We start from the raw sequence: 72,089 nt of genomic DNA, 5'->3' as shown, positions 1-72,089 counted from the left end.
ACTGAGACGTTATTACCACAGAAAGTGGTCTTTCCAGGGGTCCCTTGTACTTTATATATTGGGGAGAGTGTGTTATATGACTGTGTTAACATTTCCGGCCGGTTCTCCAGTTTTCACTAGAGAACCGCGCCGATGGTGCCTGCACGCTGGCCGCATGTTTAAATCTAGGCCCCGGCTTCGCCTGAGGCCTAGTTTTGATTTCACTGCCCCTGCATGTCAGTCATGCAGAGGGACAGTGCGGCTCCGCCCAGCGGCTGTTCAGCACAGGGAACGGACACTCCTCACTGAGGAATGATTCCCTCCCCTGTATACCTCATTTGCCCTCCGGATCCCGCTCTCAGAGTAGGCCCCGCCCCCTCTCCTCGCTCCGGCGCCATTTTATCAGCGTTCTCAATGTCTGCATATCCACATTGTGACAAATGGGGGCCTGGGCTGGGGGATCTGGAGGGCACAGAGATGTCTCTCTGTTAAACGGTCTGGCAAGCCACAACCTCCGGTTGTGCAGCGGCTTATATACTCTGTTTATATACTCTGCTGGGGGTCATTCTGGACAGAGCCCCCACTTCTGCAGCATGTCTCACATCAGAGCAGGGCTGCAAGGCTGTTCTTAATATGCACTGCATGTAGACTCGTACTGCCTGTACCGAGCACATAACCACATTGTGATGCTTGCTCTAACATAGTGGTCCCTCAGCCTGGAAGCTCATCTGTGGTCCCTCCGGCTGCTCCGGCTCCGGTGGCTGAACCCCCGGTTTGGGTAGAATCCCTCTCTCCAGGGGACAGCTGTCCCGGACACTGCTGAGCATGCATCAGCCCCCTTGTCAGGGCGCTTCTGCTGCTACGGCTCGCTCAGCAAAGCTTACAGAGGATTCTTCATCTGGTCTCAGACCCCGTCCTCCTAAAATGGAGACGCAGGGTCCTCTTTCCTTCCTCGTCCCGCGGCTCTGATTCACGAGCTGACTCGCAGGACGAGGAGGATGCCTTTACTAGGGGCTCGGACACTACTTCATGTACCCCATTGATCTGTCCGAAGGTGACGCTGATGCTAATGATTTGATTGCGTCCATTATATTTGTACTGGACCTCAATCCGCCTGTATCAGGGGAGCATCCCCCTCTGGCAGAAAGGCATCAGTATACCTTAAGAGAACAAGGAGTGTGTTCCTTAACCACTCCAGTTTTTCAGCCCACTGTGACCAAGCCCAGAGCCTGTCCTGACAGACGCTTCCCAAAGCGGGGTTCTGATGACTGTTTTCCCCTTCCACCAGAGGTGGTCAAGGAGTGGGCTCATTCACCAAGGGTGGACCCTCCGGTGTCTAGACTTTCAGCCCGGACAGTTGTATCAGTGGCTGACGGCACCTCTCTAAGGATTCCACTGTCCGCCAGGTTGACCTTCTGGCCAAATCTATATATGGGGCGGCAGGAGCCTCGTTCTCCCCATCTTTTGCAGCAGTGCGGGCTCTCAAAGCCATCTCTGCTTCTCTGGAGGAGATGCATTCCCTCACCAGGGACTCTATGCCCAAAATGGTTGCCTTAACTTCCAGGCTTCAGTCTTTTCATCCTATGCCATGTCTGCCATGCTGGAGACTGTCACCGCACTGCGGTGGCCTCGGCTACTTCCCTCGCTATCCGCAGGCTCCTGTGGCTTCGAGAGTGGAAGGCAGATGCTTCTTAAGAAGTTCCTTGCTGGGCTCCCTTTTGCTGGGACCAGTCTATTCGGTGAACAACTGGATGAAATTATTAAGGAAGCTTTTGGCAGGAAGAGTACTTCCATGCCACAAACCCAGGAAACCTGTCCAGGGCAGGAACCAGTCGAGGTTTCGTTCCTTTCGTTCCTCTAACTGGTCGTCCTCTAAGCCCTCGGCCTCGTCCACTATCTCAGCCAAGGTCCGTAAACCAACTGGCGCATGAAGCCGCGTCCTCAGAAGTCCGCAGGAGCTCCTGCCACCAAGGCAGCCTCCTCTTGATTATCTGGCCGCGCCAGCAACGTCCTTTGGTCGGTGGCAGGCTCTCCCACTTGGGCGACGTGTGGTTTTAACACGTCTTCGATCAGTGGGTGTGGGATACATCTCCCACGGCTACAGAATAGAATTCTATCCAGCCCGCCAAACAGATTTTTTCTGTCAACTCCCCCCTGCTCCAAGGCCGCCGCCTTCTCACAGGCCGTGGCATTCTTGCAGGCCAATGGAGTAATTGTACCAGTTCCCGAATGGGAACGGTTCTGAGATTTCTACTCAAAATTCTTCCTAGTCCCCGAAAAGGACGGTGCCTTCCGACCTGGATCTCAAGCTTCCCAACAAGCATGTTCAGGTGCGGCATTTTTGCATGGAGTCTCTGCGATCAGTCAATGACCCAAGGAGATTTCTTAGCATCCATCGACATCAGAGATGTCTATCGGCATGTGCCAATCGCAGTTTCACACCAGCGTTGGCTACGTTTTGTAATCGGAGAGGAACATTTCCAATTCGTGGCTCTCCCCTTCGGGTTAGCCACGGCTCCTCGTGTATTCACCAAGGTCATGGCAGCAGTGGTTGCGGTTCTGCACCTCCAGGGGTTGGCAGTGATTCCTTACCTGGACGACCTTCTAGTCAAGGCTTCATCCAGTGCGGACTGTCAGCGGAGTGTCTCGCTCACTCTCAGCGGAGTGTCTTGCTCACTCTCGCCACGCTTGTTCAATTCGGGTGGCTTGTCAATCTGCCCAAGTCCACTCTGACCCCGACCCAGGAACTTACGTACCTAGGGAGGCAATTCGAGACTTTGCTGGCACTTGTGAAGCTGCTCTTAGTCAAACAGCAGTCCCTTCATCTGGCGGTTCGCTCTCTGCTGAGGCTCCGCCGTCATTCCATCAGGCACCTCATGCAGGTGCTGGGTCAGATGGTGGCGTCAATGGAAGCGGTTACCTTTGCCAGTTCCATCTGCGTCCCCTGCAGCTGGACATTCTCCGCTGTTGGGACAAGCGGACCTCTTCCTTGCACAGGCTGGTGGCTCTGTCGCCACAGACCAGGAGCTCTCTTCAGTGGTGGCTTCGGCCCCTCTCTCTGTCCCAGGGACGCTCCTTTCTGGCCCCGTCCTGGGTGATTCTCACCACGGATGCCAGTCTATCCGGCTGGGGAGCAGTGTTTTCTCCACCACCGAGCACAGGGCACTTGGACTCCGTCCGAATCAGCCCTCTCGATCAATGTGCTGGAAATCAGAGCTGTGCTCCTAGCTCTCGTAGCTTTTCACCACCTGTCGGCGGGCAAGCACATTCGAGTCCAGTCAGACAACGCGACAGCAGTTGCCTACATCAATCACCAGGGCGGGACTCGCAGCCGCCTAGCCCTGTTGGAAATTCAACGCATCCTTCAGTGGACGGAGGACTCCAAGTCCACCATATCCGCAGTCCACATCCCAGGCGTAGAAAACTGGGAGGCAGCTTATCTCAGCCGTCAAACCGTGGACAGCGGCGAGTGGGCCCTGCATCCGGCAGTGTTCCGGTTTACGTGGCTCGCTCCCACGATCCTCAGGCCTTGGCGGCGGACGCGCTGGTTCAGGATTGGTCCCAGTTCCGTCTGGCCTACGTGTTTCCCCCTCTAGCTCTCTTGCCCAGAGTCCTGCGCAAGATCAGAATGGAGGGCCGTCGGGTCATACTCATCGCCCCAGACTGGCCCAGGCGAGCTTGGTTCCCAGACCTGCTCCGTCTGTCCGTAGAGGTGCCGTGGCATCTCCCCGACCGCCCAGACCTTCTCTCACAAGGTCCGTTTTTCCGCCAGAATTCTGCGGCTCTCAGATTGACGGCGTGGCTCTTGAGTCCTGGATCCTTACGGCTTCAGGCATTCCTTCCGAGGTCATCTCCACTATGACTCAGGCTCGGAAGTCTTCCTCGGCCAGGATTTACCACAGGACTTTGAGAATTTTCCTGTCCTGGTGTCGCTCTTCCGGCCATGCTCTTTGGCCGTTTTCCTTGCCGACCATCCTGTCCTTTCTACAGTCCGGTCTGTAGCTAGGACTATCCCTCAATTCCCTCAAGGGACAGGTCTCGGCTCTGTCAGTGTTGTTCCAGCGGCGTATCGCCCGACTGGCCCAGGTGCGCACCTTCATGCAGGGCGCATCTCACATCATTCCGCCTTACCGGCGACCTCTGGATCCCTGGGACCTTAATCTGGTCCTCACGGCCTTACAGAAACCCCCCTTTGAGCCTCTTAGGGAGGTTTCGTTGTTTCGTCTTTCACAGAAAGTGGTCTTTCTGGTGGCCATAACTTCTCTCAGGAGAGTCTCTGATTTGGCTGTGCTCTCTTCGGAGTCACCCTTTTTGTTTTTTTCACCAAGACAAGGTGGTTCTCCGTCCGACTCCGGGCTTTCTCCCTAAGGTGGTGTCTCCTTTCCACCTTAACCAGGACATTTCATTGTCTTCCCTTTGTTCGGCCTCTGTGCATCGCTTTGAGAAAGCGTTGCATGCTTTAGATTTGGCGCGGATGCTCCGGATCTATTTGTCACGCACCGCTGTTCTTAGGCGGTGCACCTCTCTTTTTGTGCTGACCACAGGTCAGCGCAAGGGTCTCTCGGCTTCTAAACCGACCCTAGCTCGTGGATTAGGTCGGCCATATCCGATGCCTACCAATGTTCTCAGGTGCCTCCCCCGCCGGGGATTAAGGCGCACTCGACCAGAGCTGTCGGTGCCTCTTGGGCTTTCAGGCACCAGGCTACGGCTCAGCAGGTCTGTCAGGCTGCCACTTGGACTAGTCTGCACACCTTTTCGAAGCACTACCAAGTGCATGCTCATGCTTCGGCAGATGCGAGCTTGGGCAGACGCATCCTTCGGGCGGCTGTCGCCCATTTGTGAAGTTAGGTTTTGCCTACTTCTCAGTTTCTGTTTATTTCCCACCCATGGACTGCTTTGAGACGTCCCATGGTCTGGGTCTCCCATAAGGAACGATGAAGAAAAAGAGAATTTTGTTTACTTACCGTAAATTCTTTTTCTTATAGTTCCGACATGGGAGACCCAGCACCCTCCCTGTTGCCTGTTGGCAGTTTTCTTGATCCGTGTGTTTTTCACCGGCTGTTGTTGTAGACAGAGGTTCCGGTTATTCCGGGTTTTACTCTATCTCTACTTATGGGTGGATGTCCTCCTTCAGCTTTTGCACTAAACTGGTTGGATTTGTCATCCAGGGGGTGTATATGCTCGGAGGGAGGAGCTACACTTTTAGTGTAGTACTTTGTGTGTCCTCCGGAGGCAGAAGCTATACACCCATGGTCTGGGTCTCCCATGTCGGAACTATAAGAAAAAGAATTTACGGTAAGTAAACAAAATTCTCTTTTTTTTTTATTATTATTCTTTGTATGATAAGAAAAGCAGGTGAGGGGGTTTATTTAAAATTACATTATTTTTTGTTTTTATAGATTTATTTTTTTTTTACTGTTTTTATTATTCTCTTCAGGGGGCATGAACCTTTGATCACCTGATGGTGTATATATTACACAGCAATGATGGCAGATGTAGTGTATTAGATACTGAGACCTTCATCAGGTTTCGGGCTGCCATAATCCATCGGCTCCCCGCAGCTGGTTCGCGGTGACAGGTGGACGTTGGATGAGACCCCTTCACCGTCCCCCAATACCATCCTTCTAAATGCTGCTATCACAATAGACAGCAGCAGCAAAGAGGTTAAAATGCTGATTGTTGGCGCTAGCTCTGACTGTATTGATTACAATCATAGAATCATAGAATGGTAGAGTTGTAAGGGACCTCAAGGTCCCTAAATCATCCCAGCTATAGGTTTATCCAGTTTCCACATGAAGATTTCCATTGATGGAGAGCGCACTACCTCCCGCAGTAGTCTGTTCCAATCGGGTGCCAGCAGTATAACACAGCCGACCCTAGTGCTGTATGCAGCCCACTCATGAACATCCACCATAAGTGTGCGGCGGATTTAGCCAGGGGCTTAATGTAAGATCTGACGCCAACATTTTTGGAGATTTTGTTTTTAGACAATTTTCCTAAACAATGACCTGTCACTAGTGATGAGCGAGTACTACCATGCTCGGTACTCTAAACAAGCAGATCTCACGGGCTCAACTCAAGTACCGAGCATAAGGGAAATCAAAGGGAAGATCTTCTGGAAAAATGCTCGAGTTCCCCATTGACTTCCATTATACTCGGTACTCAAGTTGAACCCGTTCCGAGCTGCTCGCAACAAGTTTCAACCAAAGCCTTGTCACCAAAGCCGATTTCACACATCTGTGTTTCAGAGTCAGTACTCATGCCGGCTGCTGGCCTCCTGCCCTGAACTAAACTGCCTCACATATACATTCAAGCCTGCCCAGTTTGTGTCAGGAGACCACCGCGGCCTGCGCTTGTACTGTGCAAACTTAAGGTGGAGTATACAGAAAGTCAAAATATATTAGTTCCAGTATTATATCAAAAGGTCTGTTCCTAGGGATGAGTTTGATACAAATCTAATTTAGGTCAGATGTTTTAGAAACTTACTGTACCCAGTGAACTTGAACAATTTGTGCTTGAATGAAAATGACTGCCACTCTACACATGACTACACGGCCGCTGAAGAAGACATCGAAACGTGCGCGTCGGGGCACATTTTTCTTGGGTATTCCAACCACCATGGGTGAGTAATCACTGCTCTATAGGGGTGCTTTTCATAAGCTTTGTTACCTTTCGTAAAACATATTATGTGGAAGTTCCTTTTTGAAAGCCCCCATTCGGCTGAGTTCTTTGTACAAAATGTTGTACATTTTTGCAAAGAGTTGTATTTGATTGTTTTTTGACATTGGTTGGTCACTAAATGACCAGGACTATGGTTTCCCTTAGTCCTCTTATTACAAACATGGCAGAAGATTACATCAGTCACCAGTGGCTCACAACATGACTTTGGGGGCGGCCACACGGCTTTCCCTGTAATACATTGCAGCAATCACATTGTATAGCATGGACAATCATGAGGAACTAGTATAGCCTGTATAAAAGCAGAGGCAAGGAATACAGCAGCCATATTGCTGTGAATCTGAACAGTAAGAAAATGTCACAGCTAAGCGGTAAAGATAGTAAGAGAAAGCCATAAATGCAGAATAAACATTACAGAACTGAAGAACCATTTCCATCCATTTACCCATAGCTATAGAGATGGGAACTCGTGTATTTTTCTGGAAGATTTCATGGAAAAATGCCTGAGTCCCGCATTGACTTCCATTATACTTGAGTACTTGGATCACGCCCATCTGGGCATCCAACTGCTGGTTACGAGCACCCGAACATGGTAGTGATCGCTCATCACTAGTTACGAGTACCAAGCCCCCGAGCATGGTAGTGCCTGCTCATCACTAGTTACGAGTTCTGAGCACCCGAGCATGGTAGTGCCCGCTCATCACTAGTTACGAGTACTGAGCACCCGAGCATGGTAGTGCCCACTCATCACTAGTTACAAGTACCTAAGCATGGTAGTGCCTGCTCATCGCTAGTTATGAGTACCGAGCATGGTAATGCTCACTCACTAGTTATGAGTACCAAGCATGGTAGTGCTCACTCATCACTAGTTACGAGTACCGAGCACCCGAGCATGGTAGTGCTCACTCATCACTAGTTACGAGTACCAAGTACCCAAGCATGGTAGTGCTCATTCGTCACTAGTTTTGAGTACTAAGCACCTGAGCATGGTAGTACTCGCTCATTACTAGTTACAAGTACTGAGCACCTGAGCATGGTAGTGCCCGTTCATCACTAGTTACGAGTACGGAACACCCGAGCATGGTAGTGCCCACTCATCACTAGTTACAAGTACCCAAGCATGGTAGTGCCCACTCATCGCTAGTTACAAGTACCGAGCATGGTAGTGCCCGCTCATCACTTGTTATGAGTATCAAGTACCCAAGCATGGTAGTGCTCGCTCATCACTAGTTACAAGTACTGAGCACCCGAGCATGGTAGTGCCCGCTCATCACTAGTTATGAGTACCAAGCACCCGAACATGGTAGTGCTTACTCATTAATAGTTACAAGTACCGAGCACGGTAGTGCCTGCTCATCGCTAGTTTCGAGTACCAAGTACCCAAGCATGGTAGTGCTCACTCGTCACTAGTTATGAGTACTAAGCACCTGAGCATGGTAGTGCTCGCTCATCACTAAGTTATGAGTAGAGCATCCGAGTATGGTAGTACTCACTCATCGCTAGTTACGAGTATCGAGCATGGCAGTGCCCACTCATCGCTAGTTACGAGTACCAAGCATGGTAGTGCCCGCTCATCACTTGTTATGAGTATCAAGTACCCGAGCATGGTAGTGCTCGCTCATCACTAGTTACAAGTACTGAGCACCCGAGCATGGTAGTGCTCACTCATCACTAGTTACAAGTACTGAGCACCCGAGCATGGCAGTGCCCGCTCATCACTAGTTACAAGTACTGAGCACCCGAGCATGGTAGTGCCCGTTCATCACTAGTTACAAGTACCGAGCTCCTGATGATGGTAGTGTGCAGTCATCACTAGTTACGAGTAGGGCTGAGCGGGCCCGGGCTGTAAATGTCCGGATCCGCGTGGTTTCAGCACTATTCCCGGGCCTGATCCGGATCCGGCAATTAATAAAAAATGAAAAAAAAAAACAATAAATAAATAGCGTTTCATACTTACCAGACTCACTTGCTTCCGAGTCACGCTTTCACTTCCTGTTCTGTCACACAGCTTTCCGTGTTTTCCACGCCCACCGGCCATCCTCTCAGCTGTGATTGGTTCCTGGCTGACGCGCCCCCAGCCTGTGACAGTGTCTGCCGTGCAGTCATCGCTTGTCGCGGTCAGTACTACGCTGCACTCAGAGCGGGCAGCCGTGCTCTATGGCTGCTCGCTCTAACATGTAGCAGAGCCGGTGGTGTCGCCGCGGGACTTCTCCTGTGGATTACGTCGGAGCTGCAGGGTGTTTGGGGGTTAATAAAGTGGTGAAGGAGGAGTGTTTTGTATTTTATTTCAAATAAAGGATTTTTCTGTGTGTCTGTGTTTATTTACTGTCGCTTACAGGTTTGTGTGATGCAGGTATCTGACAGACGCCTGTGCCATCACAAACCTAGGGTTTAGTAGCAGCTATGTGCCGCTATTAACCCCTGCTATTACCCCGACGGGCACCGCATCACGCCAGCGGGAACAGCCGGTATCGCACCGGTATGTCGCATCTAACAGATGCGCCATACCGGACGGCTGCGGGCTGAGGATATACCAGCCCCCGGCTGGCGTTATCATGGCTGGATGTGAAGATTATGGGGAACCGCATGTCGTTTGTTTTTTTTATATATATTGTTAAAAAAAGCAAGCGTTTTTTTTTCTACGTCACAGTCACACTTGTGAGCAACCCCCGCGAGTCTGACATCGCAGAACAGCTGCACACTTCTGACAGGAGCGTGCATGTGTTTCTAGGTACATGCACGCTCATGTTCAGACAGCAGCAGGCTGTGGCGGGTGATGTCAGACCCGCACGAGTCTGACAGCGCATCACCGGCACTGCTGCACGCTTCACACAGGAGCGTGCATGTGTTTCTAGATACATTCATGCTCATGTTCAGACAGCAGAATATGGTGTAAAAATCCCAGCATCAAATTTGCATCCCTTGGCCCCCAAAAATAAAAAAATAAATAAAAAAAAATCTGCCACAGGTGGAAATTTGGTGCTAAAAGCTGCTGCAGGCGATTTCAGCACCAAATGTGCACCTCCTGGCAAAAAAACCACGGCAAAAATCGCGGAAAAATAACTGCGGCAAAAAACGCGGCATAAAAATTGTGTCAAAACACCGCGATTTTTTGCCAGGAGGTGTAGATTGGATGCAGGAATATGGTATACAAATTTCAACACAAAATCTGCATCTCTTAGCCAAAAAAAATTGCGCTTTTTCTGCTAGGACATGCAGGTCTGTGAACTCAGTGACCTCCACCTGAGGTCAGGTTACCTGCGATTGCAGATGAAGGACCGTGGGAACCTCCAGCTGTGACCGCAAATAACCTGAGTGACGTCACCGCTCAATGCGCAGCTCATTCATTCTCTGGAGCTCACAGAGAGCGTTCGGTCGTGCCGCTCTCTGTGATATTCAGATGTAGCAGAGCTGAAGCAGCGTGGGACTTCTGTGGATTACGTCGGAGCTGCAGGGTGCTTGGGGGTTAATAAAGAGGTGAAGGAGGAGTGTTTGTATTTTATTCCAAATAAAGGATTTTTCTGTGTGTCTGTTTATTTACTGTCACTTACAGGTTTGTGTGATGCAGGTATCTGACAGACGCCTGTACCATCACACAAAGCTAGTGTTTAGTAGCAGCTATGTGCCGCTATTAACCCCTGCTATTACCCCGACTGGCACCGCATCACGCCAGCGGGAAGAGCCGGTATCGCACACCGGTATGTCGCATCTGACAGATGCGACATACCGGACGGCTGCGGCCTGAGGATATACCAGCCCCCGGCCAGCGTTATCTTGGCTGGATGTGAAGATTAGGGGGACCGCATGTCATTTTTTTTTACTTTCACTGGAGTCACACGTGCGAGGGGCTCTGGCAGCACCCGGCAACCTCGCACAGGTGCCTCCGGGCACTGGATAAACAGCACAGATACTGCGCGACGGCTGGGGCTGCAGCCGAGCGCTATAACTGTGCTGCCGAGTGTGTTTACCACCGTGACCGACAGTGTGCTGCTTTCCCCACCCACCGGCTGTCCTGGCACCTGTGATTGGTTGCAGTTAGCTGACACGCTGCCACTCAGGATGGAGGGCGTGTCTAGCTGCAACCAACACACGCCGGTGGGCGGGGAAAACCATGAATAGTGAATTGTCGGCTCCGGAAGGTAACAGCGTGACCCGGAAGGCGTGTGCCGCCATGACAGCGCCTCGGTGAGTATGCCGCGCTCGCTGCTAGCCCCCTAGCCCCTCCACAAACGTTTTAACCCTCCGGATTCCGGTCCCCATTGACTTATATGGGCACCGGATTCCGGAGCAGATCGGACTTATTTTTAAGTCTGTTAACGACCCGCCGGCCCCGGATTATTGCCATCCCGCTAAACTCTAGTTACGAGTACAGATCACCCAAGCATGGTGGTGCTCACTCATCACTAGTTACGAGTACTGAGCACCCGATGATGGTAGTGCCCGCTCATCACTAGTTACGAGTACCGAGCTCCTGATGATGGTAGTGTGCGGTCATCACTAGTCATCATATGTAAAAAATTTTCTCAATGTGACCCGGTTTATGCTGGAGGGACCTGCAGTTCATGAGTATTGAAGTCTACAAATTCCCCAAAATTCGCATTACCTAATGTGCCAATTAGTTAGATCGTCCTCACCGGAGCCCTTTAATCTGACATTTAATATTCCAGAATCTTATTTTAAAGAAATGTCACTGTATGCAAATCATGATCTTCTCTACCATTAATGAGTTGGGCTCATGCAGACATCCATTTTTCGCACACGACTTATAGATGTGATTTTCGAGGACAGAACTCATTTCTATCAGTCTTTGGAGCTTTTCGCATTTTTATTTTTGCAGGGGCTGACTCAGATTTTATCAAAATCTCAGATCAATATCACCAGTGCAAGATTATGGGGCTGTAAAGAAGAAGAAAAAAGAAAAAAAAAATCAGATGCCGTCCATTTTCTTTTTCAAGGACTGTTTGATCTGAGAAAATTGAGAAACCTTCATTTTAGCCTAAAAAAAAACAACAAATTGCTGATCCAAGACACTGAAAGGCAAACTATTTTTTTTGATGTCTGAATGAGCCCCTAAAGCCTTCTGCACAGGTGGCATTTTTGCGTTTTTTTTTTTCTTACTTTCTTTAATTAATAAAAGCAAGAAAAAGGCATTCCAGCAAAGTCTATGAGATTCGTGACTTGCTGTGCACACGCTGCTTCTTTTTTCTTGCAGATTTTCTTGCTGAAAAAAAGCAGCAGCATGTCAATTGTTTCTGCGCTTCTATAATCCCCTTAAATGCTTTATCACTACATTGGATTATAATGCCGCACTTTGCTTCACACACCATGCATACAGCATGGTGTGTGAGGCTCTCAGTAGCTCAGTAACCTGGGGTGGTAATGATGATGACCCAGGCTTACTATGGCAGCGATTGGGTCCCTGTGATCGCATTACAGGGACCCGATCCCCAGGGAGCGGGAGGTGATTCCTCTCCTTGCCTCCTGAATGCTGCAATCGCACTGATCACTGTGCTGTTCCTAATTGTTTTAGTTAAAACTGTTATTTAATGTTTTCCATGCTTGTCTCTGCTGCCATCTACTGGTCAGAGCTTTCGGCTCCTCTGTTTCTTTTGTCCAGCCCATGGGAGTGTCTGCTGATCCTCTTACATCACTTCCTGGCATATTCAGTTCAGCCAGAGTTTTTGTGAGAATCACATCCCTTATTGGAGCTGCTAGAAGCAATGTCTTCTGACCTTAGTGACTCCAGAAACAAGCACCACAAGAGAACCACAATGCCAGGTACTTGGACTACTGTACTCTGCATGTCCTAATCTTTGGAGAAAATAAACCACCATTGTTTCATCTCAGCACGTGCATGTTTAACTCTGGAGCGCTCTGGTCCTGTCTGCCTCACCTGTAGGGAAAAACAAAGGTAAGATTCTCACACCATCCCACAACTACGCGCCTTCAATCGCCTTTAAGTGGGGACAGAACAATCACAGCATTCAAGGGGTTAAACTGCCAGGAGCAGCACAGGGACCGCTCCAAGCAGTGAGAACCTGGATGCGATCGTGAGGGTACAGCACCTGAACCCCCGTGATCACCATGACTATAAAGCACAAAAAGCAGGAAAATCGCATATGAAAAAACGCAATAAAAAATGCATTTTTTTCAGCTGCTTTTTTCCTGCCAAAATAAGCTTTATGTGCAGAAAAGAAGCGCACAAAAAAAAAAGCAACGTGGGCACAGAGCCGTAGTCTTGCTGTATTCCCAGGGACGTCACACCTACTGATACCTGCCAATCTCACATGCATCCCGGCAGATATCGGTAGACGTGAGGTCACCTGTCCTGAGCCGGACATGTCAAAAACATTTCCAACATTCACCCTGGTAGACAACTGCAAGCACAATATCTTAATATACACACACACACATACGAAATCTAACAAAGGTGAAGTTACATAAAGGGGTCCTCCTATTACAGAACGTCACTAGGATCAGGTCCAACCTGTGACCCTGACCAATTTGGAGTGACGTTTTCTCCCTATGCGCAGATAATTACTGCTCCGCTCCATACATGTGCCGAGGAACCTGAATAGAGAAAGCAGCACTCAGCCGACACTAAATGCCGAGGCTCAATGGTCCAGCAGTCAGTCCAGACGTTCCACCGATCACAAAATGATGGCATACTCTAGTATCTGCCACGCTATAGGAAACCGCATCGAGGTTCGCGGTTGCTACATAAATGAACGGACATTCCTGGATATAGACTTAAACAAGAAAATCTGAAATATCACATGGTCATAAGTATTCACAGCCTTTGCTCAGACACTCATATTTAAGTCACATGCTGTCCATTTCCTTGTGATCCTCCTTGAGATGGTTCTACTCCTTCATTGGAGTACAGCTGTGTGTAATTAAACTGATAGGACTTGATTTGGAAAGGCGCACACCTGTCTATATAAGACCTCACAGTGCATGTCACACCAAATGAGAATCATGAGGTCAAAGGAACTGCCCAAGGAGCTCAGAGACAGAATTGTGGCAAGGCACAAATTTGGCCAAGGATACAAAAGAATTTCTACAGTACTCAAGGTTCCTAAGCCTCCATAATCCTTAAATGGAAGTTTGGGACCACCAGAACTCTTCCTAGACCTGGCCGTCCAGCCAAACTGAGCAATCGTGGGAGAAGAGCCTTGGTGAGAGAGGTAAAGAAGAACCCCAAGATCACTGTGGCTGAGCTCCAGAGATGCAGTAGGAAGATGGGAGAATGTTCCACAAAGTCAGCTATCACTGCAGCCTCCACCAATTGGGCCTTTATTGCAGAGTGGCCGACAGAAGCCTCTCCTCAGTGCAAGACATAAGAAAGCCTGCATAGAATTTACAAAAAAAAAACATATGAAGGGCTCCCAGACTATGAGAAATAAGATTCTCTGGTCTGATGAGATGAAGATATAACTTTTTGGTGATAATTCTAAGCGGTGTGTGTTAAGAAAACCAGGCACTGCTCATCACCTGCCCAATACAATCCCCTCAGTGAAACATGGTGGTGGCAGCATCATACTATGGGGGTGTTTTTCAGCTGCAGGGACAGAACAACTGGTTGCAATTTAAGGAAAGATGAATGCGGCCAAATTCAGAGATATCCTGGAAGAAAACAAACCTCTTCCAGAGTTCTCTGGACCTCAGACTTGGCTGACCAATACTTATGACCATGTGATATTTCAGTTTTTCTTGTTAAAAAAAAAAATTGCTAAAATTTCTACATTTGTTTTTTTCTGTCAATATGAGGTGCAGAGTGTATATTAATGAGAAAAAAAAATGTTTTTTTTTGAATTTACCAAATGGCTGCAATGAAATTAAGAATGAAAAATGTAAAAGGGGTCTATATACCTTCCGTACCCACTGTACATGAAGAATCCCAAATACAGATGCTTTCTTTACAGAGATTGAAACTAAAAACTTCTATCCATGGGGCCATCGCTGAGACATCGAGGCTTGAAGCCACCGTGGGTCCCTGTGCATTGTGGTCTAACCAAAACACACACAATTTGCTGATACAAGTAAAATATATCTTTGTACCGTGTTAGCCAGTAGAGATAAAAAAATTGTTTAAAAGAACAGAGAGTCCTCAGTGGTTGATACCTTTTAGGTATCAACCACTGAGGACTCTCTGTTCTTTTAAACAATTTGCTGAGTAACATATAACACACACCAGACAACAGCAGTAGCATTCGTTTAATATAACACATCCAGGGTCTGGGATATTCACATAGAAGAACGAAAGAATAATAAAAAAAAAAAAAAAGAAAAAAAGAATTTTATTCACATAGAACATGCAGATACAAGACAGGAGGCGCACACGTGACAAGTCCTCCCACACGTTCCCATCGTATGATATTGGCGATGCGAAAAATGATGTCCGTAGTCATCGGTATAGGAGGAAACCTCCTCGTCTTCTGCCCGGAGCACATAAAACTGTACTACTTTATATACTTCTCCATGAATTTCTTGTGGAACTCGGAGCGCAACGTGTCATTGACGAACCTCTTCTCCTTCTTCATCTCGTCCACACCTTTGGCGCAGTTTTTGAACACGACGTCGTCATCCCATCTGCAAGGAAAGACACACGTCAGGCGTTATGTCACTGTAATGTCCAAAATAAGCCAAAATTATACAGAGGAGTCCGGTGTCTCCTGCCCACCTATAGAGGAAACATGAGAGTCTCGACTCCCCAGCCTCTTGCTATAAGTGGACAAGTAAAAAGGAAGATTGACTGGCTCTCTCCGAGTGGGTATGGAAAAGAAAAACACACCGGCTCCCTCTGAGTGGGTGGGAAAAAACAAGACACACAGGCTGAGACAGTGGGGGGAAAACAAGACTCACAGGCTACCTCTGAGAAGGTGGGGGAACAAAAAGACTCACAGGCTCCCTTTAAGAGGATGGGGTGGGGGGGGGGGGGAGAAAAAAAAAAAAAAGACTCACAGGCTGAGAGGTTGTAGGTAAACAAGACTCACATGCTCCCTCAGAGTGGGGGGGGGGGGGAGAAAAGGACTCACAGGCTCCCTCAGAGTGGGGGAAAGAAAAGGACTCACAGGCTCCCTCTAAGAAAATGGGGGAAAACAAAGACTCACAGGCTCCCTCAGAGAGTGGGGGGAAAGAAAAGGACTCACAGGCTCTCTCTGAGGGGATGGGTGAGAAAAAAAAAAAAAAAAAGACTCAGGCTGAGACAGTGGGGGACAACAAGACTCACGGGCTCCCTCTGAGAGGGTGGGGGAACAGAGACTCACAGGCTCCCTCTGAGAAGGTGAGGGAACAAAGACTCACAGGCTTCCTCTGAGTGGGTGGAGGGAAAAAGGACTCACGGGTGAAGGTTCAGAGCATCTAATCACACCTCGAAGTGTTTGATGGATGGGGTGAACAAACGCACACCATGGTGCACACTGTCTCCATTATTACAGAATACTTGCTTAGATGCTATCCCATTAAAAAAAAATGATCAGCAATCTATATAAAATAGGCAAAAAATGATCATTGGAGGTGGGGAGTGGGGAGGGGGGGGGGTCTGATCCACATCAATCCAGAGGTCAGGTGAACCATACAAGTTTCTGGTGTTGTCTCTGTGGAGTTTTTGTTATTGTGTTTTCCAGCCCGCCCCGAGGGTGAGGCAGATGGGGAGTAAGATCAGGGCTCGGACAGGAGTTAGGATCAAGCTGGGGGGCTCGGACCTGGTTACCATCAAGCCTACCTTTGAGATTAGGGACAGCGCAGGGTCTTAAGTCTGAGGGCCAGTCAAGGGGACCCTGTCCTGTCATTACATACCCCGTGACAGGGACACTCAGGATCAGTGAGGGGTCTCAGCAGCCGGTCCCCCAACAATCATACATCTATCATCCTGGGTATACATGATAAATAATTATGGGATAATTTAAGAATATATTTTGTGTATTGCAATCTAAAAACTTACCTTCGTTTCACCTTAAAACTTGCTTGAGACACTGCGGGAGCCGTGAGGTTCAGGAGGGGATTGCCGCTTAAAATGTTCTCCATTCGGATTCGCTCCTCTTCGGCTTTCTGCTCTAGTTCCTTTTATTAAACATATATACATTAGGATTCATCTTCAGGTTGTAAAGACTGGATTACACAGATCGGAGAATATCCTAACTATGGTGTGAGATTATTAGTGGGAACGGGCTGTGCAATGCACCACGGAGGTTACAATTAAAAATAGGAAGAGGTTTTCCGGCTGCATCATCAGAATCGGATATTAATATACAGAAAGAGAAGTTTTAAAAAAACAAAAACAGGTCTGCCTACAAAATATATGTATACAATATTCACAAGTGCACTACGGACACTATGGCAGGTGGAGGGTCATTTCACGTCTTTAATGCCAAGTCCACGCTGAAATTTTATTACTCCTCTGTTATGTTCCAGAGCTGCATTCATAATTCTGCCAAATGTCAATGTAAACCAGTTAATAATCTGGATCAAGCAGCACACCTCTACTAGATGTGATTATCTCACACGTGGCAAATTTGTTGCAGAAATTTTGGATAGTTCATCTCAACAAATATTGTAGAAATTTCTGTAAAAAAAATCTGGCAAATTTGAGTGGCCATGTTCACATGATGCATTTTCTTTTTATTAGGCAATTTTAAAATGTTTTTCTATTAGGCAATTTTACCATGTTTGCAGTGATTTCCCCATACATTTGTGAAGTCACATAAAAAATGAAGGGTGAATGCGGCGTAAGTATGAGCTCTTACATAGCTTTTTTTTTTTTTCCCTGCATGAAAGAGAGGCTGGGTATACAATCTATGATGTAAAATGGGAGTAGCAGAGGGGAAATCGCAGCTGCGAAAATTTTTTTGAAAGGGGAAACGATCTAGGAACATTCCCCAAGAATGAATACGCACGCATCTATCTAGTTATCTATATAAACATAATATTATATGAGAATGGATGTGGTGGATATCATGTTTCCATCTCTCTTCATCAACCTCTCTTCATCAGGGGACGTCCACTGATGAAGAGAGGTGGAAACGTGCGTCGGGACTGAGACATACACACCGATTTATGGGCTAGTAAGTTTAATACAATATTATATCCACAATAGTCGCTATTATTATTCATGATCACTTGTTTCTATTATAGGGCTTCTATAAATTGTTATTGAGTCCATATAAATTTGTGAATTATGTTCATTGCATATTACGGTCTTAAAATACTAATAAAACTACAGTAAATATTAAAAATTCCATAGTTGACACGCAGGCTATTGTATTAGAATTATATAAATTAGCAACCAGTAAACAACAGCATTAGTGAGATAAATTGAATAGCTGTTGTGGCAGCAAAAAAACAAAAATATAGGTTTATAGATATGAGACATGCAATTGGTATGTACACAGAATCAATTAAACAGTGACGAAAATAGAAACAAACAAATAATTAATTTACTATTTTGAATCATCAACCAGGGATTAAACTAGGTTGACAATTATAATTCATACTTTTATGAAAACGTTATTATCGGCATGCCATGTAAAATCCATGGTATCACCATTGCTGCATTGGGTGTGTATTGTTGATCCTAGAGGATTCCTTGTTTATCATTTTTTCTTTATAATTTTAAGCTTTATAAATAAAATAATTTTTTATATACATGGGAATCATTGTGCATCTTGTCCCCTTAGTTGGGGTTGTTGGAATAATCTACTAAAAGTAGGCCTTAAAAGGATGACCAATCTTAAAGATTTTGATCGGTGGGGGTCTGGGCCATGAGACCACCACAGATTGCTCTAAACAAAGGGCAGAGGCACTCAGTCAAAACTTTGAGGGTGTATGAACTCATATATTGGTATGGCATGCCTTCCCTCTGTTTAAGAAATTAATGGGGGGTCTCATACCCAGGCCCCCAAAAATAAATAGTAGTGAATAAGTTTAGTCACCCTTTAAGCTTTGGGTATTGCTTTATAATCTGTGAGGGAGATTTCTCGAAATTGGTTAAAAAAAAAAAAAATATAAAAAAAAGAAAAGAAAAGAAGCCCATAGCAACCAGTAAGGTCAGAAAACTTCCATAGCAACCGTTACTATTTACAAACAGCTCCACATTCCTCTGGCAATCTCTCCTCACACAACATGGCTGCCAACACGGCATTTAGGAGCAGAGCTGTAAAAAGCTTCACAACAGCAACAACATTCGTAGGCCGAATTTCAGAGGTGTCGGCCATGTTTTCCTACAAATTTGTTGTCTTTGGTTGTGGCCCCCAAACAAAACTACACAAGGCTTGAGGCCTGTTACCAGGGACGCCATCTTCAGATTTCAGTGAAACGCTCTACTTAAAAGGGAACATGGTGGCAGAGATGAGCCATAGCAATGTATTAACCCCTTCACGACCATGGACGGATCTTTCCGTCATGGATCGTGTCCCGGTAAGCCCCACCCCCTGCCGCGGGCAGGCGGCGTGGATCGGCACACATATCAGCTGTTTTCAACAGCTGACATGTGTGCCTACATGTTCCGAGTGGAATCGCATTCCACCCGGAACATTAACCCCTTAGATCTCGCTGCCAAAGTCTGGCAGCGAGATCTATATGCGCGCGGCCATGTTTTTTACTTACCGCCGCCCCCTCCGGACGTCACGTGAGTGATCACGTGACGTTCGGTGGTTGCCATCGTAGCACAGGGTCATGTGATGACGCCTGCTGGTACGAAGTTTCACTTTCATTCTTCCTCGGCCGGGAGCAGAGGAAAAAAGAAAGTGACTATTTCTGCTGTTTACAGCGGTATAGCTGTGATCAGCAGATAGAGATCAGCAATCGGATTGCTGATCGCTATAGCCCCCTAGGGGGACTAGTAAAATAAAATAAAAAAAGTAAAAAAAAAGTTTTAAAAAATTAAAAAAAAACAACAAAAAACCTAAAAGTTCAAATCATCCCCCTTTCCCCCCATTGAAAATTAAAGGGTTAAAAAATAAATAAATATACACATATTTGGTATCGCCGCGTTCAGAAATGCCCGATCCATCAAAATATAAAATGAATTAATCTGATTGGTAAACGGCGTAGCGGCAAAAAAAATTACAAACGCCAAAATTACGTTTTTTGGTCGCCGCAAGTTTTACGCAAAATGCAATAACAGGCGATCAAAACGTAGCATCTGCGCAAAAATGGTACCATTATAAACGTCAGCTCGAGACGCAAAAAATAAGCCGTCAATGAGCCATAGATCCCAAAAAATAAGAACGCTACGTGTTTCGGAAAATGGCGCAAAACGTGCGCCACTTTTATTGGACAAACTTGTGAATTTTTTTTAACCCCTTAGATACAAGTAAACCAATACATGTTTGGTGTCTACAAACTCGCACTGACCTCAGGCATCATACCCACACATCAGTTTTACCATATAGTGAACACCGTGAATAAAAGATCCCAAAAACTATTGTGCCATCACACATTTTTTGCAGTTTTTCCACACTTGGAATTTTTTTACTGTTTTCCAGTACACCATATGGTAAAACTTATGGTTTCATTTAAAAGTACAACTTGTCCCGCAAAAAACAAGCCCTCATATGGCAAGATTGACGGAAAAATAAAGTTACGGCTCTCGGAAGAAGGGGAGCAAAAAACAAAAACGCAAAAACGGAAAGTGCCCCGGGGCTGAAGGGGTTAATGGCAGGAAGAAACTAGGTCATCACAAGAGGCCGAGCCCGTTTGTCATTTGGTGCCAATGTCATCCTAAAGGGGTTTCCAGAATTCGTATAAATGGTCTGCGCCCCATAAACAGCGCCACTCTTGTCCACAGGCAGTGTCTGGTATTACAGTACAGCCACATCAACTTAACCCCGTGATGATCAGACTAATTTTCATTTTTGTGTTTTCGTTAATACCATTTTGGGGCAATTACATATTTCCTGATTGCACCTCCCCCAAAAAATACAATACAAAGCAAAGACCAAAAAATTGACAATCTGGAGTTCCCATTTTTCCTTTCTTTACAGTGCTTACCATAAGCGTTAAATAATTCTATATTTTTTTATACATCAGACTTTGGCGCAGTGATACTGAATATCCCTTTATTTCCCTCCTTTGTTTTTGGATGGCACCAGAATAAAAAAAACTTTTCAATATTTTTAAACTTTTCACTCCCCCCCCCCCCCTTAGTGGACCTAGCTCAAATCATGGTATTCTATGAAGCTCGGCCTATGGAAGGGGCTTTGTGGAAGCACCAATATGGCACGGCAAAACATCGGCTTCTTGAGATGGCCTTTTGAGACAACCAATGGGCAACCCAACTAAACTTTCCACGAGGACCGAGCCACGAAAATGCCACTGTGGACGTCGGATCCGTTTTTTTCCTTATAGATTTGTATTAGCGCCGGATTGTGCCACATGGCCTTCCATTTCATTCGGCGTGCGCCGGTTCCGTTGAAATTTGTCTGTGCGGCCGCCGGAAGCAATTTCCAAAGGAATGTTTTTTGTGACCGTTTAAAAATCGGAAGGCGACGGATACGGCGCCATCAGTTTTTCTTTTTACAATGGAAGCCTATGGGCGCCGGATCCTCACTCTCTCACTCTCCTCCATAGTAAATAACCTTTAGCCTAAAGGGAAAAATTGAGACGGATCCGTTTTTTTTACCGGATCCATCGCATCAGTTTTCCCACAGTCTGTGACGGATCAGTCGCATCAGGCACAAAACGGATTGTGCCTGATAGCAAAAAACAGATGTGTGAAAGTAGCCTAAGCTGCAGCGCTCAGATCGCTGCTGTTAAAAGCTGCACTGTGTGGAGCAGGCTCCGCTCCTGAGCCTGCACCGCATCTCTCACACTATGATGTACCACCGTGTTTTTCCAAAGATAAGACACTGTCCTATACTTTTTTTGCCCCCCAATAAAGCACTAGGGCTTATTTTTGGAGGAGGTCTTATTCTTGGAGAAACATGGTTGGGGGTAAGCTTACGCCCCCCCCCCCCCAAAAAAAAAAGCAGACACCCCACTTCCCAGGAGACTCATACTTACCAGACCCGGACGTCTGCGTGGCTCCCAGATCCTCACTGTGATCTCCGGTGGGTGCAGCACGTCGTCCTCCCCTGCTTCTGGCTGACACTGACACACACACAGCAGATCACACACACTCATCACATCCAGCGTTACACAATGCTTCCAGTCACAGGGAATGATTGAAAGAAGTCACGTGTCTGCAGGTTCTGTAAGCTAGCATCGCGGCAGGTCCTTGCGCTCCACTGCACAGCCTCTTAGGATTCTGCCGGCAAGAAGAAATCGGTGTCGCTGGATGTGGTGAGTGTGAGTGTGATCCGATGTTTGTATGTGAGATCGGATGTGTGTGGGTGTATAATCCACTGCAGGTCCTCTGCTCGGCGTCTGGTGAGTGTGATTGCGGGGTATCTGAAGTGTCCTGCAGTATCTTAACTTTTTTAGCTGCACGGACAGTTCATTATTGACGCGCGACTAAAGCTTATTATATTTAAGCCTTGCTCCGAAAATGCTGAAAATCCCTGCTAGGGCTTATTTTTGGGGGAGGTCTTATTTTTGGAAAAACAGGGTATTACTTCATGGGAAGGGGAGGTGTTGAAGACAATTGCCTAATAAGATAACCCTTACAGGTGTATACAGAGGTCATGGTCTGGAGGTCCTCACTATGAGCAAGGCTGGAGAGCTGCTAACAATGGCTGTCCGCCATGTTATACTGCATTCCTCCTGTCGTGGCAATGGTTAGTCACAAAGTTTCCGCTGATGACACAAACTCCTGACCATGAGCCTTGGCCCCCCCCCCCAGGCAAAAATGAGCGACAACACCAGACACAGCCCATGGACCTCAGTGTAACTGTTTCTGGAGGGATGGAGGGGAACTTTTAGCAATCCCAATCTGGCCAAACAAACTGGAGGGATAACTGGACACTCACTTCCACCTCGGTTGGGGGCACACCGCTCACCACCGGATGTAGAAGTTAGCGGTGCCAGAGTAACCCTTTATGGTAACAATTTCAGCTCTGCTACATAAGTCATCCTAACCTAAGTAAATGGAAAGGTCTGTAGAATTGCACACATAGAAAAATGTTGTTATCGCCTTAGCGCTCTCCTCTCACATAATGTCAATCAGCAGCTAGAATATGCCGCAGCTGCTGCAAAACATTTTTAAAGAGCAAACTGCAATCTTTAAGGCATTACATGACTGATATACTAGTCCCCCTTTTTTCCGAGAGGTTCGGCAGTACTGAAGTGTGTATTTTACATATACATAGCCCTGTCACTAGCTTACACTGCAAACTTGCATTTCCAGCTGCTGAAGAACCTCTTTATTAAAGAGGACAATTATACAAGTGAAGATTCTGTAATGCCCTTTCAAAACCTAACCACTTCCCTATGGTTGATTCCCCCCACTGATCAAATATAAATGAAAATAAAGGGGTAGTACCATTGATGCCGTGCTGCACTCCTTTGGAGCCTTACCCTGGACAGTGACACTCCTGGTGTCCACCATGCCAGAAACTGCAGGTTCCCCAATTCCAGTGAATGGGTGCAGACTGCAGCTCTCGGAACAGCCAAGTGGAGCGCGGTGCAGGAAAGGGAATGCTGCGCGGATCCGCCACCGCCCCTTTATTCTGCAGATCGATGAGCATCACAGATGTCGGGTTCCCAGTAATACGCTACCACTTTATCAGATGGGACTAGTCTTTTAAGCCAAACTGTGCCGGGTTTATATACAAGTATACACACGTCTGCCGCAAATCAGACTGGGTATAGTCAGTAGAGGAGGGAGCGAGGGTCTTGGGTGTGTGGGGGGGTATATAAGATAACACCTAGTCCCGGTTGTGTAAAGCATTAGCGGGTATTTGTATGGAGTCACAGCCTGCAAGGTGACTTCGGAGACCCTGCACATTAGTAGCGATTACTTTGGCGGCCGATCCAATTATGTGCCGCTCTCGTGCCGTCCACTTGTGTCCCATCCGTAATGTGCAGAATATGTCGCTGGGAGATTAGATTATCTCGGAATGAGAAAGTGCTTCCATCTGCTGCCGTCAGGCGACAGGAATGTTAATCAGTCTAAAACCGAGCAGAGGACGCACGAGCAACCAGGGGTTAAAGGATCAAATCAAGGAAATCTGTTTGTAACATGCTTCGGAAACTCTGTAGTGTCTTTGCAGGTGTCATTGGGGGAAATCGCGACCATCGACCTTAGTCTGCAGAGCCGTTACCAGACTGATGGTCTAGGACATAAGAAGGGCTGCTGATAAGTCTTTGGCTTTACCCAGAAAGAAAAGAGATAGCATATTGAAACTCTCCATTTCTTCCATATACTCTCCACTGATGACAACACACTTCTTACATCGGTATTCCAAGTTCTGTAAGCCTAGCAAAAAGAAGAAGGATTTCGGTTGTGCCTCAAACCAGGCATCCGTAGCAGCCATTGCATCAGACATGGTGTGAAATTTGGTACCCTTGAGGTGTTTCTTCAGGGTTGGAAACAGATGATAGTCAGAGGGAGCTAGATCTGGTGAATAAGGGTACTTTCACACTTGCGTTATTTTCCTTCCGTTACAATCCGCCCTTTTGGGAAACAGCGGAATCCGTTAACGGATTCCGCTGTTTCCCATAGACTTGTATGGTTGACGGATTGTACCAAAAGGAGCTGCGTTGCTTCCGCTGGGCGACGCTCCGTTGCTTCCGCCCAGCGGGAGGAACGCAGCATGTAACGTTATTTTGAGCAGCGGAATCCTCTGGATTTCACTGCGCATGCTCTTTTTTTTTTTTTTTTTTTAAATCAAACTTTATTTTGGCTCGCGGTGGCCGAACGTTCAGCTGAGCGCCCGGCCGTCGGCAAGCGACAGCGCTCAGCTGAATGACCGGCCACCAGCATGCCCGGCCGCCGGCAAGTCACAGCGCTCAGCTGAGCGCCCGCCCGCCGGCATGCCCGGGCGCCGGCAAGTGACAGCGATCAGCTGATCACCCGGCGGCCGGCTGCAGGGAGCGATCAGCTGATCACCCGGCGGCCGGGAGCGATCAGCTGATCACCCGGCAGCCGGCTGCAGGGAGCGATCAGCTGATCACCCGGCAGCCGGCTGCAGGGAGCGATCAGCTGATCACCCGGCAGCCGGGAGCGATCAGCTGATCACCCGGCGGGCGGGAGCGATCAGCTGATCACCCGGCGGCCGGCTACTGGGAGCAATCAGCTGATCACCCAGCGGCCGGCTGCAGGGAACGATCAGCTGATCGTTCACTATAGTCTGCCGCTGGTAAAACCGGGAAAAAAAAAAAAAAAATCAAAACGAATTGCGTTGTTTTGCAGCATCCGTTGCATCCGTTGTGTCACTATATGCAACACATCCGTTGCATCCGTTACACAACGCAATGCAATGGATACCGTTCAACGCAAGTGTGAAAGTACCCTAAGGTGCGTGGTGAACCAGCTGGAAGCCCAGCTCTGCCAGTTTTGCTGTGGTCACTTGTGCAGTGTGAGCGGAGGCGTTGTCTTGCAGAAACAAGATTCCTTTGGACAGCTTTCCGCGCCTTTTGGCCTTCAGAGCTGCCTTCAATTGGTACAATAGTTCAATGTAATTTTCTTGCATTGATGGTGGAACCCTTTTGAAGGTAGTCCACTAGCTGCACACCCTCCTTATCCCAGAACACAGACAGTGGCTGATTTTTGCACCTGAACTTCTTTGGACGAGGAGAACCACTGTGCCTCCACTCTTGACTGCTCCTTGTTTTCAGGGTCATTCAAATAAATCCAGGTCTCATCCATAGTGACCAGTCAATCCAGGAAGTTCTTAACAGTCCGGAAACGCTGACAAATGGACCGGGAAGATTTCACTCGCATGCTTCTCTGATCTGTTGCCAAATATTTGGGGACCCACTTTGCAGACGCTTCCTCATGTCCAAATGTTCATAGATAATGACACAAACACGTTCTCGGGAAATCCCCATGATGTCTGCTATTGCTTTAGCTGAAATTCGTGGATTCTTCAGTATGAGGTTGTGCACAGCATCGACAATCTCCGGAACAACAACCACTCTCGGGCGTCCAAGACGTTCCTCATCATTGGTGCTGAAGTGGCCCGTTTTAAATTTGGCAACCCAGTTCTTAACTGTGGAATATGAAGGGCATTGATCCCTCAATGTCTGCGACATGTCTCCATGAATATTCTTTGCAGACTTTCCTTGTAGAAACAAGAATTTTATCCCTCCTCTGCTCTCAGTTGCTGTGAATATCGTATCTTGTTTTCCTGCGTGCGTAGAACACTGTTGCCATAAGCAACAAACACAAAATTTTGAAAACATATATTACACACATAAGGTTTTCATGTGATGTAACATTCGTTACCATAGAAACAAAAAAAGATCACAAAGTCAAAGACTTATCAGCAGCCCCTCTACATACTGTGAAGGAAGAGCAGGTAGGTACGGGGGCTCAGCCTTAGCGGGTCACATTTCCTAGAGACTGCATAGTGACAGGGGTGCTCAGCAACCTGCAGTGCCCCAGGTGTTGTGAGATTACAACCCCCAGCATACTCTGGCAGCGGAGAGAACCCCCCTCCTCTCCATACAAATTAGACTAATGTCTTTCGATGGTATCATCTCCTGCATATAAGCCATCACCAGATGTGTCTGATAATCGCTGCCTGTTAGAGAACACCTAGGAACGTTCACCTAAACGAGAGCTCCTGTGTATGGGAGAGATGGCCAAAAGATTGTCCAGCCATCTAATGTCTATGGCACATCTTAAAGGAACATTCTCAAATTATTAAATTGCTTTGATCGATTTCAGATAAAAAGCAAGTTTGCAATTGACTTGCTTTTTCTATCTGTTGTCATGCTCTTGCAATGAGAGCTTTTATCAGACATAGTGTAGAGCTGGTTCCCATCTTGTTGTCCAGCAGACTCTGGCCAAGAATGTGAAGAAGAAGGTTACATCCCAGCCATCTCTTTCCAGTCCACTGATTTCTACACAGCACTTCTATGCTTACCTTAAGGCTACTTTACACGCTGCGATATCAGTACCGATATCGCCAGCGTGCGTACCCGCCCCCATCTGTTATGCGACACGGGCAAATCGCTGCCCGTGCTGCACAACATCGCCCAGACATGTCACACATACTTTCCTGCCCGGTGACGTCGCTGTGACCGGCGAACCGCCTCTTTTCTAAGGGGACGGTTCGTTCAGCGTCACAGCGACGTCACTGAACCGCCGCCCAATAGAAGCGGAGGGGCGGAGCTGAGCGGGACGAACATCCCGGCCACCTCCTTCCCTCCGCATAGCGGCCGGGAGGCAGGTAAGGAGAGCTTGCTCGTTCCTGCGGTGTCACACGGAGCGATGTGTACTGCCACAGGAACGAGGAACAACTTCGTTACTGCTGCAGTAACGAGATTTGAGAATGGACCCCCATGTCACCGATGAGCGATTTTGCACGTTTTTGCGACGATGCAAAATCGCTCATAGATGTCACACGCAATGGCATCGCTAATGCGGACGGATGTGCGTCACAAATTCCGTGACCCCAACGAGTTTGCATTAGCGATGTCGTAGCGTGTAAAGCCCCCTTTAGTGTCTGAAAAGCTAAATCACCAGCTCTCAGGCCAAATCGCATCACTTCCATCACTCATTATCCAGAGCTGGGTGCTAGTTCAAATGTCCTGTTTTTTTGTGTAAATACAGTAAAAAGTGTAGAGTCAGAACAAAACACCTATAGCTGATTGTGTTCTAGCAGAACGTGTCCTGAGCTTCATATTTCTACTAACACTAAAGCTCTGCTGCTCACCAGAGCTGTCACTCAAGGAGGAGGAGAGCCCGCCCTACCAGGAAGTGAGGAGACTGCAGAGCTCAGAGCTCCTCAAGAGACAATTTGAGACTATCCCTTTTAATTCCTGAGTGAGTATACGGTACTTAGTTAATTTTTGTTTCTCTCATTGCTTTTCATTGGGAGTGACCTCACTCTGCTGCTTGCAATTGGGGCATTCTCAGTACAGTAATAACTTGACTAACCAGTTTAATTAGTTTTGTGACCGAGCTCTTAATTCAATTTGCTCTTATGTCAAATCAAAATTTCCCCATTAACATACCATTAATCCATTTCAGCATGTACTTAAGGCCCCCCATCCTGGTATATGGCCCCCATCCTTGTACAAATGATCCCCCATCCTGGTATATATAATTCCCCATCCTGGTACATGTCTCGCCTCCTCCATCTTAGTATATATGATACCCCATCCTGGTACATGCATCCATCATGCCATACACTTTAATATTTATTTATTTTTTTTTTAACTCTCCAGCCCTGAGACCCCCTGCAGTGCAGCGCACTCCTCTCATGTGGTCAGCTGATCAGCGTGTTAGAACGCAGCACTCATACGCTGATCAGCTGCCTGCATAAGAGGAGGACGCTGCGCTGTGTGTGATCACGAGTATAAGCTGCTCTTATGGCCGGGGCCACACGGGGCACTAGTATGATCCTTGCATCACACTTCGCTCATGCTGGCAGCACAGCGTGAGCCGAGTGTCACTGCGACTGAGGTCCGATCATGCGATCAGACCACAGCTGCGGGGAATGGGCCGGCACTGAGGAGGGGCGAGCAGGCGCTGGGGCGGGCAGGTGCTGCGGAGGGGAGGGATTTATCTCCCTCTCTCGTCCGTAGCCAGCTATTGCCATTCTCGACCTGTACTCGTGGTACACCGGTTTACCACGATTGCAGTGTGATTTTTCTCTTGTACTCACAGCAAAAAAGGGCAACCAGTCCAGTTAGCCCAGGCCAACACATCTAATGCACAAACAGGATGCAGACAAGCCTCTCAACATGATGGACACTTCACAGGTGCAAGGTAAATTGCACACTAGTGGCGCGCATAGGCCACTGTTCACACTTGTATGCGCATGGTGAGAGGTTTGTCTGCATCCTGTTTGTGCATTGGATGTGTTGGCCTGGGCTAACTGGACTGGTTGCCCTTTTTTGCTGTGAGTACATTTTATAATACATTTTTGGGGGAGTTTTTATCTCCTCTTCTTGTTGCTATTTTTGTGATTTTTCTCTCACCCCATAGACTTGAATGGGTGCGAGAGAAAAAAAGGATCACATTACAGTTACAGCATGCTGCGATTGTTTTCTCGGTCCGATTAGGGCTGAGAAAATCATCGCTCATGGGTGCTGGGACACAGGCTAATATTGGTCCAAGTGGAATGCGATGTTTTATCGCACTCCACTTGCACCGATTTTCATGCCGTGTATTTTAGGCCTAACTCACATGGAGAAAAAAAAAAAAAAAAAAGATACAGAGCGACGGCTCTTATCTTGAAAAATGTGTTATTTGGGCACTCCCAACTCAAAGTATTACTGTATATCCAATCAATATGCCATAAAAGTCTTGAAGAACTCGTGCCAAGATGAAATTACTCCATTGGGAAGTCACAGAGAATAACCATTATATGATTTTTTTTTTCCCAATAACAGATACTGTGTGGTGACCTGTTACATAAAAATAACGTTTTTTTAGCAATGTATTTTAGGTGAAACACTGCCCTCTGGTGGACGAAAAAAAAAAAAAAAAAGCTATTTCAATTAAAAACTCCCTGCTTATTCCAAAACCTTTAGTTGAAAAGTAATCTAAGTTTGTGACACAAGTCTATGGCACAAGGAGGCTCCTGACACCCAGTAAAATGTATGCATGCGTTCCACATATACAGCAGGAGCGCTTCCCTATGTGTCCACAGTACACAGTCACACGAGGTGCAGTCAGCCTAAGGCCTTGCATTGCATCCGTCGCGCGACTGATCAGTTGTGGAATGACTGACCGTCGGGCGGAAGCAACGCAGAATGTAACGCTTTTCCGAGCGTCGAAACAACGCACTGCGCAGGATTCCGTCACAGTCCGTCAAGAGGTATAATGGTTCTCTATGGTGCAGGATTCAAAGCTGGTACGACGGATCTTTTTTTTTTTTTTACAGGGATCTGTCACATCAGTTGTACCACAATCTGCGACTGATCCGTTGCAATCAATCACAAAACGGATTGTGACTAATGGAAAAGAAGGGAATTTTGTTACTTACCGTAAATTCCTTTTCTTCTAGCTCTTATTGGGAGACCCAGACGATTGGGGTATAGCTACTGCCCTCCGGAGGCCACACAAAGCACTACACTAAAAAGTGCAAGGCCCCTCCCCCTCTGGCTATACCCCCCCGTGGTATCACGGGTTCTCCAGTTTTAGTGCCAAAGCAAGAAGGAGGAAGCCAATAACTGGTTTAAACAAATTAACTCCGAATAACGTCGGAGAACTGAAAAACCGTTCAACATGAACAACATGTGTACCCGCAAACAACCAAGAAATCCCGAAGGACAACAGGGCGGGTGCTGGGTCTCCCAATAAGAGCTAGAAGAAAAGGAATTTACGGTAAGTAACAAAATTCCCTTCTTCTTCAGCGCTCTATTGGGAGACCCAGACGATTGGGACGTCCAAAAGCTGTCCCTGGGTGGGTAAAGAGATACCTCATGTTAGAGCTGCAAAACAGCCCTCCCCTACGGGGATGTCACTGCCGCCTGCAGGACTCTTCTACCTAAGCTGGCATCCGCCGAAGCATAGGTATGCACCTGATAATGTTTGGTGAAAGTGTGCAGACTCGACCAGGTAGCTGCCTGGCACACCTGTTGAGCCGAAGCCTGGTGTCGTAGCGCCCAGGACGCACTCACGGCTCTGGTTGAATGGGCTTTCAGCCCTGAAAGAACCGGAAGCCCTGCAAAACGGTAGGCTTCCAGAATTGGTTCTTTGATCCATCGAGCCAGGATGGCTTTAGAAGCCTGCAACCTCTTGCGCGTACCAGCGACAAGAGCATCGGAACGGCGTACGGGCGCCGTGCGTGAAATGTAGATTCTGAGTGCTCTCACCAGATCTAGCAAACGTAAATCATTCTCATACCGGTGAACCGGATGAGTGCAAAAGGACGGTAAGGAGATATCCTGATTAAGATGAAACGAGGATACTACCTTAGGGAGAAACTCCGGAATGATGCGCAGCACTACCTTGTCCTGGTGAAACACCAGGAAGGGAGCCTTGGATGACAGAGCTGCCAGCTCAGACACTCGCCGAAGCGATGGGATCGCAACGAGAAACGCCACCTTCTGTGACAGGCGAGAAAAGGAAACTTCCTTCAGAGGCTCGAAAGGCGGCTTCTGGAGAGCAACTAGAACCCTGTTCAGATCCCATGGATCCAACGGCCGCTTGTACGGGGGTACGATATGACAAACCCCCTACGGGAACGTGCGCACCTTAGAAAGACGTGCTAGACGCTTCTGAAAAAACACGGATAGTGCTGAGACTTGCCCTTTGAGGGAGTCTAGCGACAAGCCCTTTTCTAACTCCTATTGTAGGAAGGAAAGAAAGATAGGCAATGCAAATGGCCAGGGAGACACTCCCTGAGTAGAGCACCAGATTAAGAAAAACTTTCCACGTTCTGTGGTAGATCTTAGCAGACGTGGGCTTCCTAGCCTGTCTCATGGTGGCAACGACCCCTTGGGATAATCCTGAAGACGCTAGGATCCAGGACACACAAGCCACACAGTCAGGTTCAGGGCCGCAGAATTCCGATGGAGAAAACGGCCCTTGAGACAGTAAGTCTGGTCGGTCTGGTAGTGACCCCGGTCGGCCGACCGTGAGATGCCACAGATCCGGGTACCACGATCTCCTCGGCCAGTCTGGTGCGACGAGTATGACGCGGCTGCAATCGGATCTGATTTTTGCGCAGTACTCTGGGCAAGAGTGCCAGAGGTGGAAACACATATGTGAGCCGGAACTGCGACCAATCTTGCACTAAGGCGTCTGCCGCCAGAGCTCTGTGATCGCGCGATCGTGCCATAAATGCCGGGACCTTGTTGGTGTGCCGAGACGCCATTAGGTCGACGTCCGGCCCCCCCCCCCAGCGGCAACAGATTTCCTGAAACACGTCCGGGTGAAGGGACCATTCCCCCGCGTCCATGCCCTGGCGACTGAGGAAGCCTGCTTCCCAGTTTTCTACGCCCGGGATGTGAACTGCGGATATGGTGGATGCTGTGTCCTCCACCCACATGAGGATTCGCCGGACTTCCTGGAAGGCTGCTGACTGCGTGTCCCTCCTGGTGGTTGATGTATGCCACCGCTGTGGAGATGTCCGACTGGATTCGGATCTGCTCCCTTCTAGCCACTTTTGGAAAGCTAATAGGGTAAGATACCCTGCCCCGATTTCCAGCACATCGAACTGAAGGGTGGACTCCTGCTGAGTCCACGTCCCCTGAGCCATGTGGCGGAGACAAACTGCTCCCCACCCTGACAGACTCGTATCTGTCGTGACCACTGCCCAGGATGGGGGCTATGGCAATGAGGTGGGAATAAGCCACTATTGCAGAGAGTCCTCGGCCGTCAGGGAAAGGGAGACTTCCCGTCCAGGGAGGTTGACTGCCCATCCCATTTGCGGAGAATGTCCGATTGCCGTTGGCGCAGATGAAACTGCGCAAAGAGAACTGCCTCGATGGCTGCCACCATCTTCCTTAGGAAGTGCATGAGGCGCCTTAAGGGGTGCGACTGGCCTTGAAGGAGAGACTGCCCCTCTGTCCGCAGTGAACGCTGCTGTTTCAGCGGAAGCTTCACTATGGCTGATACAGTATGAAATTCCATGCCGAGATACGTTAGTGATTGAGTCGGAGACAGATTTGACCTTGCCAAATTGATGATCCACCCGAAAGTCTGGAGAGTCTCCAGCGTAACATTCAGGCTGCGTTGGCATGCCTCGAGGGAGGTTGCTTTGACGAGTAGATCGTCCAAGTACGGAATCACCGGGTGTCCGTGAGAGTGCAAGACTGCTACCACTGCTGCCATGACCTTGGTGCCCACCCGTGGGGCTGTCGCCAGACTGAATGGCAGAGCTACGAACAGAAGATGTTCGTCTCCTATCACAAAACGTAGAAAACGTTGGTGCTCCGTAGCAATTGGCACGTGGAGAGGGGCATCTTTGATGTCTGTTGAGGCAAGGAAGTCTCCTCGAGACATTGAGGCAATGACGGATCGGAGGGATCCCATCCGGAACCGCCTGGCGTTCGCATGCTCGTTGAGCAGTTTCAGAACCAGAACAGGACGGAAGGAACCGTCCATTTTTGGAGCCACAAAGAGATTGGAGTACAAACCCTCGCCCTCGTTCCTGAGGGGGGACAGGGATCACCACTCCTTCTGCTCTTAGAGCGTCCACCGCCTGCAGCAGGGCATCTGCTCGGTGGAGAGGTGGGGCCGTTCTGAAGAATGGAGTCGGAGGACGAGAACAGAACACTGTCCTGTGCACGTGAGCACAATGTCCGTCACCCACCGGTCTGTGACCTGTGGCAGCTAAATGTCGCCAAAGGCGGGGGAGTCTGCCATCAACCGCGGATGCGGAGAGAGAGAGAGAGCTGAGAGTCATGAGGAGACCGCCTTGGTAGCGGTTCCTCCGGCTGCCTTCCTTGGGCGTGATTGAGCCCGGCCGGAATCTGAGCCCGTCTGAGGTTTTGTAGCCCTTTTGCACGAGGACAATTGGGACCTGCCCGAGCTTGGGAAGGACCGAAACCTCGACTGTACTTTTAGGACAGCATTAATAGGGTAAGTCGCAGTGCAGACATTGCGGAGTTACGGACGCCTCTGCGGTACAGATGTACATGTGCTCAAGGCCAGCTGCGCAAGAACAGCTGAAAAGGTTAGGTTGCCTATACGGCTGTGAATGCCGGAGCAACCGACACGCCGATAGCCTCCTAGACAGATTTCAACCAGAGTCCATCTGTCTGTGAATGGCATCTTTAAGTGAAGCCCCATCTCCAGTGCAACTATGGCTCTATATGCAAGCCTGGAGATTGGAGAATCCACCTTTGGACCCTGGGTCCAGCGCTGACCACGTCAGGGGAAAAAAGGGATAACGTGTATCCTAAAAACGTTTGGAGAAGACGCTTATCTGGTAAGCGTGGTGTTCCTGGACTGCTTCTCTGAAGTCAGCGTGGCCAGAAAAATACTCAATATCTGCGTGAGACACTGAAAAGGAACTTCTCCTGTTCGTCTCCTATCTCCACTGGGGGAGCTGAGGGAGGAAGATCCAACCTTCCATTGGTGGACGGTATAGGATCATTCCGTATGGCGTTACCACCCGGTGTATCCGGATTGAGAGCGATGTCAGTATCAAAGCCCTGAAGAGCTGCCTTTTGTTCAAGTAGATTGCCCATGGGTGCAAGTCTCTATATTATGACTACTCCGTCCCTGTCCATGGACAGGGTTGACAGGAGGTTTCTTTGGCCACAACTAGTAGAGCCCCGGCAGACGAAGTGCTAGAGACCCCGGCAGACGACGTGCTACAGGGGAGCATGCACACAATGGGACGGTGTCATGAACAGCATCCCATGTAGTAAAAACAGCACTGAAAACTGTGTTGCTTTTTTGCCGCTGCCGACTAGCTATCTAGAAGTATATAGCCAAGATTGGTGACCGTACATTGCAATGTATAGCATACAGGCATAAAGTACAAATGACCACTGCAGCACAAGCAATACAAGCAGCATAGAAGCCTGTGCCCTGGCACCCCTGCTCTTCTGCTGCTGTATACTAGTCATCTAGGGGAATATAGCCCAGAAGAGTGACCCTACAGTGCAATGTATAGCATACAAGCACAAGTACAAATGAACACTGCAGCACATGCAATCCAAGCAGCATAGAAGCCTGTGCCCTGGCACCTCTGCTCTTCTGCTGCTGTAGACTGGTCATCTAGGGGAATATAGCCCAGAAGAGTGACCATACAGTGCAATGTATAGCATACAAGCACAAGTACAAATGCACACTGCAGCCCATGCAATACAAGCAGCATAGAAAAAAAAAAACCTGTGCCCCAGCACCCTTGGTTTTCTGCTGCTGTAGTCTAGCCATTCCAGAAGAATATAGCTAAGACTAGCGACTGTACAGTGCAATGTATAGCATATCAGCATAAACACAAATGAACACCTCAGTCGTGCAAAACAAGCAGCCTAGAAAGCCTGTGCCTTAGCACACCTGCTTTCCTGCTGCTGATGTGTCGCTCCCCAAGCGGGCATATAGCGACCTATGCAGTTAAAAACAACACATGTATACACTGCAGTTATATCGTGGTCAGCACTATGTGTGCCCTTACCGCCCGCCTATAAGCGGGTGTATGAACGCCACTGTCCTGCCTTGGTGCCCCGAGCTCTGCAGTAATGGCTGCCGGCTTCTTCCCCAGCTCGTGTGAGTAGGGGCGGGCCGTGGGCGTGCCCCCAAGGCAGAGCGGGAATCCGGCGTCCGACAGAGTGCAGTGAGAGGGCTGGAGCATGTAAAAAGGCTCCAGCCCTCGGCGCTGCTGATTGCTCAGCGCCTGTCCCCTTCCCTGAGTGACAGGGAGGGGGCGGGAACGAAGCGGCACTAGGCCGCAGAAGCCGGGGACTGGAGTTATAAGCGCCGCCGCCGTAAAAGCGCGGTCGGCGCCCAGTCCCCGGCGAACTACAAGTCCCAGCCGCGCCGCCGCTCCCGGAGCGTCCGGCGCGGTAGTTCCCAAAACACAAAGTCACTCAGCAAGGCTGCAGTGACTGTAACCCTTTACTGTCCCCGGCGCACTAGCACACCCAGCAAGTCTGGAGTGTGCTGTGCCTGTGTGTACGGGGACACAGAGTACCTGTAATGGTGCAGGGCCATGTCCCTGAACGGTACTCCAGCTCCACATCCAGCAGGTTCAAATGGGTCTGTGGATGGAGCCCGGCGTCAGAGCTTTGAGGCCGGCAGGATCCCACTTCCTCAGAGCCCCTCAGGGGGATGTGGAAGGAAAGCAGCATGTGGGCTCCAGCCTCCGTACCAGCAATAGGTACCTCAACCTTACAACACCATCCAGGGGTGAGAAGGGAGCATGCTGGGGACACTATATGTGTCCTCTTTTCTTCCATCCGAAATAGTCAGCAGCTACTGCTGACTAAAATCTGTGGAGCTATGCGTGGATGTCTGACCTCCTTCGCACACAAAGCTAAAACTGGAGAACCCGTGATACCACGGGGGGGTATAGCCAGAGGGGGAGGGGCCTTGCACTTTTTAGTGTAGTGCTTTGTGTGGCCTCCGGAGGGCAGTAGCTATACCCCAATCGTCTGGGTCTCCCAATAGAGCGCTGAAGAAAAAACTGATGTGTGAAAGTAGCCTAAGGCCTCCTTTACACCTCCGTGTCTCTTGGACGTGTACTGTCCGCTTTCACACATAATGGAGACACTTTGTATGCTGACGATTTAAAGTCAACAGAGATCTTCACACCTCCGTGTTTCCACAGAAATGGCATCTGTGCGATCGGGGGGAGGGGGGGGGGGTGGGGGGGGGGGGAAATGTACGATACTGAAATCAAGGGGTTTTTTTTTATGTGCAAAAGATGTGCAAAGCCAGAAAAATGATAGATAAATGCTATATAGATAGCACAGCTATTTAGCAGATTTAATAAGCAATTAAAAAAAAAAAAAAAAAAAAAAAAAAAAAAGATGTGGAGTCTCCCCTAATTTTCATTGCAAGCACAGGTACAGCAGCAGGTGCAGGGTGCAACCCTCCACTGTCAGCTCTACCTTGGCTGGTTTTGTAAAATACAGGAGGATCCCACAGTGATTTTTTTTTTTATTTAAAATAATAATAATAATAATAAAATAATATAAAAACAAATGGCATGGGGTCCCCTTCCCATTTTTTCAAAAGCAGCCAAGGGACAGCAGACAACCGGGAGGGGGTGATATTACGATGGAAAGGACCATGGTTATTTGGCCCTTCACACCCTAATAATATCACTGCCCAGTTGTCTGCTGTCCTTTGCTGGTTTTGAATAAAAGTGGGGACCCTATGCCGTTTTAATTTAATTTTCAAATAATTAAAAAAAAAAAATTGAAGAAAACAAAAAAAACAAAAACAAAAAAAAAAAAAAACCAAACAGCGGGATCCCCTACATTTTTCCAAACCAGACAAGGTACAGCTGAGGGTTGCAGCCCCCAATGTCATCAAGTATAACCTCTGCACCAAATTTGATGACATTGAGGACATACCCCCGTCACACACAGCGATATTGCTAGCGAGGTCGCTGAAAGGTCACAGGTTTTGTGACATATCAGCGACATCGCTGTGTGTGACACGTAGCAGCGAACGGGCCCCTGCTGCGAGGACCTTTTTTTTGCTCGTTGGTCTAACGCTGTGCAGCACGCATTGGCGTGTTTGACGGCGGGAGACCAACGAGCACCGACTTGTGTAAGCAGCGTATGCTGGTAACCAGGGTAAATATCGGGTAACTAAGCAAAGCGCTTTGCTTGGTTACCCGATATTTACCCTGGTTTCCAGTGTACACCGCTTACAGGCGGCCAGCGCTGGCTCCCTGCACACGTAGTCAGGGTAAATATCGGGTAACTAAGCAAAGCGCTTTGCTTAGTAACGCGATGTGTACCCTAGCTACGGTATACAGGGAGCCAGCGCTGGCCGCCTGTAAGCGGTGTACGCTGGTAACCAGAGTAAATATCGGGTAACCAAGCAAAGCGTTTTGCTTAGTTACCCGATATTTACCCTGGTTACCAAGCGCAGCATTGTTACAAGAGTCGCTGGTGAGATCTGCCTGATAGACAGCTCACCAGCAACCATGTAGCGACGCACCAACGATCCCTGCCAGGTCGGATCGCTGGTGGAATCATTGGTGCGTCACTACGTGTGACGGTACCCTTCGTCCTTTCCTCGAGCACAATAGTTAGTGTGCTAGCTTTTCTTTGAATGCTAGGTTGCAGCCCCCACCTACTGCTGGCCTGTGTTGGATAAGAAAATTAAGGGGGACCCCACATCTTTTTTTTTTCCAAAAAATATTAATTCTGCTAAATAGCTGGGCAAGCTATCTAGCTAGGTCTCTCTTTCTATCTAGCATTTACCTATCATTTCTCTGGCTTTACACATCTTTGACATATAAAAAACCCAATCATTTCAGTATCATGCCTTGTTTTCCGGTACCGGTCACACACGGAGGACATACACATGGATGGCCGCACGGATGTGTGACATGTATAACACACGGATGGCCAAAACGGACCATGCAACTCGTGTTTTTTACATGGACGTGTGAAGGAGGCCTTATTCTATTTGTCCCTTTCTCTAATAAACTAGATACAAAGTTGGAAGACTCTCGTGACCCCAAGAACCATATTAGATCATCAGTGCTGAGGACATGACGCCAGCACATGAGGAATATTTACAAGGTTCTTAGTGTTATTCTCATTATCATAAATGATTAAAATTGCAAGGTGGTTATTAAAAACAAAAACAAGGTTCTTTGCAATTTGTTGCTAAACATCGTCTCTGTTCTTAAGACTAGAAGCATTTCTAATGTTACCGCATACTGTTCATTATGTAGCTTACCGGCCACTTCTGCAGTCTATCGGCGGTAGACCGTCTCCAAAGCAAGGACTGCGGCACCTCTTTGTTATAAAGCTTGTAAGCACTGTGCTGAAGGTGGCTGATCTGGGCACAGTGTTTTTATTTGGGCCTCCAGCAGTACTGTTCCCTTTAATGATAATGAGATTACTCTGCAGACTCTGCCCCAGTCTACACAGCAATGCAGTAACCAACAAAACTATGAAAATTTTAGTAGATATAGATAAAGAAATCCACCTAAAGTCATTGAGGCTATGTGCCCACGCTGCGGATTTACCGCGGATTTTGCCGCGGATTTGCCGCGGATTTCCCGAAAATCTGCAGCAGCGGCACTTCCAAGCCATTTCAATGGCATTTTGGAAATGCTGTGTCCATGCAGCGGATTTTTCCGCTGCGGATTTGCCGCGGATTTTGATCCGGAAAAATCTGCATGTCAATTGTTTGTTGCAGATTTGGTGCGGATTTTGGGTATAGAATGGGGGAAAAAAAAAAAAATCCGCATCAAAATCCGCGGCAAATCCGCGGGTGCTGATTTGCCGCGAAAGTCGCGGATTTTCATGCAGAAAAATCCGCAGGTACGTTCTACCGTGGACACATAGCCTGATATCTGATTTTGGCTGACCGGTACACTCTGTCAGCATAAAAACGCAGCACTAAATATAACCCTAAGGCTATGTGCCCACGCTGCGGAAAATGCGCGGATTTTGCCGCGGATTTCTCGCGGAAAAGCTGCGGATTTCCCAAAAATCTGCAGCTCAGGCACTTCCCAGCCATTTCTATGGCATTTTGGGAATGCTGTGCCGACGCTGCGGATTTTTCTGCAGCGGATTTCGTGCGGATTTTGGTCCGGAAAAATCTGCAACATGTCAATTATTGTTGCGGATTTTCGTCCGGATTTTGGCTTTAAAATTGGGAGAAAAAAAAAAATCTGCGGCAATTCCGCAAAGCTGCGGATTTTGATGCAGAAAAATCCGCAGCTACATTCTCCCGTGGGCACATAGCCTAATAGGTCCCCAGCTCCAAGCCAACCATTGAAGAATATGGCCTGTGCATTAAAGCACAATTAATAGTGCAGAAATCCGGTTATTTTACAGTGTCTTGAACATAACAAAAAAAACAAACCCTAACTCCGATATCCTGCCCTGCTTTTACAGAGACTGTTTCTTCCTTCTCTAGAGGTAGGTAAGAAGCTATAATTTTATTAGTGGCTCTACAGTGCACAGAGACCCAGCCGCGGGGAGAGAGACTGAGCGCGTGTGACCACCAGCACTCAGCTCATCAGGTGGACGTGCACATTGCTATATACTTTGAACACCAGGTGGCGCCATACTATGTAAAGTCATAACTATTTTTTAAAAAAAAAATTTAAAGCACGTAAATGGCAAATATTCGTGATTTATTCTAATCTATGCAATCAATATGATACCAATTAATTCTTATGATATTAAATGGATCAATTCGCAAAGTATTTGTAAAAAAATAAGCAATTGTATCATTTGTTATAAAAAAGAAGGGAATTTTGTTTACTTACCGTAAATTCCTTTTCTTCTAGCTCCAATTGGGAGACCCAGACAGTGGGTGTATAGCTACTGCCTCTGGAGGCCGCACAAAGAACTACACTTAAAAGTGTAAGGCCCCTCCCCTTCTGGCTATACACCCTCCCGTAGGAGTACAGATTCCTCAGTTTTAGTACCAAAGCAAGAAGGAGGAAAGCCAATAACAGTTTCAAAAACAAATTCAATCCGATAACTAGATCGGAGAACTTAAGAAACAACGTGAACAACATGTGCACCCGAAAAAACGAAACCCTAAAAACAGATAGGGCGGGTGCTGGGTCTCCCAATTGGAGCTAGAAGAAAAGGAATTTACGGTAAGTAAACAAAATTCCCTTCTTTTTCGCTCCTAATTGGGAGACCCAGACAGTGGGACGTCCAAAAGCAGTCCCTGGGTGGGTAAAAAGATACCACATGAACGGGCTGTCATACAGCCTCTTCCTACAGGTGGGCCACCGCCGCCTGAAGGACCTGTCTACCTAGGCTGGCGTCTGCCGAAGCGTAGGTATGCACTTGATAGTGTTTGGTAAACGTGTGCAGACTCGACCAGGTAGCCGCCTGGCACACTTGCTGAGCCGTAGCCTGATGCCTCAACGCCCAGGACGCACCAACGGCTCTGGTAGAATGGGCCTTCAGTCCAGATGGAATCTGAAGCCCAGCAGAACGGTATGTGTGAAGAATTGGTTCCTTGATCCACCGCGCCAGGGTGGATTTGGAAGCTTGCGATCCCTTATGCTGACCAGCGACTAGGACAAAGAGCGCATCCGAACGGCGTAGAGGCGCCGTGCGAGAAATGTAAATCCTGAGTGCTCTCACCAGGTCCAACAGATGTAAACCCTTTTCAAATTGGTGAACTGGATGCGGACACAAAGATGGCAAAGTGATATCCTGATTGAGATGAAAGGAAGAAACCACCTTGGGAGAAAACTCTGGAATTGGACGCAGTACCACCTTGTCTTGGTGAAATACCAGGAAGGGAGATTTGCAAGATAACGCCGCCAGCTCGGACACTCTTCGAAGAGACGTGACCGCTACAAGAAAAACTACCTTTTGTGAAAGCCGAGAAAGGGGAACCTCTTTCAAAGGCTCGAAAGGCGGCTTTTGAAGAGCAAGGAGAACCTTGTTCAGATCCCAGGGTTCCAATGGCCGTCTGTAAGGAGGAACGATATGACAAACTCCTTGGAGAAACGTGCGTACTTTAGAAAGCTGTGCCAAGCGCTTCTGAAAGAATACGGATAACGCGGAGACTTGACCCTTAAGCGAGCTAAGGGACAAACCTTTTTCCAACCCAGACTGCAGGAAGGAAAGAAAAATTGGCAATGCAAATGGCCAGGGAGAAAACCCTTGAGCCAAGCACCACGCTAAGAATATCTTCCACGTCCTGTGATAGATCTTAGCTGAGGATGGTTTTCTAGCCTGTCTCATTGTGGCAACAACTCCCTGAGATAAACCTGAGGCCGCTAGGATCCAGGACTCAATGGCCACACAGTCAGGTTCAGGGCCGCAGAATTCAGATGGAAAAACGGCCCTTGAGACAGCAGATCTGGACGGTCTGGTAGTGCCCACGGTTGGCCTACCGTGAGATGCCACAGATCCGGGTACCACGACCTTCTTGGCCAATTTGGAGCGACGAGTATGGCTCGCTGGCAGTCGGACTTGATTTTCCGGAGAACTCTGGGTAACAATGCTAGAGGTGGGAACACATAGGGGAGTCGGAATTGCGACCAATCCTGAACCAAGGCGTCTGCCGCCAGCGCTCGGTGATCGTGAGACCGTGCCATGAAAACTGGGACCTTGTTGTTGTGCCGTGACGCCATCAGATCGACGTCCGGCGACCCCCAGCGGCAACAGATCTGTTGAAACACGTCCGGGTGAAGGGACCATTCTCCTGCGTCCATGCCCTGGCGACTGAGAAAGTCTGCTTCCCAGTTTTCCACGCCTGGGATGTGAACTGCAGATATGGTGGACGCTCTGCTTTCCACCCACGTCAAAATCCGCTGGACTTCTTGAAAAGCTTGGCGACTGCGTGTTCCCCCTTGGTGGTTGATGTACGCCACCGCCGTGGAATTGTCCGACTGAATCCGAATCTGCTTGCCTTCCAGCCATTGTTGGAAGGCTCGCAGGGCAAGGTAGATTGCTCTGATTTCCAGAACATTGATCTGCAAGGTGGACTCTTCCTGAGTCCACGTCCCCTGAGCCCTGTGGTGGAGAAACACCGCTCCCCACCCTGATAGGCTCGCATCTGTCGTGACCACTGCCCAGGACGGGGGAAGGAACGACTTTCCCTGTGACAATGAGTTGGGGAGAAGCCACCAACGTAGAGAATCCTTGGCAGTCTGAGAGAGGGAGACAGTCCTGTCGAGGGACGTCGATTTCCCATCCCATTGGCGTAGAATGTCCCATTGTAGAGGGCGCAGATGAAACTGCGCGAACGGGACTGCCTCCATTGCTGCTACCATCTTTCCTAGGAAATGCATGAGGCGCCTCAGTGAGTGCGACTGGCTCTGAAGGAGAGATTGCACTCCGGTCCGTAGCGAGCACTGCTTGTCCAGTGGAAGCCTCACTATCGCTGATAGAGTATGAAACTCCATGCCAAGATAAGTCAGAGATTGGGTCGGGGTTAGATGAGACTTTGGAAAGTTGATAATCCACCCGAAAGTCTGGAGAGTGTCTAGCGCCACCTTCAGACTGTGTTGGCATGCTTCTTGAGAGGATGCCTTTATAAGCAGGTCGTCTAGGTACGGGATGACCGAGTGACCCTGCGAGTGCAGAACAGCTACTACTGCTGCCATGACTTTGGTGAAGACCCGGGGGGCTGTTGCCAGACCGAAGGGTAACGCTACGAACTGTAGGTGCTCGTCGTGTATGACGAAACGTAGGAAACGCTGATGCTCTGGTGCAATCGGCACGTGGAGATACGCATCTTTGATGTCTATTGATGCTAGAAAATCTCCCTGAGACATTGAGGCTATGACGGAGCGTAGGGATTCCATCCGGAACCTCCTGACTTTTACGTGTCTGTTGAGCAACTTCAGATCCAGGACGGGACGATACGATCCGTCCTTTTTTGGGACCACAAACAGATTGGAGTAAAAACCGTGACCCTGTTCCTGAAGAGGGACGGAGGTCACCACTCCTTCCGCCTTTAGAGCGGCCACCGCCTGCAACAGAGCATCGGCTCGGTCTGGTGGTGGAGAAGTTCTGAAGAAACGAGTTGGCGGACGAGAACCGAACTCTATCCTGTACCCGTGAGATAGAATATCTCTCACCCAACGGTCTTTGACATTTGCTAGCCAAATGTCGCCAAAGTGGGACAGCCTCCCACCGACCGCGGGTGTGGGCATCGGAGACCGCAAGTCAGGAGGACGTCGTTTTGGCAACGGTTCCTCCGGCTGGTCTTTTTGGGCGTGACTGAGACCTCCAAGAATTTGAACGTCTCTGGTCCTTTTGAGTCTTTTTTGACGAGGCGAATTGGGACCTGCCCTGTCCTCGAAAGGACCGATAACCAGACTGACCCCTCCTCTGTTGGGGCTTGTTTTGTCTGTGTTGCGGTAAGGAAGAGTCCTTACCCTTGGAGTGTTTGATGATTTCATCCAAACGCTCTCCAAACAATCGGTCACGAGAAAAAGGCAAATTGGTTAAGCACTTCTTGGAATGAGAATCTGCTTTCCAATGTCTCAACCACAGAGCCCTACGCAAAACAACTGAGTTGGCTGACGCCACTGCCGTGCGGCTTGTAGCGTCAAGAACAGCATTAATCGCGTACGACGCGAATGCCGCCATTTGCGAGGTCAATGGTGCTACCTGCGGGGCAAATGCACGTGTGACAGAGTCGACTCGCGCAAGCCCGGCCGTGATAGCTTGGAGTGCCCATACGGCCGCAAAAGAAGGCGCTAATGACGCTCCAATCGCTTCATAGATGGATTTCAGCCAGAGCTCCATCTGCCTGTCAGTGGCATCTTTAAGTGCCGCTCCATCTTCAACAGCAACCAAGGATCTGGCTGCAAGCCTGGAAATTGGAGGATCCACTTTTGGACACTGGGTCCAACCCTTGACCACTTCAGAGGGAAAAGGGTAGCGTGTATCTTTAAGTCGTTTAGGAAAACGCCTTTCAGGATAAGCGTGGGGTTTCTGGATTGCGTCTCTGAAGTCAGCGTGGTCCAGAAAAGTGCTTAATGTACGCTTAGGGTATCTGAAATGGATTCTCTCGTGCTGCGAAGCTGACTCCTCTACAGGAGGAGCTGGTGGGGAAATATTCAACATCTTATTGATGTTAAATATAAGATCATTAACTATTGCGTCACCATCTGGTGTATCTAGATTGAGAGCGGTCCCAGGATCAGAATCCTGATCAGTTAAGTCCGCCTCATCACCCATAGATTCATCCCGCTGGGATCCAGACCATTGAGATGAATGTGAAGGCCCGTCATAACGAGCCCGCTTAGGCTGCCCGGGGCCATCGTCCGAGTCAGAGTCTTCACCCTGAGGTGTAGATGCCCGTCCCGGAGCTAGGAGCTGAGGGGGACCAGGGGGCAATACATGCACAGTGTCCGTGGTCTGAAGTACAGGCCTAGCTCGCAATGTGTCAAGAATTTGTGACATAGTGAGAGACATTCTGTCAGCAAAAGCTGCAAACTCAGTTCCTGTCACCTGGACAGCATTCACAGGTGGTACACCCTGGGACACGTCCAGCAGAGGTCCCGACTGTGCAAGCGCCGCAGGGGCCGAGCACTGCACACAATGGGGGTCCGTGGAGCCTGCCGGTAGAAAAGTCCCACATGCGGTGCAGGAAGCATACAATGTCTGTGCCTTGGCACCCTTGCGTTTTACGGGCGACATGCTGCTGGCTCTCTGCATGTGAGAGAGTCTATAGCCAAAGGGCGACCAGCGCTATGTAATACCAAGTATTTGTAGCAACAAAATACTAAGAATACTACGAGCACAAGAGGGGGTGAGCCCTGAGGGCTGCTTACCGCCCGCTGAACAGCGGGTAAGAGGCTGCTGAATGCCTTGTCTGGGTCTCCCCGGCTCCCCTCTGCAGCTCAGCGTGTCTGCAAGAATGGCTGCCGGCTACTGTGGAGAGGGGCGGTCCGTGGGAGTTCCCAAACAAAAGTGCGGGAACAGTGTCCCCTCTGTGCTGACTGTGAGGGCTGGAGTATGTAAAAACGACTCCAGCCCTCAGCGCTGATGCCCTGGCCAGCGTCCCGCCCCTCTCCTGACTGGCAGGTCTGTGGGCGGGAACGAACGCAAGCAGGCCGCAAAAGCCGGGGACTCGAGTTATCAGCGCGGCCGCCGTAAAAGCGCGGGCCGCGCTGAAGTCCCCGGCGCACCGCAAGTGCCAGCCGCGCCGCTGTTCGAGCGGCCGGCGCGACCGAGTTCTGGACGTGGGCAGCGTCCCGCCCCTCTCCTGACTGGCAGGTGTGGGGGCGGGAACGAAAGGAAGCAGGCCGCAAAAGCCGGGGACTGTAGTTATCAGCGCGGCCGCCGTAAAAGCGCAGGCCGCGCTGAAGTCCCCGGCGCACTACAAGTGCCAGCCGCGCCGCAGTCCCAGCGGCCGGCGCGTCCTATTCCCATAAATGTGCCTGCTTCAGCAAAGCTGAATGAGGCCATGGCACAGGCGCCGCAGCGCTGATGTCCCCCGGCGCACTACAACACCCAGCATGCTGCGGTGTGAGCGCCAGATACACGGGGACACAGAGTACCTTGAGGATGCAGGGCCATGTCCCTGATGTACTCCGCTCCATCCAGCATCTTCTCCAGGGGCTGTAGATGGAGCACGGTCTCTGTGCCTGGAGACCGGTAAATCCCACTTCACCCAGAGCCCTGTAAAAAGGGATGGGGAAGGAATCAGCATGTGGGCTCCTGCCGCCGTACCCGCAATGGGTACCTCAACCTTACAAACACCTCCGACATAAGTGGGGTGAGAAGGGAGCATGCTGGGGACACTATATGTGTCCTCTTTTCTTCCATCCGACATAGTCAGCAGCTGCTGCTGACTAAAAACAATGGAGCTATGCGTGCGTGTCTGACCTCCTTGCGCACAAAGCTAAAACTGAGGAATCTGTACTCCTACGGGAGGGTGTATAGCCAGAAGGGGAGGGGCCTTACACTTTTAAGTGTAGTTCTTTGTGCGGCCTCCAGAGGCAGTAGCTATACACCCACTGTCTGGGTCTCCCAATTAGGAGCGAAAAAGAAAAATCCTCTCCATTCTCCAGGCATGCCGGGATTTTTTCATTTCATCGTTTACAGCTTGTGCCTAAGAAGTGGCTGGTCTTTTTGGCAAGAAGCGCAGCACTTACAAGCTCTTGCTATAAGCCCTGCTCTGAAGCTGGTTTGGATTGCTGTTTCCAGCCCCTGCACACCTTCAATGCTGCAGAGGAAAGTGTGTCTCTGCTCAAAGCATCAGAAAGTGCAGCGTCTGGATGAGGGCGTGACCACGCCAATCTGAAGCACGTGGCCCCCAGCAAGCAGGAAGAAAGAATGATGAGAATCCCTTTAATAGGATCTTAGTCACTTGTAAAAAGGAAGAAACGTTTGTAACTGTGAGACCTACTACTTTGGAAACATCACAGCAGCAGCAAAATGACTACTAAAGCCATCAAAGGGCTATGGAAATCCCACAAGTGTGAAAGGAAAGCGAACAGAATATGTTTCTAATTTGTACAAAAAACCCAACAAATAAAGAATCTTAATGCAGCCCTCGTAGCTCACCTTCCGGGCCTGCTCCTCTGCCCGCTCCTTCTTAATCTTCTCCAATTCTGCCAGGAGGGCTGCGGTGTCATCGTCACTGTCTTCATCTGAATCATCATCGTCTTCATCTTCCTGCAGCGAAAAGGAAATGACAGAATTAAACACTCCTCCCCGAGATCATGTCCTTCCCTGGAGTCTTCCAGAGTCCCGTTTGCCTCCCCGTCTCGCACCCCAGTGCCTTGAGGACCCCAAACCAACGATATAAGTCTGCAGGGACTTAAGGGATTACAATTACATATCTACATATATAGATTATTGGTGAAAAAAAAATTAGTGTCCGTGACATCATTCTCTGAAACCCGCCCCCACTGGCACAGCGGGATCGTGCGGCGCCACCCACTGGCACAGCGGGATCCTGCGGCGCCACCCACTGGCACAGCGGGATCCTGCGGCGCCACCCACTGGCACAGCGGGATCCTGCGGCGCCACCCACTGGCACACCGGGATCGTGCGGCGCCACCCACTGGCACACCGGGATCGTGCGGCGCCACCCACTGGCACACCGGGATCGTGCGGCGCCACCCACTGGCACACCGGGATCGTGCGGCGCCACCCACTGGCACACCGGGATCGTGCGGCGCCACTCACTGGCACACCGGGATCGTGCGGCGCCACCCACTGGCACACCGGGATCGTGCGGCGCCACCCACTGGCACACCGGGATCGTGCGGCGCCACCCACTGGCACACCGGGATCGTGCGGCGCCACCCACTGGCACACCGGGATCGTGCGGCGCCACCCACTGGCACACCGGGATCGTGCGGCGCCACCCACTGGCACACCGGGATCGTGCGGCGCCACCCACTGGCACACCGAGATCGTGCGGCGCCACCCACTGGCACACCGAGATCGTGCGGCGCCACCCACTGGCACACCAGGATCGTGCGGCGCCACCCACTGGCACACCGGGGTCGTGCGGCGCCACCCACTGGCACACCGGGATCGTGCGGCGCCACCCAATGGCACACCGGGATCGTGCGGCGCCACCCAATGGCACACCGGGATCGTGCGGCGCCACCCACTGGCACACCGGGATCGTGCGGCGCCACCCACTGGCACACTGGGATCGTGTGATGCTACTCATTGGCTCACCGGAATCGTGTGACGCTACTCATTGGCTCACCGGAACCAATGCATAACAAAATAGCTGCACTTAACTACCGCAGCATTTAAGTGGTTAGACAGCTGCGATCAGAGCAAACTCCAGTTGCTGCTGATGGGAGTCCAATGCTGGCTGTATAACACAGCCGGCATTTGCAGTGTATGGTTTTGGCTCAGCTGAAGAGGAAAAGAAAAAAAAAAAGCGTTCACTATTTCCTATTACATTTATCGAACAGGATGACTGAAATAACATTACCCAGCTTTCATTTTTCTGCAGCAGAGAGAAAGGTTTTTGTCACCGTTTGCTCAGTCTAGAATATAAAATTAGGGAGTTTTTGTCACTATTTTCCAAGATCCCAAGATAACGTTTCCGTTTTTTCGATTGATGGAGTTTATTTTTTGCTGGGCAAGACATTTTTATTGATACCATTTTGGGATAAAGATGATATTTTGATCACTTGTTACTGCATGTTTTTTCTCGTATTGCAGTGGCCGAAAAAAAAACGTAATTTTGGCTTCTTCATTTTTTTATTTTTTGTTTACAGATTGAGTTAATAATTTTTATATCTTGATAGATCGGACTTTTCTGATTGTGGCGATACCACGTGTATTTAAAGAAGGGAATTTTGTTTACTTACCGTAAATTCCTTTTCTTCTAGCTCTAATTGGGAGACCCAGACAATTGGGTGTATAGGCTATGCCTCCGGAGGCCGCACAAAGTATTACACTTAAAAGTGTTAAGCCCCTCCCCTTCTGCCTATACACCCCCCGTGCTCCCACGGGCTCCTCAGTTTTGGTGCAAAAGCAAGAAGGAGGAAAAAGAATTATAAACTGGTTTAAAGTAACTTCAATCCGAAGGAATATCGGAGAACTGAAACCATTCAACATGAACAACATGTGTACACAAAAAAACAGGGGCGGGTGCTGGGTCTCCCAATTAGAGCTAGAAGAAAAGGAATTTACGGTAAGTAAACAAAGAAGGGAATTTTGTTACTTACCGTAAATTCCTTTTCTTCTAGCTCCAATTGGGAGACCCAGACGATTGGGTGTATAGCTACTGCCTCCGGAGGCCACACAAAGCATTACACTAAAAAGTGTAAGGCCCCTCCCCTTCTGGCTATACACCCCCCGTGGGATCACGGGCTGCTCAGTTTTAGTGCCAAAGCAAGAAGGAGGAAAGCCAATAACTGGTTTAAACAAATTCAATCCGAAGAACATCGGAGAACTGAAAACCGTTCAACATGAACAACATGTGTACCCGAAAAAAACAAAAATCCCGAAGGAAACAGGGCGGGTGCTGGGTCTCCCAATTGGAGCTAGAAGAAAAGGAATTTACGGTAAGTAACAAAATTCCCTTCTTCTTCGGCGCTCCATTGGGAGACCCAGACGATTGGGACGTCCAAAAGCAGTCCCTGGGTGGGTAAATTAATACCTCATGTTAGAGCTGCAAAAACAGCCCTTCCCTACGAGGAGGCAACCGCCGCCTGTAGGACTCTTCTACCTAGGCTGGCGTCCGCCGAAGCATAGGTATGCACCTGATAATGTTTGGTGAAAGTGTGCAGACTCGACCAGGTAGCTGCCTGGCACACCTGTTGAGCCGTAGCCTGGTGTCGTAATGCCCAGGACGCACCCACGGCTCTGGTAGAATGGGCCTTCAGCCCTGAAGGAACCGGAAGCCCGGCAGAACGGTAGGCTTCAAGGATTGGTTCCTTGATCCATCGAGCCAGGGTGGATTTGGAAGCCTGCAACCCTTTGCGCTGACCAGCGACAATGACAAAGAGTGCGTCCGAGCGGCGCAGGGGCGCCGTGCGGGAAATGTAGATTCTGAGTGCTCTCACCAGATCTAACAAATGTAGATCCTTCTCATACCGATGAACTGGATGAGTACAAAGAGAAGGTAAGGAAATATCCTGATTGAGATGAAAGGAGGATACCACCTTAGGGAGAAACTCCGGGATCGGGCGCAGCACTACCTTGTCCTGGTGAAACACCAGGAAGGGAGCTTTAGATGACAGCGCTGCCAGTTCGGACACCCTCCGAAGAGACGTGACCGCTACTAAAAAGGCCACTTTCTGTGAGAGTCGAGAAAGTGAAACATCCCTCAGAGGCTCGAAGGGCGGCTTCTGGAGAGCAACTAGTACCCTGTTCAGATCCCATGGGTCTAACGGCCGTTTGTACGGAGGGACGATGTGACGAACCCCCTGCAGGAACGTGCGTACCTGAGGAAGTCGTGCTAGCCGCTTTTGAAAAAATACAGATAGCGCTGAGACTTGCCCTTTAAGGGAGCTGAGCGACAAACCTTTTTCCAACCCAGACTGCAGGAAGGAAAGAAACGTAGGCAATGCAAATGGCCAGGGGGGACACTCCCTGAGTAGAGCACCAGGATAAGAATATCTTCCACGTTCTGTGGTAGATCTTAGCAGACGTGGGCTTCCTAGCTTGTCTCATGGTGGCAACAACACCTTGAGATAATCCTGAAGACGCTAGGATCCAGGACTCAATGGCCACACAGTCAGGTTCAGGGCCGAAGAATTCAGATGGAAAAACGGCCCTTGTGACAGCAAGTCTGGTCGATCTGGCAGCGCCCACGGTTGTCCGACCGTGAGATGCCACAGATCCGGGTACCACGATCTTCTCGGCCAGTCTGGAGCGACGAGTATGACGCGGCGGCAATCGGACCTGATCTTGCGTAGCACTCTGGGCAAGAGTGCCAGAGGTGGAAACACATAGGGCAGCTGGAACTGCGACCAATCCTGCACTAAGGCGTCTGCCGCCAGAGCTCTTTGATCGCGAGACCGCGCCATGAAGGCCGGAACCTTGTTGTTGTGCCGAGACGCCATTAGGTCGACGTCCGGCATTCCCCAGCGACGACAGATTTCCTGAAACACGTCCGGGTGAAGGGACCATTCCCCTGCATCCATACCCTGGCGACTGAGAAAGTCTGCTTCCCAGTTTTCTACGCCCGGGATGTGAACTGCGGATATGGTGGAGGCCGTGGCTTCCACCCACAGCAGAATCCGCCGGACTTCCTGGAAGGCTTGCCGACTGCGTGTCCCGCCTTGGTGGTTGATGTATGCCACCGCTGTTGAGTTGTCCGACTGAATTCGGATCTGCTTTCCTTCCAGCCACTGTTGGAAGGCCAGTAGGGCCAGATACACTGCCCTGATTTCCAGAACATTGATCTGAAGAGTGGACTCCTGCTGAGTCCACGTACCCTGAGCCCTGTGGTGGAGAAAAACTGCTCCCCACCCTGACAGACTCGCGTCTGTCGTGACCACCTCCCAGGAAGGGGGTAGGAAGGACCTTCCCTGTGATAATGAGGTGGGAAGAAGCCACCACTGAAGCGAGTCCTTGGCCGTCTGGGAGAGGAGGACTTTCTTGTCTAAGGACGTCGACCTCCCGTCCCATTGGCGGAGAATGTCCCATTGAAGTGGGCGCAGATGAAACTGGGCAAACGGGACTGCTTCCATTGCTGCCACCATCTTCCCCAGGAAGTGCATGAGGCGTCTTAAGGGGTGCGATTGACCTTGAAGGAGAAACTGCACCCCTGTCTGTAGTGACCGCTGCTTGTCCAGCGGAAGCTTCACTACCGCTGAGAGAGTATGAAACTCCATGCCAAGGTATGTCAGTGATTGTGTCGGTGACAGGTTTGACTTTGAAAAGTTGATGATCCACCCAAAAGTCTGGAGAGTCTCCAGCGCAACGTTTAGGCTGTGTTGGCATGCCTCTTGAGAGGGTGCCTTGACAAGCAGATCGTCTAAGTAAGGGATCACCGAGTGTCCCTGAGAGTGCAAGACTGCTACTACTGCTGCCATGACTTTGGTGAAAACCCGTGGGGCTGTCGCCAGACCGAAGGGCAGAGCTACGAACTGAAGATGGTCGTCTGCTATCACGAAGCGTAGAAAACGCTGGTGCTCTGGAGCAATCGGCACGTGGAGATAAGCATCTTTGATGTCTATTGATGCTAGGAAATCTCCTTGAGACATTGAGGCAATGACGGAGCGGAGCGATTCCATCCGGAACCGCCTGGTTTTTACGTGCTTGTTGAGCAGTTTTAGGTCCAGAACAGGACGGAACGAGCCGTCCTTTTTTGGCACCACAAACAGATTGGAGTAAAAACCTTGACCTCGTTCCTGAAGAGGAACAGGGATCACCACTCCTTCTGCCCTTAGAGAGCATACCGCCTGCAGAAGGGCATCGGTTCGGTCGGGGTGTGGGGAAGTTCTGAAGAACCGAGGCGGAGGACGAGAACTGAACTCTATCCTGTACCCGTGAGACAAAACGTCTGTTACCCACCGGTCCTTGACCTGTGGCAGCCAAATGTCGCAAAAGCGGGAGAGTCTGCCACCGACCGATGATGCGGAGGGAGGAGGCCGAAAGTCATGAGGCAGCCGCCTTGGAAGCGGTTCCTCCTGTTGCTTTCTTTGGGCGTGAGTGAGCCCGCCAGGAATCTGAGCTCCTCTGCTCCTTCTGAGTCCCCTTGGACGAGGAGAATTGGGCCCTGCCCGAGCCTCGAAAGGACCGAAACCTCGACTGTCCTCTCCTCTGTTGAGGTTTGCTTGATCTGGGCTGGGGTAAGGAAGAATCCTTACCCTTGGACTGTTTAATAATTTCAGCCAATTGCTCACCAAACAGTCTGTCACCAGATAATGGCAAACTGGTTAAGCATTTTTTGGAAGCAGAATCTGCTTTCCATTCCTTTAACCACAAGGCTCTGCGCAAAACCACAGAGTTGGCGGACGCCATTGAGGTACGGCTCGTGGAGTCTAGGACCGCATTGATAGCGTAAGTCGCAAACGCAGACATTTGCGAGGTTAAGGACGCCACTTGCGGCACTGATGGACGTATGAGAGAGTCCACCTGCTCCAGACCAGCTGAAATAGCTTGGAGTGCCCACACGGCCGCGAATGCAGGAGCAAACGACGCGCCGATAGCTTCATAGACAGATTTCAACCAAAGGTCCATCTGTCTGTCATTGGCATCTTTTAGTGAAGCCCCATCTTCCACTGCAACTATGGATCTAGCCGCAAGCCTGGAGATTGGGGGGTCCACTTTTGGACACTGGGTCCAGCGTTTGACCACGTCAGGGGGAAAGGGATAACGTGTATCCTTAAGACGTTTGGCGAAACGCTTGTCTGGATAAGTATGGTGTTTCTGGACTGCTTCTCTGAAGTCAGAGTGGTCCAGAAAAGTACTCAATTTACGCTTGGGATACCTGAAATGGAATTTCTCCTGCTGTGCAGCTGCCTCCTCTGCTGAAGGGGCTGGGGGAGAAATATCCAACAGTCTATTGATGGCCGCTATAAGATCATTTACCATAGCGTCACCATCAGGAGTATCCAGATTGAGAGCGGTCTCAGAATTAGGCTCCTGATCAGCTACCTCTGCCTCATCATACAGAGAAGCCTCTCGCTGAGACCCTGACCAGTGTGATGACGTCGAGGGTCTTTCCCAGCGAGCTCGCTTAGGCTGCCTGGGACTGTCGTCCGAGTCAGAGCCTTCAGCCTGTGATGCCTGAGACCCCCTTGTAGCCTGGACTAGTTCCAACTGAGGGGGACCGGGAAACATTGCATCAACAGTGTCCATGGTCTGACTGACCGGCCTGGACTGCAAAGTTTCAAGAATTTTTGTCATAGTCACAGACATCTTATCAGCAAAAACTGCAAACTCTGTCCCCGTCACTGGGGCAGGGTTCACAGGCGTCTCTGCCTGGGCCACTACCACCATAGACTCCGGCTGACGAAGTGGCACAGGGACCGAACATTGCACACAATGGGGGTCAGTGGAACCTGCCGGTAGATCAGCCCCACATGCGGTACAATCAGCATATAAAGCCTGTGCCTTGGTACCCTTGCTTTTTGCGGATGACATGCTGTTGTCTCCTCAGAGCAATGGGGTATAAGCCAAGGAGCGACCGTACAGTGCAATATATAGGTACAGACAAAAAGTACACTAAATAACACTGTGGCACTAGTGGGGTCAGCACTTTTGTGCTGCTTACCGCCCGCTTAACAGCGGGTGTGTGGTCGCCAGAATCCCCTGTCTGGGTCTCCCAGGGCTATGTCCGTTCTCCAGCTCAGACTGCGTGCAGGAATGGCTGCCGGCGTCCTGTGAAGAGGGGCGGGCCGTGGGCGTGCTGCAGACAAGAGCGGGAAACTGGCGTCCCACTGTGCCGAGTGAGAGGGCTGGAGTATGTAAATAAGACTCCAGCCCTCGGCGCTGAATGATTGTACAGCGTCTCTCCCCTTCCGTGATTGACAGGGTTGGGGGCGGGAACGAAACGGAGCTAGGCCGCAAAAACCGGGGACTAGATTTATGAGCGCTGCCGTCGTAAAAGCACGGTCAGCGCGAGTCCCCGGCGCACTACAAGTCTCAGCCGCGCCGCCGCTCCAGGGGCGGTCGGCGCGGTAGTTCCCAACACAGAAAGTCACTCAGCAAAGCTGTAGTGAATAAGACCCAGGCGCGCAGCGCTACTGTCCCCGGCGCACTAGAACACCCAGCAACTCTGGCGTGTGTCTGTGCCTGTCCGTACGGGGACACAGAGTACCTGAATGTTGCAGGGCCTCTGACGGTACTCAGCTCCGTATCCAGCAGGATCTCCGGGTCTGTGGATGGAGCCCGGCCTCAGAGTCTGGAGGCCGGTAAGATCCCACTTCCCCAGAGCCCTCAGGGGGATGGGGAAGGAAAGCAGCATGTGGGCTCCAGCCTCCGTACCCGCAATGGGTACCTCAACCTTAACAAACACCGCCGACACAGAGTGGGGTGAGAAGGGAGCATGCTGGGGGCCCTAGTATGGGCCCTCTTTTCTTCCATCCGACATAGTCAGCAGCTACTGCTGACTAAACAGTGGAGCTATGCGTGGATGTCTGACCTCCTTCGCACAAAGCTTGAAAACTGAGCATCCCGTGATCCCACGGGGGGTGTATAGCCAGAAGGGGAGGGGCCTTACACTTTTTAGTGTAATGCTTTGTGTGGCCTCCGGAGGCAGTAGCTATACACCCAATCGTCTGGGTCTCCCAATGGAGCGCCGAAGAAATTCCCTTCTTCTTTGTCGCTCTATTGGGAGACCCAGACAATTGGGACGTCCAAAAGCAGTCCCTGGGTGGGTAAATTAATACCTCGTAAGAGAGCCGTAAAACGGCCCTTTCCTACAGGTGGGCAACCGCCGCCTGAAGGACTCGTCTACCTAGGCTGGCATCCGCCGAAGCATAGGTATGCACTTGATAGTGCTTCGTGAAAGTGTGCAGGCTCGACCAGGTAGCCGCCTGACACACCTGCTGAGCCGTAGCCTGGTGCCTCAAAGCCCAGGACGCGCCCACGGCTCTGGTAGAATGGGCCTTCAGCCCTGAGGGAACCGGAAGCCCAGCCGAACGGTAAGCTTCGATAATTGGCTCCTTGATCCACCGAGCCAGGGTTGATTTGGAAGCCTGTGACCCTTTACGCTGGCCAGCGACAAGGACAAAGAGTGCATCCGAGCGGCGCAGGGGCGCCGTACGAGAAATGTAGAGTCTGAGTGCTCTCACCAGATCTAACAAGTGCAAATCCTTTTCACATTGGTGAACTGGATGAGGATAAAAAGAAGGTAAGGAGATATCCTGATTGAGATGAAAGGGGGATACCACCTTAGGGAGAAATTCCGGAACCGGACGTAGAACCACCTTGTCCTGGTGAAACACCAGGAAAGGGGCTTTGCACGACAACGCTGCTAGCTCAGACACTCTCCGAAGAGAAGTGACTGCTACTAGAAAAACCACTTTCTGCGAAAGTCGTGAGAGGGAAATATCTCTCATTGGCTCGAATGGTGGTTTCTGAAGAACCATCAGTACCCTGTTCAGATCCCAGGGTTCTAACGGCCGTTTGTAAGGAGGGACGATGTGACAAACCCCCTGCAGGAACGTGCGTACCTGTGGAAGTCTGGCTAGGCGCTTCTGGAAAAACACAGAGAGCGCTGAGACTTGTCCCTTAAGGGAGCCGAGCGACAAACCCTTTTCCAGTCCAGATTGAAGGAAGGACAGAAAAGTAGGTAATGCAAATGGCCAGGGAGAAAAACCCTGAACAGAGCACCACGACAGAAAAATTTTCCACGTCCTGTGATAGATCTTGGCGGACGTTGGTTTCCTAGCCTGTCTCATAGTGGCAATGACGTCTTGAGATAACCCTGAAGACGCTAGGATCCAGGACTCAATGGCCACACAGTCAGGTTGAGGGCCGCAGAATTCAGATGGAAAAACGGCCCTTGAGATAGCAAGTCTGGTCGGTCTGGTAGTGCCCACGGTTGGCCGACCGTGAGATGCCACAGATCCGGGTACCACGACCGCCTCGGCCAGTCTGGAGCGACGAGGATGACGCGGCGGCAGTCGGCCCTGATCTTGCGTAACACTCTGGGCAACAGTGCCAGCGGAGGAAACACATAAGGGAGCTGAAACTGCGACCAATCCTGAACTAAGGCGTCTGCCGCCAGAGCTCTGGGATCTTGAGACCGTGCCATGAACGTCGGTACCTTGTTGTTGTGCCAGGACGCCATGAGGTCGACGTCCGGCACCCCCCAGCGGCAACAGATCTCCTGAAACACGTCCGGGTGAAGGGACCATTCCCCTGCGTCCATGCCCTGGCGACTGAGATAATCTGCTTCCCAGTTTTCCACGCCTGGGATGTGAACTGCGGATATGGTGGAGGCCGTGGCTTCCACCCACATCAAAATCCGCCGGACTTCCTGGAAGGCTTGCCGGCTGCGTGTGCCGCCTTGGTGGTTGATGTATGCCACCGCTGTGGAATTGTCCGACTGAATTCGGATCTGCTTGCCCTCCAGCCACTGCTGGAACGCTTTCAGGGCAAGATACACTGCCCGTATTTCCAGAACATTGATCTGAAGCGAGGACTCTTGCTGGGTCCACGTACCCTGAGCCCTGTGGTGGAGAAAAACCGCTCCCCACCCTGACAGACTCGCGTCCGTCGTGACTACTTCCCAGGATGGGGGTAGGAAGGATTTCCCCTTCGATAATGAAGTGGGAAGAAGCCACCACCGAAGGGAAGCTTTGGTCGCCTGAGAGAGGGAGACGGTCCTGTCGAGGGACGTCGGTTTCCTGTCCCATTTGCGTAGGATGTCCCATTGAAGGGGACGCAGGTGAAACTGCGCGAAAGGGACTGCCTCCATTGCTGCCACCATCTTCCCCAGGAAGTGCATGAGGCGCCTCAAGGGGTGTGACTGACCCTGAAGGAGAGATTGCACCCCCGTCTGTAGTGAACGCTGCTTGATCAGCGGAAGCTTCACTATCGCTGAGAGGGTATGAAACTCCATGCCAAGATATGTCAGCGATTGGGCCGGTGTCAGATTTGACTTTGGAAAATTGATGATCCACCCGAAACCCTGGAGAGTCTCCAGGGTAGCGTCGAGGCTGCGTTGGCATGCCTCTTGAGAGGGTGCCTTGATCAGCAGATCGTCCAAGTACGGGATCACCGAGTGACCCTGCGAGTGTAGGAGCGCTACTACAGTAGCCATAACCTTGGTAAAAACCCGTGGGGCTGTTGCCAGGCCGAACGGCAGTGCCACGAATTGCAGGTGTTCGTTTCCTATGGCGAAGCGCAAGAAGCGCTGGTGCTCTGGAGCAATCGGTACGTGGAGATAAGCATCTTTGATATCGATCGATGCAAGGAAATCTCCTTGGGACATTGAGGCGATGACGGAGCGGAGGGATTCCATCCTGAACCGTCTGGTTTTTACGTGTTTGTTGAGCAGTTTCAGGTCCAGGACCGGGCGGAAAGACCCGTCCTTCTTTGGGACCACAAACAAGTTGGAGTAAAAACCGTGGTTCTGTTGCTGGAGAGGAACAGGGATCACCACTCCTTCTGCCTTCAGAGTGCGCAGCGCCTGCAGAAGAGCCTCGGCTCGCTCGGGAGGCGGGGATGACCTGAAGAATCGAGTCGGGGGACGAGAGGTGAACTCTATCTTGTAACCGTGAGACAGAATGTCTCTCACCCAGCGGTCTTTTATTTGTGGCAGCCAGGTGTCGCAAAAGCGGGAGAGCCTGCCACCGACCGAGGATGCTGCTAGAGGAGGTCGAAAGTCATGAGGAAGCCGCCTTGTTAGCGGCGCCTCCGGTGGTCTTTTTAGGACGTGACTTAGACCGCCATGCATCAGAATTCCTTTGTTCTTTCTGAGACCTTTTGGACGAGGAGAATTGGGACCTGCCCGCACCCCGAAAGGACCGAAACCTCGACTGCCCTCTCCTCTGTTGGGGTATGTTCGGTTTGGGCTGGGGTAAGGATGTATCCTTTCCCTTGGATTGTTTGATGATTTCATCCAAACGCTCGCCAAACAGCCTGTCGCCAGAAATTGGCAAACTGGTTAAGCGCTTTTTGGAAGCAGAATCTGCCTTCCATTCCCGTAGCCACAAGGCCCTGCGGAGTACCACCGAATTGGCGGCCGCAACCGCCGTACGGCTCGCAGAGTCCAGGACAGCATTAATAGCGTAAGACGCAAATGCCGAGGTCTGGTTGGTAATGGATGCCACTTGTGGCGCGGACGTGCACGTGGCTGCTTCAATTTGCGCTTGACCTGCTGAGATAGCTTGTAGCGCCCATACGGCTGCGAATGCTGGGGCAAAAGAAGCTCCGATAGCTTCATAGATGGATTTCAACCAGAGCTCCATCTGCCTGTCAGTGGCATCTTTGAGCGAGGCCCCATCTTCCACTGCAAGTATGGATCTAGCCGCCAGTCTGGAGATTGGAGGATCCACTATGGGACACTGAGTCCAACCTTTAACCACGTCAGGGGGAAAAGGATAACGTGTATCCTTAAGGCGCTTCGAAAAACACTTATCTGGACAAGCATGGTGATTCTGGATTGCCTCTCTGAAATCAGAGTGGTCTAGAAACATACTCTGTGTACGCTTGGGGAACCTGAAACGGAATTTCTCCTGCTGAGAAGCTGACTCCTCCGCCGGAGGGGCTGAGGGAGAAATATTCAGCATTTGATTGATGGACGCAATAAGATCGTTCACTATGGCGTCCCCGTCTGGAGTATTAAGATTGAGAGCGGCCTCAGGATCAGAATCCTGATCAGCTGTCTCCGCATCATCAACCAGAGATTCCCCCCGCTGAGACCCTGAACAATATGATGTCGAGGGAAATTCTAAGCGAGCCCGCTTAGTCGGTCTGGGACTGGGGTCTAAGTCAGAACCCTCAGCCTGGGATGTATGAGATACCCCGGGAGGACATTGTTGGTCCAACTGAGGGGGGCCAGGGAACAATGATTCAACAGAGTCCCTTTGCTGAGATACCGGCCTGGACTGCAAGGCTTCTAGTATCTTAGCCATAGTCTCAGAGAGTTTTGCAAACTCCGTCCCTGTCACCTGAACAGCGTCAACAGGTGGCTCCCCCTGGGCCCCTCTTAGCAGAGGCTCTGGCTGAAGAAGTGTTACAGGGGCCGAACATTGCACACAATGAGGGTCAGTGGGACCTGCCGGCAGCTGGGTCGTACAAGCAGCGCAGGCAGCATAATAAGCCTGTGTTTTGGCACCCCTGCCTTTTGTGGGCGCCATGCTATTGTTTTCCCTGAGCAACACAATAGGGTATATAGCCAGAATGAACTGTGCTCATACAGTGTAAAGAATATACCATAAACAAATAATGTATCAATACACTACAGCACCATGGGGCTAGCACCAACAGGTGCTGCTTACCATCCGCCTAAAGCGGTTGTGAGGCCACCAGAGACCGTGTCTGGGTCTCCCAGGGTTTGTCCCTCTCTGCAGCGTCGGAGGAGCTGACAGGAATGGCTGCGGCGTCCTGACGAGAGGAGGGAGCCGTGGGCGTGGCCGAGAAAGTGCGGGAACTGGTGCTCACACTGTGCACAGTGAGGGGGGTGGAGTATGCAAAGCATACTCCAGCCCTCAGTGCTGCTCGTTCCGTGCAGCGTCCCGCCCTTCCCCTGCCTGTCAGGGCTGAGGGCGGGAGAAAAGGAAACTAGGCCGCAAGAAAGCCGGGGACTCGAGTATAAGCTTGGCCGCCGTAAAAGCGCGGCCGGCGCCGAAGTCCCCGGCGAACTACAAGTCCCAGCCGCGCCGCAGTTTCCCATGGCAGCGGCGGTTAGCGCGGTAGCCCCTACATATAAACACACTCAGCGACGCTGAGTGTGTAATGGCACAGTTTAACCCGGTCAGCGCCGCGGTCCCCGGTGCACTAGCACACCCAGCAAAGCTGAGGTGTTGCCGTGCACGGTCCCCACAGGGATACAGAGTACCTTCAAGTAGCAGGGCCATGTCCCTGAACGGTACCCGGCTCCTATCCAGCAGTCTCCCAGGAGTTGTGGATGAAGCACGGTCTCAGTGCCTGGAGACCGATAGGATCCCACTTCGCCCAGAGCCCTGAGGGGGATGGGGAAGGAAAACAGCATGTGGGCTCCAGCCTCCGTACCCGCAATGGATACCTCAACCTTAACAACACCGCCGACAAGAGTGGGGTGAGAAGGGAGCATGCTGGGGGCCCTATATGGGCCCACTTTTCTTCCATCCGACATGGTCAGCAGCTGCTGCTGACCAATCTGTGGAGCTATGTGTGCAGGTCTGCCTCCTTCGCACAAAGCAAAAAAACTGAGGAGCCCGTGGGAGCACGGGGGGTGTATAGGCAGAAGGGGAGGGGCTTAACACTTTTAAGTGTAATACTTTGTGCGGCCTCCGGAGGCATAGCCTATACACCCAATTGTCTGGGTCTCCCAATAGAGCGACAAAGAAAAAAATAAATAAATGCATTATCTTTATTTTTAATGGGGCAAAAAAAGGGGGCGATTTGAATTTTTTTTTTGTAATTGTTTTCATATATTTTTTACTTTTCAGCATTTTTAATAACTCTCTTAGAGAACGCGAAGCTGTGATCATCGATTGCTTGTACAGTATTGCTGTATATAGCAGAAATCACAGTCTCCTTTGAAGCCCGGCCACAGGCAGATATCAGAGGAGCACTGTTATGACCTTCACCGAAGGTCAGTAGACCCCCTACTGTCATAGCCATCCATCAGTGACCCCCCCAATCACATCACAGGCGTGCCAATGGCAGCTTAAAAATGCAGAGAGGGGTTTGCCTCAACAGCAGCTGATCTGCAGTACCTGGCAATGGTGTTATGGTCCGCATCAGTTGGGGTGCCGGGTATTGGACTCCCACTGATCCGATATTGGTGACCCTTCCAAATGAGAGATCCCTTACAAGGTTCCAAAAAAAGCAGCTATTGGTCTCACTAATAACACGGGTTTCCTACAGAGATAAATCCTGCTTAGCTATAGCAGGAATTCCAATGTTGGGGTCCGCACACAACTCCATATGGAATGAATCAGGTCAGGTAACGGCTCCTGTACCCCATGATTCCACCTAGATCCGTCACTGCCCTGTGCAGCGCTAGACTAAAAGTAAAGTGGAAAAGAGGCACACATACATCGGTCAGGGGATCATCGGCGTCTAGATTGGCTGCGGGAATCTGATCCAGACGAGGTTTCTTGGACACAGAAGACGTGTGCTCTAGGAAGAAAAAAAGGAATCAGGTTAAAAATGCAAAAAAGAAGCAATGAAGAACTACAAGATTGGAAAAGGCTGGTCCCACAAATAAATGTTACCTTTCCCAAATATCTCAGGCATTCGTTATGGCGCCACCTGCTGTTATATGGATCTTTCTCAAAACGTCCACCTGAAGTGTCCGATGCTGGTAGTCGCACATGCTCAGTGGATCCATCCAATCACACACATCCTTTTGTACCCAGATGGGCGGAGTAATTGTGCAGGAAGCCAATAGGCAACAGAGAACTGGAAGCGGCATCTTTGGACCAGCAGCAGACAAAAAGGCAATGAAGAGAACAGCAGGGGGCGCCATAACAAGTGTGTGGCAGAGATATCTGCACAGTAATTACCAGAAGTCGGTCCACTCGTTTTGTCTGATGTTTTCTCAGTGGGACAATCCCTTTAATTTTAACTCCTGAAAGCATATTTAAGTTTTTAGGCAGATTTAAAGAGGTGTACTCATTTCCATGAGCCTCTCCCAATACATAGCAGACATAATATTAGTAAATACCTCCAATTAGAAATGTAGTATAGTTCTCCTGATATAGTCATGTCTCTTACCTCATGTGCAGGGCATTGCAGCTTAGGTATCCATGGTTATGACCACTCGCAAATAACTGTCACTATATGAGTGGACGTAACCACGGATACCTAAGCTACTGCAATGCCCTGCACATGAGGTAGGAAACATGGCTATAATCAGGAAAACTATACTACATTTCTAATTGGAGGTATCTGCTAATATTATTACACCTACTACATTGGGATGGTAATATCCCTTTAGGAATTTAACTTTTTTATTGTCTGGATATTCAATTAACGTTTGCCTTTGTTGTTTTCTTAGTTTATATCAATTTTGTGTTTTCTTTTTCCAAGTAAAAAATAAATAAAATTGTGAGGCATAAAGACAAAAAGAGAAAATGATAACCTACCTGTATATAAATGGAAGTTCATGACCTCTTCCACAGTCTGCAAGATCTCTATTTGCAGTCAGTGACTCGCACCCCTCTTTACTAAACCCCAGTGGATGAAACCCCTCATCCTATGCCGATCACACGGGGGCACGGTGCGTCACAAGGCAGAAGCCTGAATATATCTTAAAGGGCCCCTTTGGAAGGGGTGCTTTAAATCTCCTGCCCCCAGTATTATACTCACCTGTCGCCATCTTCACCCGTTCACAGCGTCAATCCCTTCGGTCTCCGGTGATTTGTGACCTTCTGGGAGCTACAGGGTTTCATAATTAAATACAAGTCTATGAGAGCCTTGCTCTGGCTCTCATAGACTAGCACCGAGAGATTGTGACATAACTACTGACTTCCAGGCCAATCTGAAGTTATGGTCACAAAATAGGGTAGCTGGACCAGAGCGACATCAAAAAAAGGTAAAAGAATCCAGAGGGCGAGTATAAGACCAGGAGCATGGGACTTATATTTAAAGCAATACTCCAGGACTGAAGAAAAAAAAAAAAAAAAAAAATCAGCTGGTGTGGCATGGAGGTGCAGAGTCTGATATACCGTCCGTTGTGTTACACACCGATGCGCCTGGTCAATAACCGATGTGATGGAGACTTCGCCCTCCTGCAGCCCCCACCAGACCCGTGCACAGTGAGGCACGATTAGAATGGTTTGTCAATTAGGAAGTTGTGATCGTTCTTAAAAGGTTAATCCCAACATTGAAATGTATCACCTACCTACAGGCATTTGTGTGAAAAATTCCCCGTCCTGCACACCACCGCTCCATTCATTCATTATGGGACTGCTTTACATGGTGGCGCGCTTGGCTTTCCTAGCAGTCCAATAGTGATTGACTGGAGCACCGGCTTATGCAACTGTGACGACCGCTCCATTACGATGGGAAACTTCCGAGCCCAATAACTTATCAGTCACATATCCCCTTATTCTGTGGATTGATAATACCTTTCGATCTTTCACTCACCTACCCAGTGGCCTAATGTGCATCCCAGTTGCCACTGACCTATAGACTAAACATACATGTAGCGATCATTTTAACACTAGTGCATGCCCTCATCATCTCCCGCCTCGACTACTGCAACCTCCTGCTCTGTGGCCTCTCTTCTAACAGTCTTGTACCCCGCTAACCTATCCTAAATTCTGTTGGACTAATCAACCTGTCCCACTACTACTCCCCAGCCTCTCTTCTCTGCCAATCCCTTCACTGGCTTCCCATTGTCCAAAGGCTCCAGTTCAAAACTCTAACCATGACCTACAAAGCCATGCACAACCTGTCTCCTCCTTACATCTGTGACCTAGTCTCCCGATACCTACCTGCATATAACCTCAGATCCTCACAACATCTCCTTCTCTACTCCTCTCTTATCTTCTGCTCCCACAATCGCTTCCAAGATTTCTCCCGTGCATCCCCCATACTCTGGAACGCTCTACCCCAACATATCAGACTCTCACCTACTTCGGAAACCTTCAAAAAGGACCTGAAGATCCACCTCTTCCAACAAGCCTACAACCTACAATAGCCCTCAGTCCAGTACACCACTGCGCAACCAGCTCTGTCCTCACCTATTGTACCATCACCCATCCCCTGTACACTGCAGGGTCCTCTCTCCTCCTATATCCTCACCCATCCCCTGTAGACTATGAGCCATAGCGGGGGCAGGGTCCTCTCTCCTCCTGCACCCTCAGCCATCCATCCCCTGTACACTGTGAGCCCTCGAGGGTAGGGTCCTCTCTCCTCCTGTACCCTCACCCATCCCCTGTAGACTGTGAGCCCTCTCGGGGGCAGGATCCTCTCTCCTCCTGCACCCTCACTCATCCATTCCCTGTAGACTGTGAGCCCTCGCGGGCAGGGTCCTCTCTCCTCCTGTACCCTCACCCATCCCCTGTAGACTATGAGCCCTCGGGGGCAGGGTCCTCTCTCCTCCTGTATCCTCACCCATCCCCTGTAGACTATGAGCCCTCGGGGGCAGGGTCCTCTCTCCTCCTGTATCCTCACCCATCCCCTGTAGACTATGAGCCCTCGCGGGCAGGGTCCTCTCTCCTCCTGTATCCTCACCCATCCCCTGTAGACTATGAGCCCTCGGGGGCAGGGTCCTCTCTCCTCCTGTACCAGTCTGTGCCTTATATTGTTTATGATTATGATTATTCTACTTGGCAATGTATGCCCTTTCTCACATTCAAAGCGCCATGGAATAAATGGAGTAAAAATAATAATAATAATAATAATAATAATAATAATTATTATTAATAATAATAATAAAATTATTATTATAAAAAAATATGAACCATCCATATAAAGATTCAGTGCGTTGCGTACCTCTGGGCGGTCTGTCTCTACTCTTCTCTCTCACAACCACGCGTTCCCTTTCTTCCAATTCCCTCCTGAAGTCGCGGCTTCTCACCTCCTCGGGGGCATCTTGGGTGGTCTGTCTACAAACACAGACGTAATTACAGATCCGCAGTTATCTATTGCCGATGGTCGTCTCTCTACATCTCACCTGGTCAAATACACACATATTTAACCATATCCAGGAGGATGTACAATGTCACCCAAACTGCACTGTATTTACAGAAAATGGATGGAAGAGTGCAAGGATGTATCTGCCCAAATCAGCAGCCAGAGACGGCAGGAATATACACTCACATCCCACCAGCTATGGTCCGCATATCCTCTATTTAAAGGGATTCCCCAACAACCTCAGCCTAATCAATTCAGACCCCAATTCAAAATAAAATCCAGTGTGCGCTCACCTAGTGTAGCAGCGCCAATCCAGCGATGTCGGTGCCGCTGTTTTCAGACAGTGACAACTTGTGTCAAATTCAGGCTGCAGCCAATCAGTGGCCACTCATTATAAGTCCATCAGGGCGGACGTCCATTCTGATGAATTAGTAAAGGCTGCGGGTAATGAGCGCCTGCTGACTGGCAGCAACATGCATGTGACACAAGTCATCTCTCTCTGGAAACCGCAGCAGGGACATCGCTGGAACGGTGCCGCTGCGGGAGAAGAGAATAGACTGGATTTATTTTATTAGGGGTCATGAATTGATTAAACTGAGGTTGTCCAGTACAGGGGTAACCCCTGTAAGGGCGCGCTCACACATCCTGCTTTTCGCCGGTTTGACGGATGCGGCGCACGCCAGTACGATACAGTACAGTGGCAGCGCATCAACTTCCGGGTCACATGACAGCATGTGACCGGCGCTTGTTGCGCTGCCACTGTACTGTATACACTGTACTGGCGTGCGCCGCATCCGTCAAACCAGCGAAAAGCCGGATGTGTGAAAACGGCCAAATCAACTATATGCCGTAATCATTTAGTGACTCTAGCATCTAAAAGATGCAGACGGGGAGGTGGTACCCCGCAGATTCTCAAAGACCCCCGAAAGGCAGACTGGAGCTCCGGGCTGAGCGCACACACAGTGTGGCACGGATTCAATAGAAAGCAAACACTATGGTGCTAATGCTTCCAGGCTCCAAATCTGCGCCCCTTTCAGGGAACGCGGGTGTATGAGTGATCGGTGGAGGTTTCAGGACTCGGTCTTCCACCGATCTGCTTGTAATTGTAAGGGCACTAAAATGTGAAAAGAAAAAGATACATACATTTTTACATTAAATAAAGAAGCAAAACACAAAACGTTTGTTTAAGACGAGCCTTAATTTCCATTGACTGACCGCAAGACAGGGGTCATGAAACACTGTAAGGAATAATGTCCCATCCATACAGCCAGCACATACGATGGACACGTGACGGGTGAGCAGTGCGGTACCTGTATTTGATCTTGGTGTGTGACGGAAGGTCTCGGCTGGAATACTGCTTGGAGAGCTGACTAAGGTCTCCTTCTCCTTTTCCTCTGCCTCCTCTGGCTGGCTCAAACGTTGGCCTGGCTGCGGTCGTCATCCTCTAAGCAGCTATTTCAATAAAAGAAGAAAGAAGCGGCCATTAAGATGAGTGAGCTTATTTATACTGCTAGAAACCAACCACGCAGTACACAGGGGTGTCTGACAACTAGTGATGACTGGGCACTACCATGCTCGGGTGCTCAGTACATGTAACTAGTGATGAGTGAGCACTACCATGCTTGGGTGCTCGGTACTTGTAACTAGTGATGAGCGGGCACTACCATGCTCAGGTGCTCAGTACTCGTAACTAGTAATGAGTGAGCACTACCATGCTCGGGTGCTCAGTACATGTAACTAGTGATGAGTGGGCTCTACCATGCTTGGGTGCTCGGTACTGGTAACTAGTGATGAGCGTGCACTACCATGCTCAGGTGCTCGGTACTGGTAACTAGTGATGAGCGGGCACTACCATGCTTGGGTGCTCGGTACTGGTAACTAGTGATGAGCGGGCACTACCATGCTCGGGTGCTCGGTACTAGTGATGAGCGAGCACTACCATGCTCAGGTGCTCGGTACTCGTAACTAGTAATGAGTGGGCACTACCATGCTCGGGTGCTCAGTACTGGTAACTAGTGATGAGCGAGCACTACCATGCTCAGGTGCTCGGTACTCGTAACTAGTAATGAGTGGGCACTACCATGCTCAGGTACTCGTAACTAGTAATGAGTAGTGATCCACAAGCTCTACTATGCTCGGTACTCATAACGAAGAGCTACATGCTCGATTTGAGTACTGCGAATAATAAAAGTCAATTTGGAATGTTCCCATTATACTCGGGTACTCTAGTCACGCCCATCCAACTGCAGGTTACAAGTACCGAGCACCTGAGCATGGTAGTGCCCGCTCATCACTAGTTACGAGTACTGAGCACCTGAGCATGGTAGTGCTCGCCCATCACTAGTTACGAGTACTGAGCACCCGAGCATGGTAGTGCCCGCTCATCACTAGTTACGAGTACTGAGCACCCGAGCATGGTAGTGCCCGCTCATCACTAGTTACCAGTACCGAGCACCTGAGCATGGTAGTGCTCGCCCATCACTAGTTACGAGTACTGAGCACCTGAGCATGGTAGTGCTCGCCCATCACTAGTTACGAGTACTGAGCACCCGAGCATGGTAGTGGTCGCTCATTACTATTTACGAGTACGGGGCAACCAAGCGTGGTAGTACTAAAAAACAATAGATCATCGTCTGACAACACAATCCACCCCCCAATAGAACCGGGTATAGGAAAGTGTCACAGTGGTCGGGGACCACCTCAACCTCTCTGTTGTTTCAGCAATCTGTGGGCATCTGTGTGTCTCATGCCACCAAATCATCACATTTTTGTGAACATCACTGCAGCGATGACATCATGTGCGTCCACGTAACCACTGCAGACAATCACTGGCCTCAGCAGTCTGATGCCATGTATACAGACATCATCAGTGGAGCCCAATGATTGACTGCAGCGGTCACAAGGATGTACATAATGTCATCGCTGCAGGAAAGCAAACAGAGACTGGCAAAAATGATTGGTGCTGGAGCTGCGGGGAATTCACCAGGAGAGTAATATTTTCCCTAACTTATCATAAAATATAACACTTTATGAAAGGGTCCAGGCTGTTGCCCCCAAAAAAGGAAAAAAAAGAAAAGCACCAGTGCTGCTCCTCTACAGCCCATTAGTAGGTGCTGATCGTCTGCAGCGGTCATCTGATATTGGAGCACAGGTTTTTTCTTACTTTTGCAATACTCATTGATGTGTTGTATTGGAAGTGGACAACTCACATCTGATCACACAGAATAGAGGAGAACCATGCACAGGTTCATTCACAAAGGGAATTTTGGGACCCTCTCTCCCCCTCCCAGTCCTCATGATAACTGGGGGTCTGCCAGTCAGTCACCCCTTTATTATGTAACCTGTGTTGTCTATGGGAGATCCCCTTAAGGTTACAGGGTCCAGGTTAGTGTAGCTCACTGGTGACACTAAAGAGTCAGGTGGGAGGTAGCTAACATTACTTTTCAATAGACTTTAGTAAAGTCTATTGAAAAGTAAGAAGTTAGCTACCTCCTGCCTGACTCTTTAGTGTCACCAGGTCCGTCATCTCTATGGGAGTCTGGGGGAGGGGGTGTACTTACTTACTGACACTAAGGAATATTATAGACCCCCCCCTAACTGCAATGACGCAGTCTGGAGCCCGTACACCCCTATAGCGGGGTATCGTCACCTCTGCAGCCTCATGGGTGTCCAGAAGCCATAGATGTCGGCACCAGTCCCTGTGGACATGGCAGGACCTGACTCCACATCCTATCCACCACCGCACTGCATGCAGCCGCCACCTCCGCCGTGCACTCACCCCGCCGGCTCCCGTCCCTCCAGCTCGGAACACCGTACTGACGAAAAAATAAAAAACCGGAATAAGTCTGGTGACGTCACTACACAGCGACACAGAACAGTCTCTGCTAACGCATCCGGCGCCGGGTGACGACGTCACGAGGATGCTGCATCCGCCGCCATCTTTGTTATGGGCAGTATTCCCTCAGTGTACTGGCAACACAATAGATCGTATTGTATAGAACTATGAGTGAAAATTAATAGACATACCAGCTATGTGTCTGTAGAGGTTATTATTTATGATTAGCGATGTTTTGTGTACCATAGATCCTGCGTTCCAGCTTCCCCTCACCCTCTCATTACTATGGTTCAAAACACAAAAATTGACATTTTATGAAAAGCCAGATTTTGTAGAATGAGGTGCAAAGATGGACTCAGAGAAAATATTGGTGTTCTGATGCTGCACCCATCTGTATGAGAAGTCCCCTACTACCGTGTTTGAGTCATATTAGTGTAGATGACCCCATCATACACCCAGGTATCATGGCACCAGGTTAAGGGTTCTCTAATGAAGACAAGCTATCACTTCTAGGGATGAGCGAGCACTACTGTGACGCCCTGGGCAAGCCAGGGGTCACAGGTCACAACACCACACGCACCCCACATTCCCTGCAGGTACACACAAAGTCAAAACAGAAATCCTTGTTGCCTTCCTCCAGGGGCTGGTGTCCACACCAGGGGGTGCGCCAGGCGGTTGGCTCCACCCGCCGATGAGTTCACAGCTCTGGAGGCGGGAAAACCAGGCAGATGAGTGTTAGAGTTGAAAGTGAAAAGAAGTGAAGTGAAGTGGTAAAGGAGGAAAGTAGGAGTAGTGACAGCAAGAAGCCTGAAGTTAGTCCAGGTGTGTGCCCCGGACTGAGACAGCAAGGTTGGCAGACGGCGGTGACCGTTTGCAGGCGACACTGATTGGAGGTTGCCGAAAGGACCGTGGACGGGTGGTGACCCGGCGGTACCGGAGCGGTATACGAAGATTAGTCAGCACCAGGGCAGGGGCCTTTCGGATCCCGGCAAGGCTAGGAGTCGCCATAATTTGCCAAATCCGTCAGTGAAGGGGACGACTGTCTCCCAACAACCAAGTCCCGATTGAAGGCAACAGTCCGACCGTTAAGGGGAGACACCGCCACCGCCAAGGCACCAGTTTCCCAGGGCCAGCGCCTGCGGGCAAGAGTGGAGCTCCTCCGGCTCATATCCAAGCTGGGGAGCGGGTTACCGGTGGGAACCTATCGCTACCAAACAACAAGACATAGGTGCAGGGAAGAGACCGTCACCGTCAACTGCAGGGGATATCAGCAACGCAACCGTCTGAGGGACCCGTCCAACCAGCCGTTTGTTTACCGAGAACTGTGTCGTGTTTACTGGCTGAGTGAGTACCTCCGTGCCGTGCGTACACTCAATCACCACAACCGTGGGTGGCGTCACGGACAATAAACAATCCCCACACCCAAAAACCCCCTTTCACTCACGGGCGAGGAGCGCCGCTAGAGTCCCTGGGATCCGGCCCATCGCTCGAGCCACCGAGCAGCAGCAGGCAGCGGCAGCCGCGGCAGCCGGACCCGAGCAGTGGGAGAGCGCGGCGTCCCCTCCTCCGCCCGCGACAACTTGGCGTCACGAACAGGATCTTACCGCTCTGCCGTCTGGTAGAGGTGCGCCTTGTTACCGCCGGTGTCCGGCAGAAAAATTTCAGAAGCCGCCATCTTTGGCGCGAAGAGTTCCCGCTCGAGCGTCTTCTCAAGTAGCAGAGGTGCGAAGGCCAAAACCCCGCCCCGATAGAGGAGGGGCCGGAAAAAAGCTAAGGGGGACGCGATGGCGGCTGGCTGCATGTGAACGCAGCTATAAAAGCAGGGACGCCAGGACTCTGCAGTCACCCTGTTCCTGGAAGGAGTTGCCAGCAGAATGTGGATGCCGTCCCGAAGCACCGTAGCCCCCGCGCCGGGAACCGCGGCGTGGGTGGAGATCCGGACCGCGCAGCTCTATCAAAGGCTGCAGGTCATAATGCAGCTCCTCATGGAGGAGTGGGAGGCCGACATGGCGGACGTGATAGCGACCGTGCGGAGACGCGAGGGGGAAGCCGAGGAAGGGAGGGTGAGTGACCCACGCCTCGATACCCTTGAAGGGCTGGTCATCGCGGCTGCGGGACCCGGTCCAAGCCCTCTCGCTCTGTTGCCTCTCTCGCTACCCATCTCGGAAGCTGTGACCCCGCCACTAGGCCCGCTGCCACCACAACCGGTAGCGATACCCAGCATGCCCACCCCGGCGGGCCGACCTGTAGCCGGAGCCCGTAGCAAGTCGGAGGTGCTGCCATGGAAGGCCCCGAAGTCTGCACTGGAGGCAGCCCCTGAGAAGTCCCCCGAGCCGGAGCTGATGACCCGTTCCGAGCCGAAGGCCCAGCCGCGGAAAGCCCCTGTGCCCATCCCCCACACCTCGGCTGAGGTTGCGCCGGGTTGTCGCTGCAAGGCGGCGCCCAAGGCCAAGACACCGCGGGACCTGTGTCGTGTTTACTGGCTGAGTGAGTACCTCCATGCCGTGCGGCACAGCGCTGCCCCTGCGCCCCTGCACCTCCACAGGCCCCCTACCCGCCTGACCACCATCCCAACCCCATCACTGGGCCCCGGGATCACCAACCCCTACCCACGGAGGGGCAACACAACAACTGGCTGCTCCACACCATCACTCCCGGGATCCCCAGCCAGAGCAGCGGTGGTGTACACTCAATCACCACAACCGTGGGTGGCGTCACGGACAATAAACAATCCCCACACCCAAAAACCCCCTTTCACTCACAGACGAGGAGCGCCGCTAGAGTCCCCGGGATCCGGCCCATCGCTCGAGCCACCGAGCAGCAGCAGGCCGCGGCAGCCGGACCCAAGCAGTGGAAGAGCGCGGCGTCCCCTCCTCCGCCTGCGACACTACCATGCTCGGGTGCTCAGTACTCGTAACTAGTGATGACCAGGCACTACCATGCTCGGGTGCTCAGTACTTGTAACTAGTGATGAGCGGGCACTACCATGCTCGGGTGCTCAGTACTTGTAACTAGTGATGAGCGGGCATTACCATGCTCGGGTGCTCAGTACTTGTAACTAGTGATGAGCGGGCATTACCATGCTCGGGTGCTCAGTACTCGCAACTAGTGATGAGCGGGCACTACCATGCTCGGGTGCTCAGTACTCGCAACTAGTGATGAGCGGGCACTACCACCCTCGGGTGCTCAGTACTCGCAACTAGTGATGAGCGGGCACTACCATGCTCGGGTGCTCGGTATTGGGAACTAGTGATGAGCGTGAGCGGGTACTACCATGCTTGGCTGATCGGTATTTGAAACAAACAGGTTGGAATAGTACCGAGCACCCAAGCATGGTAGTACCCACTCACGCTCATCACTAGTTACCAGTACTGAGCACCCGAGCATGGTAATGCCCGCTCATCACTAGTTACCAGTACTGAGCACCCGAGCATGGTAGTGCCCGCTTATCACTAGTTGTTACGAGTACTGAGCACCCGAGCATGGTAGTGCTCGCTCATCACTAGTTCCCAATACCGAGCACCCGAGCATGGTAGTGCCCGCTCATCACTAGTTCCCAATACCGAGCACCCGAGCATGGTAGTGCCCGCTCATCACTAGTTACGAGTACCGAGCACACGAGCATGGTAGTGCCCGCTCATCACTAGTTACGAGTACCGAGCACCCGAGCATGGTAGTGCCCTCTCATCACTAGTTACGAGTACTGAGCATCCGAGCATTGTAGTGCCCGCTCATCACTAGTTACGAGTACCGAGCACCCGAGCATGGTAGTGCCCGCTCATCACTAGTTACGAGTACCGAGCACCCGAGCATGGTAGTGCCC

At 50.2% G+C, this 72,089-nt stretch overlaps 1 protein-coding gene across 1 annotated transcript; it reads right to left on the bottom strand.

Annotated features, from left to right (window-relative positions):
- Positions 1–14,856: 14,856 nt before the first annotated feature.
- On the bottom strand, positions 14,857–68,304 carry CWC15 (CWC15 spliceosome associated protein). The gene is made up of 7 exons (XM_075334675.1): positions 68,210–68,304; positions 65,742–65,883; positions 64,291–64,403; positions 60,884–60,966; positions 46,318–46,428; positions 16,604–16,722; positions 14,857–15,249 (listed from the first exon to the last, which is right to left on the bottom strand). The coding sequence occupies exons 2-7, from the start codon at positions 65,870–65,872 to the stop codon at positions 15,120–15,122; spliced, it is 687 nt and encodes a 228-aa protein (XP_075190790.1). The 5' UTR covers positions 65,873–65,883; positions 68,210–68,304; the 3' UTR covers positions 14,857–15,119.
- Positions 68,305–72,089: the final 3,785 nt, after the last annotated feature.

The sequence above is a fragment of the Anomaloglossus baeobatrachus genome, chromosome 2 (assembly GCF_048569485.1).
Source record: "Anomaloglossus baeobatrachus isolate aAnoBae1 chromosome 2, aAnoBae1.hap1, whole genome shotgun sequence".
NCBI lineage: Eukaryota > Metazoa > Chordata > Amphibia > Anura > Aromobatidae > Anomaloglossus > Anomaloglossus baeobatrachus.
This window is presented reverse-complemented; position numbering and strand designations above follow the sequence as displayed.

Excerpts from the sequence above, each read along its gene's own strand:
- CWC15 (XM_075334675.1), bottom strand. The coding sequence starts at position 65,872 with ATGACGACCGCAGCCAGGCCAACGTTTGAGCCAGCCAGAGGAGGCAGA. Across the intron at positions 64,404-65,741 it reads CACACCAAGATCAAATACAG|ACAGACCACCCAAGATGCCC; the intron begins GTACCGCACTGC and ends CTGTGTTTGTAG. Across the intron at positions 46,429-60,883 it reads CCGATGATCCCCTGACCGAT|GAAGATGAAGACGATGATGA; the intron begins GTATGTGTGCCT and ends TTTTCGCTGCAG.